This window comes from Ambystoma mexicanum, chromosome 6q (assembly GCF_040938575.1).
Source record: "Ambystoma mexicanum isolate Mex_15411 chromosome 6q, UKY_AmexF1_1, whole genome shotgun sequence".
Lineage (NCBI taxonomy): Eukaryota > Metazoa > Chordata > Amphibia > Caudata > Ambystomatidae > Ambystoma > Ambystoma mexicanum.
This window is the reverse complement of record NC_090937.1, coordinates 1,325,786,170-1,325,858,258: the sequence shown is the minus strand read 5'-3', so window position 1 is coordinate 1,325,858,258 and position 72,089 is coordinate 1,325,786,170.

Sequence of the window (72,089 nt, the reverse complement as noted above, 5' to 3'; positions counted from 1 at the left end):
GCTACACAACGCCAAATGATTCGATCAGAAGCAGCGAGTGAAGTTTCCACGCTGCTTAAATACGTAATGCCGTAGTTCACGTGACGAAGCAGAATACACGTGAGTTAGCGACGTGAAAAGTGCAAACGTCGTTTTCCCGGCAACGTGTCGAACAACCGCCATTTGGAATAGAACGGTCTAGCTGTTCTACGAGCGTAGGAGGTAGGACCACGTCCAGCATGCATGACAACGACGTGACGGAAATTATTTTGTTGAAAATTGAAGGTCGTATTTGGAGGCCATTTTAGGTGTTCCCTTCAATACCTCAATGTGTGTGATTCGTCACCAGCTGGGTTTAGTGTCATTTTATGCAATTTATCCTTGGAAACTCTTTTCTCTCTACCAGATGTACATTATGGGTGAGAAGCACCCTGGTGTTATGGTGATTTTGGCCCAAACTGTATTAACCTCTAAAAGCAAGTTGATTAAAGCATGGTCGACTAGGGCTAGGACCTTACTAGAGCTAGTAGATTTACCTGAAACAGTCTTAGTCAATAATCCTCTTCAAGTTAAAAAAAAAAAAGCTCAGGCTCAATGATGGGATAATGACTAGGGAAAAATGTTGTCTATTGCAAGCTTTTAAGGGTCAACCGTTTACTGTGAAACGATTCCCCACGACTGAGCTTTATTTGCTGAAATTTCCTGATCCTAAATTTAGATCCTTCTATTTAAGATTAAGAGTTAATTTATGGTATACTAAGGAAATACTTCATAGGTGAAAACTTACCGAAGATAACATTTGTAGATTCTTTATGAACAAATACCAAGTTGAATCCATCAAGCATATGATTGCCGAATGCCCACATCTGCTGAAACTAAGAATCAAATACTTTTGCCATTTTTTCAAATGTTATCAAATTTAAGGTGCTGATATTTTATGCCAGAGTCTCTATGAAAGTCCTTTCTCAAGGGTGAACATTGCAATGGTGAACTGTTTGCAGTCTTTGAATCTTCTCATGGATTATGCCTCTTAGGATGTATTAGGTTTTATCTTTTGTTTCTTGTGCTTGATGTTTTATGTTATGTATGATGTTATATATATGATGTCTCTATCCAAGTAAGTTGATAGGGCTGTGTGATTTGTAATTTGTTAATTTGTATTTTTTTTTGGGTATGTGTTTACTCTTTGTTTTTTTCTTGTATTCTAGCTATTGTAAAATGGAATGTATTTTATCTGAAATTTGAATATTTGAAAGGCTCATTAAATTCAGTTAAAACAAATAAAACATTAAAAAAATAAAAAATAAGCTACAATTCACATAGGAAAACCCCAAAACCCAGCCCGAATCCCCTCACAGTCCACTTTTGAACTTGCTACTTCATAACAATGCGATTTTCTGTGTAATCTTAAAGGATGCACAGCACTTATGGTCAATCGTCCCTCTGGCCAGAGGAAAGGAGATTTTGGAACATTCCCCTATATGTTAGATGAAACGTGCGAGGCTTGGAAGAAACAGGGCACAAATAATAGAATTTAGAAGAGTTGCAAGTCACCGAGACCATTCATTACATTGCAATGCAATACAAAAACCAGCAGCACGTCTCCTTCTAGACATAACATAGCAACCCAGCCTAAACTCCCCAAATCACACATTTGTATAGAATCTTTAGTGTGGATGAATATACTTCTTAGAACTATGAGCTCACTTGTCCTTGCAGGGGCTACCAGTCTCTCCAGTTAGTCCATCTACACTTTTCTGTGCACATACTCCCTTTGTTCACATGAATCAGAGCTTCCTGAAAATCCAGAGTCCATTTATTTTGGCCTGCTTACCCCATCTGCGCCAAGGCGTTCAAGCACTTTTCATCATCCCAGCAGCCCTACCATCTGAGGCCTCATAATATTCTCTTTTAGTGTTTCAGTTTGTCTACGTTTAGTGACCATGACAAATATGGAAGAAGAAACACATGGGCAATAATATTTTGCCGTTCCTCTGTATGTACGGCATGGCTGACTCCCACTAAAAGCAGCAGAAATAGCCAGAGACATCCCTGTTCCACCCACAGTGCCAGCTGATAAAATATAACAATGAAACATATGCACACACATACACAAATTCACATAAATCATGTGTAAACTGTCCAAACGAAAGTGACGCCAGAGGGACAAATCAGAAATGCCTCTAAAATGGCAGCTATAAAAAAGATGACTCAATTGGCTATGTCAGTTTTTGTTACAAACAGTTGGGAGTATGTTATTCCTTATAATACATAGTAAGTTTGTCACTGCATTTATACCTGTCCTCTTCCACCTTTATGACGTCTTGCACTTATAGATAGGCAGAATACCTTTAGAAACTGCACTGTAGAAATATAGAAAGAAGCGTGCAGTTTGTTAAATGTTGAAAAGATTGTTTTAGCTGTTTGCGTGGTAACATACAGCTACAGTGTTACTCTCCTAAACTAAACCATAGTACTGAACTAAATAAACATTCCATTATAAGGGCCTGATTTTCAACAATGTTGGTAACCAGGACTACTGGCTGGCAGAGGAACTCCCAGGACCTTCCTTGTTTTTTTTTGCATATTTTAAGTAACTTTGGGTCTCACCCTAAGTTTGTTTGTTTTTTTTATTCATTTGTAATGCGCACCAAACCCGAGGGTAACAGGGCGCAGCAGTACAGGATATGCGAGTTACTAGGGAAATCCAGACGTGGACCCCTTGCTCACTATTCTTAGAGAGGCACAGCTCCACCCTACTGATGAGGTCCAACCAGACCAAAACATGTGTCTGGGGTTGCTGTTGGTACTTTTGGTCAGCCTAGCATTTCGGTGCTGGATTGCCCCAGGGCAGGGCAAAGACGGATATGCTGTTGATATTTCTCCTCTGTGAAAGATAGTGAGCTAAAGAATCTTGGTAAGCCCCTTGTAACCAGGACTAATGTCTGGCAGTGGGACTCCCAGGACCCCCCTAATTTTTTACAACAATGTTTTAACATGGGAATGAACTAAATAAACATTCCATAATAATGGCCTGATTTACACAAATGTTTAAACATGGGAATTAACTAAACATTCCATCATAAGGGCCTGATTTACAGAAATGTTTTAACATGGGAGTGAACTAAATAAACATTCCATTATGAGGGCCTGATTTACACAAATATGTTCAATGGGACATTCCCATGTTAAACATTTGTGTGAACCAGGCCCTAAGTATCTTTATATCAACTAATGACGATAAATTCTAAGAGAAGTTTGCAGTACTTCAGATAAAATAAATGTAACAAGATAGTCACACATTTTATAAAGCCTTTCTTGTACCTGTTTTACGCGTAATTGTGACATCACAGCTCAACTGAAATGAATATTATAGATGAGTAGTGACGTCATGTCCATACTAAATTTAAGTAGAAATGTCGCAACTAAATTGTAATAAGACAATTATGACTAGGTATTTAAATAAATATTGCATACTCCCATGCATTACATGAATATAACATTGTGGTTTATGAAAATAAATGTAATAGGAATCTGTCTCTTCCCTGGCAGTTGCGGGTGGTCTAACCAGTAGCTTTGAATTTTTTATCATACAAATCCGAATAATTTCAGCGAGAGTTGGCGCTCCATTGACGGAAACTGAGATTTTGCTAATAGGCTTGAATTGAAGTCTGCTGCAATTCCATTCAAAGGGGCTGTGCTTCTTTCTCACGGCTTTTCGTATCTTTGGCCGAGGCTTTGCAAAGAATATAATCACAGAAACGCAGAGGTGAAATAGAGCTGCTTTGCCTTTCACCAAGTGGGGACAGCAGCAGCGGGAGGGCTACCTTCAGGGGTTCAACAGGAAGAGGGTAAGATACTGTGTTCAAAACGTAAACGAGAAGCCAACCTATTCCAAAGTGAAGCGGCGGAAGAGCATTAGCTGGAGCCACTTTTTTTTTTAAAGTAAAATAAATGATCTTGAATATACAGTGATGCTGCATAATATTCCCAGAATATATTATCTGAGGTGATGCCTCTTAAAACTGACCAGTTAGGCGTCACTTCTGAGAAATGTAGTTACTGCTGAGTATTAAAGAATTATGAAACGCACTTTAGCTGGTGTGATATACGTGATTAATCGAACTTTCCCTTTACCGTGATTCAGAAGATTGCTTCTAATGGAAAGCATATGAGCCCCATTTTGCGAACCGACGACAATGCCCCTCAGACTTATTTTTTAATAGAATGCGAACATGTTACGCGGCTTTGTGTGTCATGGCACTTGTGCAGGTTTTGTAAACTAAATCTAACTGTGAGTCTTTCAACATGTCTGTGTCCCAACAGGACAAGCATCATTGTTAAAGCTTCGCTGAAGTCATTGTTACGATCAGGCTAATTTAGAAGGCTTCATTTTATGCAAATCATATTTCATCTGATGTGCACACTAATATGAGAATGTCCCGAAAGTTTGATGGAACATCTTTGAAGATCATTTACCTGTGTATCTCTGTTGGATATGTTCATGCAGTCTGTCACTCAGAAGCCTTTCTCCTAGCCGATGGGTCTTCAGATGTTTTGGACTACAATTCCCATCAGCCCTAGCCAGCCTGGGTGTATTTCATCTGCAATGCACACTAATATGAGCATGTCCCTAAAGTGTGATGGAACATCTTTGAAGAACATTTACCTGTGTATCACTGTTGGATATGACAAGAATGTGGTCAAGAAAGCCCACTGAGAGATCCAGCGCTATTGCCTAAATTCAAGATTGTGACACACGGCAGCGTTCAACTGTTAAGTGTGGGTGCCTTGACCAAGTCCCCACAGAGAAACGGAATAAGTGAAGTTAAACAGTGAAACTGCGCCAAGTTACACAGAGTACATCAAATCCAATTGTAGTGTATTTTAATTGGGTTCAAAACAGCCTGACACGTGTTTTGAGTGAAGCTCTTCTTCTGAGGCAAGAGATCCTTGTCCAAATGAGTGCTCAATTCCTTGAAATATGGGGGATTTTGATGTAAGAATAGTGATTGTAGAATTTTGAAGATTCCATCAGGACCCACATGTTTATCTCTAATGAGATTGAGCTGAATGCTGAGTATGGGAAAACTAAGAACTTAAGAATTTGAGACTGATCATCTAACAAACTTGCATATACCAAGAGTCAGCCAAATCTAAACTAAGCCTTCAGTCCAGAATAGGTTTACAGAAGGCAAACTTGAAGAAATACACTTTGACAACAATACATCAGTGAGATTTTTCCACAGCTCTGCTACTACAGGTAAGAGACATTCTTTCTTATCCAAGAGGGGCCCTCCATGGATTTTCACCATCTAGTGTATTGTTTCCTTTTGAGGGACCTTTGAACAGTATTGTGTGTGCTGCTAATATTGTATAATTCAATTTAGTACAATTGTATGGATGGAGAAAAACCTGAAGCTACATCAGCACCATACAAGGCACAACTGAACTTGAAAATGTGGAAATGGAATAACTGAATCTTCTGTTTTTCCTTCAATGTCTTTTGACAAGAGGGTGTACTGTGCTGCTCAGTGACTTGGGTTACAGTAAGTAGTTTTTGGGAAGGTTGGCACATTTACCGGTATGAGGGGCAATGCTCAGTTTAACAACACCCTACCCCCTCCATGGCACAAAACGTTATGGCTTCACCCATGAAGAAAAAGACTGCCAGCAGAACAGACTGGATCAAATGTTTAATTCCCAAGAGATATCCTTGCCAAGAGATTTTGAGAAGAACCCTCTAGAAAGGGAAGAAACTGGGAGACAACCACACTGACCTTGATGACCAGAAAGTGAAGGTTTTTTTCCCTGTTTATGTCACATAACCTTCTCCTGTTATGTGACCGGGACCAAACTGCAGAGCATGCTGTGGGACATGGGGCTGGGACTGAAGCTCAAGCCCAATGAGTATTTTGATATACAAACAAGGAATTTTCTTACCGGTCAAAACACTGTATGTGGACTATAAGAAGAGCAAATTTCCAAGCAATAGTCAGTCATCTGGAGCTGGAGCAGGAAATATTGAGTCGCTGAACAGTGAAGTGAAGGATCTAGCCCCTGCCATATGGGATAGCTAATGTCTGAAAACCTGGAAAATTCCTGGTATCTGGCAGAAGTCAAAGCTCCTGAAGTGCAGAGATTCTGAGAGTCATTGAATAAACTGAAAATTGTTTTAAAACTGCCATAAGTTAAGAATCCTCAATGCACCTAGAAACAGAAACATTGCGAACCCTGAAAACAGCATACAACTGAAAAGGCATTGAGAACAATTAAATGTGCCTAATAATGAGAGATGCTGGGAACCTTGAAAGTGCCTACAACATGAGGTGTTGGGAAGCCTCGAAAGTGTCTAGAACATGAAGAGATATTCAAAGCCCTGCAAAGCACCAGTAACCAGAGAGGCATTGAGAACGCCCTAAATTGCACCCAGCTCCATAGATGTGTTGACACATGTTGGCAGTGGCTAATTCTCAAAGGGCAGAACATTAGAAAGACAAACTCGAAATGAGAACGAACACTATCGCCCTCATTACAAGTCAGGCGTTAAGGGTTTAACGGCGCCGTTAACCCTTAACGCCTGATTCACACTTTAACGCCTGCTTTTTTCAGGCGTTAAAGTCCAAGGCCCTAAGCGACCTTGGTGCTAATTACGGCACCGTCATTTACGGTGCCGTAATTAGCGCCTTCCCCATCCCCATTATGCCCTATGGGGCAAAAATGGGAATGGGGAAGGGCAAATGGTGAATGGGGAATTACTGCCCCACTCACCTTGGAATGGGGCGGTAATTCCGCCATCCACCATGGCAGAATCCGGCATGGACCATGGTGCTATGGCACCATGGTCCACCGCCTGACTTGTAATGAGGGCCAATATCTTGTTTGAGACAGAGAAGACGTCACCCCCAGAAATGCCTGATGCTTGAGAGGTCTATTCTAGAGGTTGGCTCCTTCTAAGCTTCAGAAACCAGTCTTAGGCATAGATTGTTGCTTTCTTGAAAAGTGCTTTGTCATTTTGCAAATGCCACATACACTGAGGATTACATATCTAAGTCTTTGGATCTTAAACCTAAACGCCCTTAAAATACCATTTTGCGGTTACCGGCCAGTAGTTCGCTCAGTTACCTGTACTTTCAACAGCACTTTCTAAAGAAACTAAAGCTTTGGACTCTCCAGGCAAGAGACCGTATGAGAATGTGTCATTCGCTTCATCAGCTTAAGGCTGCCACTGTCATTACAACGTGCAAAATTAGCACAATTTAGGTACATTCCCTGAGCTTCCACTCCATTTCACGAATTCAAATCAAGACAGACCTGATTGGGGCATCCTCTAGAGTGGTTTACTCCCATGGAGAGAGGACCATAAACACATTGTTAGTTACTTCTTGTTTTCACCACGTCATTCAGTACAAAATCCTTGCCATTCCTTTTGTTTTCAAGAGACCACAGTGAATAAAGTATTTTGTAAAGCTGGGGTTTTAATTGTAGAATCTCTCTTCGATTTCTAAACCTCCCTCCAATGTCTTCATATCATCCCACTCAAGCTTTTTAGAACTTGCCAAGGAAGAACATTCTACCATCAGCTCAAATTAGAGCAGGTCTTCTGTGAAACTGAATTCTGCAACCCGACTACTACATGCACATCCAAGCTGTCTGTTTACCTTTCAGCAGGGGCACTTCTTTACCTCAAGATTCATTCATTTCCTGTGAGTGGCATAGTTTAATCTCATTATCATAATTTAACTCTAGGAAATCTCAACATCATAAACACGGTTATTCTTTTGCTCTTTCAGCAGTTCCCCCTGGGAAAACCTCCAATATGTAAGTAGTCTTCTATAACCGCAGAGGCTCCATGAGATGAAATAGAGATGGAACCCGAACATCAGAATTGTGAGGGATTTTTCCCGGTTCACCAAAAGTCAAATGGTCTCTGACCCATTTGGGGTCTTACTAACCTCAATTGGTTCTTGACAGTGAACTCTTTCCACATGTTGACTCTGGCTCAGATCTTGAAAACATTGTATCTAAACTGAATGTGCCCAAAGAATCTTGAGGCTGCATCTGTTCACATTCCAATCCGGAAGTAACACAGAATTGTGTGCTGCTGTGTATGTGCACCTGGTGTGGCCTGCCGCACCATGAGGCGTGGCTCTGCCAGATTATGCACCTTCCTTGATCATGCCCTCATGTAACTGTACACCTGAGGTAGCCCCACTTACCATGAGGCATGGCTTTACGTGACCGGGCACCTACCGTGATTGTGTCATGATGTATCTGGTCAACTGATATAGCCCCCTGTACCATGAAATGTGGCTTTTTGCCAGACCATGCACCTACCCTGTTAGTGCCATTGTACCTCTTGCATAATGTTATGTTCTGTAGCCATATCCTTAAGAAACATGAAACCTGAAGCATAAAACTTAAGATGCATGTACTGTATCCGTAAACGTAACCCTAAGAAACAAGTGCCTTGATGCCTACGGGTTAAATAATTAAATGAGAGTCTGAATGTACCAGACTTATCCATACTTGATTTTGAATTACAAACACGAACAGTGAAGGTCAGTTTCAGTGTCTTACTTTTGCAGAAGGTAACAGTTTGTATGAGCATCACCCTATTCATCCCCTACACTCATGAGAAGTGATGGGTGATAGTCTTGAATTATATCAAATGAAATAAACAAAAGGTGCTTGTTGTTTCTCTAGAAGCTTGTTGTTTCTCTAGGATTTTTCCCACCTGAAAAGATGGCAAATTGGATGATCGTAAAATCCTCATTTCATCTTCAGAATACCGTTGTACACATATGTATTCTGAAGATTCGAGATTCGGCACCAATATCGAATATATTTTTCACTTACTGCATGAAACTGAATTTTAAACACTGTGCTTTTCTGTTGCTCTTATACTTCAAATGGGAACTAGATTTCAAAATGTTTCTACAAATAGCAGCTAAAACAAAAGAATTAAGTTCTGAAGGGAAAATTACCAATATCCTTGCCACTATGAGTGGAATTAAATAATATTGGTATAAAAGACCTTCTAAGGTTAGATGAATGCTGCGAAACATGGGTCCTCCAACTTGGTTTGTGACTTTAAATTGTGCCACGTTTGGCCGGGATGATCTTCTAGAGTGGATTTGAGAAAGTAATCAAACCAAAATAGGTATAGTACACAAGACACCAGCAGAATTGTGTGCCATTGACCCTGTTTGTGTATCTACATTTCTCCATCACTGATTTTTAACAATGTTACATTTTATATTTAATATAAAATATGGTACAATAAGTACTGGGGAAAATTACTTTTGGAGGCAAGAGTACCAAGCACGGGGGCCTCCACATATACATATCCTTTTGTGGGTTAAATATGCTCAACAGTTTGTTAAAGAAAGGAATAGCTACGTAAAGCACAGAGAGTGTGGAAGCTATGAAGCTGTAGATCGGAAGGTTTAGTTTGCCTCTGTATGGACGTAGCATCAAAGTACTTTGGCTAGGTCTTGGTCCTGAAATTAGCATTAAATGGGTACTAAAGCCTCTGACTGAAATTGAACAGTTAGCTGAAAGAGTACCCGATAGTACAGACATTTTGAAAACTAATTTAATTGATAACTATTAACCAAATAGGTCTTCATATTTGGAAACCCTTTGCTTGCAGACAGCTACTCACACTGTAATGTGTAAGTGAACAATGACAGAGGACGGTTTAAAGTACATGGATGTACTGGTTTTCTGGTAACACATGAAAAGGTAGGTTTCATCAACCACATGAAATTGTCTTGCCAAATTGAAGAGAAAAAGTAACTATTTTATTTTTGCTTTTTGCAGTTGTTCTAGCCATGGCGTGTAGAGAGTGATCTGATTTGCGTCCTTCCTTGAAATATCACGTAGACAATGTTTCAACAGTACTTGCAACTACTGCAAAAAGAAAAAAGCCAAGAAGTACTTCTGGCAGTTAATTGGCAAAGGAGATCCCTGAGGGCAAACACAAATCTGCCGAAGAGAGTGAAAATGTGTTAGGAGATCCAATTATTGAAGCAGATGTTGAACTCACAAAGGAAGAATTGGAGTGTGTAATGGAATAAATAAAACGTGCACATAAAAAGGTGGTGCTGTTAGTAAATAAGTTAAAAAAAAGAGCAAAAGGCAATTTATGAGATGATAAAAGATAGTGTTTTGCATGCTCTTAAACATGATAACCATAAATGTTCCTGTGTCCACTACAACCCTTTATTGATGTATGTTGGTGGACAGACTAGTACAAGAACATCCTTTCTACTTCATGGATTAACAGCAATGATACTACACTTGACCGATTACTCTGTGTCATGATTTGGGGCTGCTTCCACATGCCTAGCAGCTTTCAATACAGGTGGATCGGATGTTGATGTCTTGAATGTGGATGAAGTACAACCATTCTTCAAGATTGTTCAATCAAAGGATAATCCAAAAACTATAGGGAGCCTTGGTAATGTCAATCTTTGAAATTATTTTGAATACAAGGAGCTCATTATTAATATAAGGCAGTCTGCAGATTTAGAGTATGCAGAAGTGCTAAAAAAACATTTGTATAGGCTTGCTTAGAGATAATATAAAAACAGTCATAAAAAGTAGACTGACTTCTAACCTGTTTCATTCAGGTTGCACTGGACCTGATATCATGTTGGATCTGCAAGAAAATAGCATTCCTTGTGGTGCATTGATGTCTACACTTGCAGAGTCTCAAAAGTTCAACTCTTTAATCATGCGCTCTGAGAAAGAACCAAATATAGAAATACAATTGTGTGATGTAGTAATTGGGCACCTTATGCCTCCTGGAATTGGGTAAAAAAAAGTGTAATTAAATCAATTAGAAAAATCAATTTAAAAAACAGCAGGTCTAGAGTCTCTTTCAAAGTTATGATAACCTCTTAAGTGCTGAGGACGGGTATGCTCATTCTATTTGCATAGACATGCTTAATAGCCCAATAGTTAAGGGGTTAAAGATTAACCTGAATGTTAGTAGTCTGGTGAATCGAGCAATGGGGAGAGTGGCTTCATTTGTCACTTTTCCACACAGTGCTAGTATTGAATATATTGTGGCTAAGTGTGATTGTGTAAAGGAACCTCACTTGTTTTGTCATACTTCTGCAAGGTTTATGATTTTGTGAATCTGCATATGCAATAATTGTGCATAAATCACAAGGATTGACTTAAGTAGCTGCACTTATAGTGATAGGTGACACAGTGTTTAAATAAGGAATGTCATATGGAGCACAGTCACGAGTATAAAACAAAGAATTGTTTTTGACAACCTTTGATGAGTCAAAAGTGACAGTTGTAGGTCAAAGGATCGACAACCAAAGGGTCGAATGGTCAAAGGATTGACACCAAAGGACCGAAAACCAAAGGATCAAATCGTTTTTTTTTTTTTACATTTTTTTTTTTGGCGGGGTCCCCTCCCAACCCCCGTTTTTGTGGTAAAAACCACTTTTTTTCACTAAACGAAAACCCCCCAAAAAAATATAATTTAACAAAAAAAATTTGATCCTTTGGTTTTCGATCCTTTGGTGTCGATCCCTTGACCATTCGACCCTTTGGATTCAAACCTTTGACCAGACACCAAAACTGACAGCTGACATTTAACGTATTCAAAAGTATGATATGTTATGTGTACTATATGCTCTTCCTCTTAGCTTATTACCAACTCCTGAAAGATTTATTTCAACCAAAAACAAGCAACAGGTAAAATGTACATTTAAATGAAATTGTTCCTGTGTGTTCTGTAAACTAAGGCAATCTAACAGTGTTGAAAAGTAAAGTAGATTTGAAATACTCCTCCTGTGGATTTAGTAATGAAACAGGAGTTAAATTCTACTTGAATGCAGCTTTGTGTATGTTGTTTCAAAGGAAATCACTCATGAAAATAGTAGCTTCAACAGTAGACAAAAACCTACGTGTGGAACTTTTAAGTCTTAAACTGTTGGCAGATGAAAGACCACAAGACATACAATCTGCAATGTAAATAAGACATGTAGTAGCTGTAGAAACAGAAAGATATATATTTTTTGAAAATTCTCAAGAAGGAGCTCAAGTACAGACATTGTAATGTCTGTACTATCAACATTTTTGGTGATTATTTTTGAGGTTTTAGTGAAGGAGACAGGAAGTGTAGATAGTTTGATAGGAATGCCTTATGGGTGGAACCATGAATGGCCACAATGTCATTAACAAGAAATTAGTTGTGTTTCTTTGCAAAGGTTTTTATATCGTCCAATACCGGATCAGAATATTTTAAATTGTGCTGATCTGTTAATAAAAGCTTATCCCAATATGAGATGTAGTCAGTGGGGTTGTGTTTTGAAATCATCACTTCAAAATGTAGAGTATAAGAAGTACTCTTTAGTTATGTTACAGAGATACACAATGGATGGTAGGAAGATTAGTACTCCCATTTTAAACTTTGTAAATGCTCAGGTGTCCATTTGCAAGAATACATTTATTCATAGTGGACATTTCATGACATAAGTGCATAAATAAGTAGATTGGCTTATGTGCAGTGCAATGACTCTACAGTATCACACAAATATAGATTGCCTATAATTAGAACCAAAGTTTTCAATTAGTTTGTGGGAACCATCTAGTGGTTATGTGTTTGTCTCCACTATTAACATGTGGAATGTAGTATAGGGTTATTAAAGGTGGCAGCTGGTTCACCCAAGTCCCAACAAACTTCCCACAAAGTTTGGATTAATTTAACATAATATATCAGGGTTTGGGAGGGTGACCTGCGCTCTACCAGTTAATGGTTACAAGTCTAATGGGGTGATGTGGTAATATCAAATGATATTTCAAATAAGGTGTCCTTTAGACAAGCAGTTAGAATTTGTATTTATTGTCCTTAGATCAGCTGACATGTGTTTCGACCCAATTGGTCGTCCTCAAGGCTGTTAATTAAGAATGTACAATAGCATGTAGTTACATATCACAAACATGTTATTTGATACAACATAAAACACATCATGTTAAAGCATATACCCATGTAAAGCACATAACAAATAAAGTAATGGACCAATGTTGCAATAGGAAAAAGATAAAGGAAGCAAACATACCATATGTTGATATGTGACCAGTCAGATCAGAGGGGATGGGTTCGGAATGTGGAGAGATCCATTGCAAAACTAGTGTAATTTAGGAAAGAATCCACAGTAAAATAACAAAGGATTACAGAGAAAAAGGGCACAAAATAAGTTATGTGAGTGTAGTACCTCTCATGACCCCTGCACCTGGCCCAAACAGGCAAGCCATCTGGGCTACACCACGGCCTTCCATCATGGCCCCAAGGGCCTTACCATTCTGTCCAAGGCTCTCCTGGAGTCAGTCCTGACGCCTTTGGGTCCAGGCTCATATGTAAAGCCAGAGAACTTGAAAACTGAGACTTGCAATAGCCTTTGGGCAACATGGATGCCCCCGCATAGCTCAGTCCCAGAACTGAGCTATGCGGTCTAGTGTTTTAGGTGTCGTAAGACCAAGGGGCACCTGGGATACCTGCAGGCTATATAAGCCACGCCCAAGCTGAGGAACACGCTTTGCGTTACTCTGCTAGCTGCAGCGTGAGGCTCACCATGTTCTGTTCGGATCCTCATCAGCATTCCTGAAACCTGTTACCTGCAAGAACATCATTAGAATACACTTACCTGCGAGCGAATCCTGCTTCTGTCCTCCATTCATGGGTCCTGAATATACACCAGCTCAGCGAGCGCTCCTTCGATCTGGAAAGCCGCACATGAGAAGAAAAGAGAAACCGAAAAGAATCCTGCTTCTGTCCTCCGCTCTTGGGTCCTGAATATACACCAGCTCGGCGAGCGCTCATTCGATCTGGAAAGGCGCACCTGAGAAGAAAAGAGAATGAAAAAGCAGAATTAGTAAGCGTTTATTCACCAATATGGAAAAGAATCAAAATAAGCGCACGCTTACCTGGGTTTGACTCGTCCATGGCCCATGTCCATTCCGGGCCATTTTGACGACCTGCAAGAGAGAAGAAAACACAGATTAGCACACAAGAGATCAAGAAGCCGGCACGTGCTACGCTTTACTCACCACTCTTCATCTTCTCGGCAGCATCCATTCCGGGACATCGCAGCGGCCTGTAAGGAAGAGAGAACAAACAGGTCAACACAGGATAAGGCACATAGCGCGGTGCATCGTGCTTTCACTTACCATCTCGTACACAGCCCCAAGCAGCACGGCACCACCGGAACTCCATTCGCACCTTAGGAAGAAGGAGAGACATTAATAGGGGCAATTGCAAAGTAATGAACAAACTGCCAAACCAGCAGTCTTACCTGGACAAACAGGAGTCGCAGCAGGTCTGGACTCTGAGGGCCCACATCATTGAAGAAACTAGGTTGCACCGCGCCCAATCAACAACGTGCCCCTGCACTGAACAGCAGGACGGAGAGCACACCATATAATAAAACAAGGAGAGGAGAGCATCAACGGTTCGTTGGGACCACAAGGGAGGTGGGCTTCGGGCCGGAAGAGACAATAAAACTAAACCCAAATTCCTGTGTTTTCAGACCCGGTCCTTGGCTGAACAAGAGTCCAAGGGAGGGGGTTCAAGGTCGGAAGTGGCCCAACCAGACTGAGTGGCGTCCCCGTGGATATCAGGTGAGTATTACAGTACCACATATTTGCATGCAAAAATGCAATAGCCAATTTGATTTGCTGGAGATTCACTCAGAGAGTTTTATTACCATATACTATTATGTAATTATAAGTTCAGTACCATTATACCAGCACAATATGATCTATAAGAGAAACAATTACTGAAAATCATCCGAATAATACAATGGTTTGATCTGTACTCCCTCATGCTCAGTGATTAGATCTCAATGTGGAAAAAAGCCGTAGCCATCTTACCGCTTGAAAATAAATTGAAAATTCCAATCCTGAAGTTATGATATCCCTGATTAGTGTTAATGAAAGGTGTTGGTAGGCTGTTGTCTATGAAGAATTGTCGCAAATGCCACAATTACTAGAATTCAAAATAATGCTCCCAGAAAGAGAGAGAAAAATGTTTATCTCAAAAAGGAGGATGTGCATTATAGTTCAACGATCAGAAAATTAGACTTTGAAAAATATATAAATATATTTTTTGTTTGATAAGGGATCAATTGTGCTGGTGAAATGGTTACAACTTAAGGAATAACTAGATAAAGTTTTAAATACATGAATTCCTATGGTTATGAGTTAGAGATTAAAGTCAGACTCATAGGAACACATGCATTTCATAGTCACAGTTGTGGTCAATTGTAGTACATCTGAGATGGCAGATAAATTTACTCTCTAATTGCCTTAACTTTAATTTCATGTTCCCGCCTCTTTTGCCCATAGTGGTTTTGATAAGACCAATGAAGCGTATATCTTCTTTGTTATCTAACTGATGCTGCTCCTGCCAATGTATGGCAAGTGGTGTTTTCGAGTCAGGGTTTCTTAGACTTGCTAGATGTTCTCTAATCCAAATTCTCAGCTGTCGTATGGTGCTACCCACACATAGCCTTCCACATACACATATAATAGCATATACTACATAGCACGATTTACAATTTATGAAATCATTAATGCGAATGGTTCTGCCAGTCATGTCACTGAAAGTGTCACAATTAGTGTGTGCATATTTACAATGGTTGCAAGATCCACATTTGAAAAAAACGTTTTTTGTGCATAGCCAATTTTTAGAACTCTTATCATCATTGATGTTCAAAAAGGAAGACCTGGTTTTTGTTTGATGGTTGGTGCTCTAGTTAAAGACAGTTTGGGCTTTTCCGACAAAAAGGGCTCCAGATCCTTATCTAATCTTAAAATGTTCCAATGCTTAGCAACCAATTTATAAAGTTTAGGGGAATCCTGTGAGTACGGTGTAATGATGGCAATATGGCGTTACGTAATTATTGTTTTGGTCTGATTGGCAATTGAATCTGATTGTTTGAAAAATGCATATTTATTCCGGCCTCTAGATATAGAATTTGGGTGATACCCTCTTTCTAAAAACCTCCTAGTAAGTACATTTGCTTCTTCCAGATAGTCTTTGTCACAGCTGCAATTTCGCCTAGCCCTATAAAATTCCCCAGCGGGGATGTTGTTAATCGTATATTTCTGATGGCTACTTGTACTGAATTAACTTCCGTTGGTTTAAGGAATGTTTTGGTCTGTAATGAACCTTTATCCACAAAAATGTGGAGATCAAGAAAGTCAACATTAAATGCACTGACGAGACCCATGAAACGGATTCCAGAATTATTGGTATTAATATTAAGCACAAATTGGTCAAATGAATCAGATGTACCATTCCAAACAATCAAAATATTGTCAATATACCTCCTCCAAGCAATAAGATTGGTTCCAAAAACTGCTTGATTATCGATGTGTGTCTCTTCAAAGAAAGCCATGAAGAGGTTAGCCAGAGATGTGGTGAATTTTGCTCTCATGGCTACTCCCTTTGCTTGTACGTAGTATTGGTCATTGAAAATGAAAACATTGTTATCTAGTGTAAATTTCAGAAAACTTTTTATCATATTAATGTGTTTGATATAGGAAACTTATTGATCTCATGATCTTTGCTGGTATACAGAGCTGAGACATCTAGGGTGGCTAATAGATAGTCTGGTTCCCATGTAAAATTCTTCACAAATTTCAAAATATGCATACTGTCACGAATGTAGGATTTAATCCGAAGAACATGAGGTTTCAAAGCTTCATTGATATATTGGGACAGCCCCTCTGTTGCCCACCCTATACCACTCATTTTTGGTCTAACCTCAGGTAAATTATCAAACAGTTTGTGTATATTTGGTAAGAAGTATAGGGTGGGCATGGTCGGTCAGAGATGGTCAAAAAAGCTGTTTCTTCCTCTGTTAGCACTCCCTTATTATACCAAATCTGAATTAGGAACAACAGTTCTTATACCACCCTCTTAGTAGGATTAGATTGGAGCTGAATAAGACATTGCGGGTATTGAGGTGTAATTTAGCCATGGACACATAATCAACAGTATTCATAACAACAATATTTCCCCCTTTGTCTGCTTCTTTCACTGTGATTGATTTGTCTTTTGCTAAGTCTTCCAGGGCTCTCACTTCCTCTTTATTTAGGTTGGGCCTGGTTGTCTCTTTGCCATGAAAATTCCTATCTAGATAGTTATGTATATCCCTAGTAATTGCCTTGTGAAAGGTTTCTATGACGTTGTCTGTCCCTAATTGGGGGTGAATTTCGATTTCAGTTTGAAATTTGCCATAGTCAAATGTCTATCCTTGACCACTAAGTTTCAATACTGGTGTTCTGATTCAAAGATGTTATGGTTTCAATATTTGCTATGTCTGAGGCAGTATGTGTACTGAGAGGTTCTAAGATGGTCTTCGGTGTAAATGTTTGCACTTGTGTAGTAAAAAATGTCTTCAGTTTTGGCTTCCGAAACAATTTGTAAAGATCAATTTGGAAATTTACAAAATCTGTACCCATGCTTAGTGCGAAAGAAAGACCTTTATTAAAACAGAGACCTCTTAAATTTTAAGATGTCCATTAGATAAGTTTGTAACTACGTTGCAGTGGACTATTTCATCATCTGTTTCTTGAGGTGGATCCGGTCAGGATTCCTGGACGTGTTTGATCTTCGTCGGAGCTTCCACTTCCACCCTCTCCTCCCCCTATTGTGGCATTCTGTGTATGTATAGGAGCTGTGTTTGGGATAGAGAATCTGACTTGTTTGGTATTTGCAAATCTCTGATTTCCCTTTTGTGCCTGTGAATTTGCTCTAAAAAAAACTCATAGCTGCAGTTGATATCGGCTGTGTTGTTTTCTCATTAATTTCACTATTACTGGTACCCTGAGTTGCACTATCCTCCTCAGAGTCTGGGTCTGAACTCGCTGGTGTGGTGTTTGAGGAGCAACTTTTTTGTTTAGGAATGTTGTCATATTTAGGTTGAAAACTGTAAACCCTATCTAGCCTGTAATCCTTATCATCCCTGAAATACTTCCTGAACTTCCTCATTCTGATGTCATCCTGGTAGTCTCGTAAAATGTCATAAATTTTTTCATAGTTTTTACCTTTGGTTGTTTCTTTGGTTGTTTCTGCATTGGGCATATTCTTGATTTCCTCCTTAACAGTATTGATTAAAGCTTAACAATTGCAACATTACTTTTAAACTCTGATTGAGGTTCTTCTCCCAGTCCTCTGCCAAATCTGCGTCCTCTTCCTTATCAAAGTTTGGAAATATAAGCACACGTAGGCCCCTGGGTATGAAGCCATTCTCTAGATAATTTGCAAGGGAGGCATGCGCCCAGTATTTATTGATTTCCCGTTTGGACAATCTTTGTAATTTGATACATTTCTGTCTCAGGGTTTCCACGGTATTGTAACTACTCTTAAAGGGGTTGGATGTACCGCCTCTAGGAGCAAACAATGCGGCCCTATCCTCATCTCTATTACACATAAAATCAGTCATTATTCAGCAGGCACAACTGTGATCATGATTAATAATAGGAAATAGTTTGAGGGAACGATCCAGTGGTTATGCGCTTGTCTCCACTATTGACATGTGGAATGTAGTACAGTTTTATTAAAGGTGGCAGCTGGTAGACCCAAGTCCCAACAAACTTTTCAAAAAGTTTGGATTAATTTAACATAAGTTATCGGGGTTTGGGAGGGTGACCTGCGCTCTACCAGTAAATGGTGACAACTCTAATGGGGTGATGAGGTAATATCTAATGATATTTCAAATAAGGTGTCCTCAAGACAAGCTTTTCGAATTTGTATTTATTGTCCTTGTCTTGTCAGCCGACATGTGTTGCGACCCAATTGGTCGTCCTCAAGGCTGTTAATCAAGAATGTACAATAGCATGTAGTTACATATCACAAACATGTTATTTGATACAACATAAAGCAAATAATATTAAAGCATATACCCATGTAAAGCACATAACAAATAAAGTAATGGACCAATGTTGGAATAGGAAAAAGATAAAGGAAGAAAACATACCATATGTTGATATGTGACCGGTCAGATCAGAGGGGATGGGTTCGGAATGTGGAGAGATCCATTGCAAAACCAGTGTAATTTAGGAAAAAAACCACAGTAAAATAACAAAGGAATACAGAGAAAAAGGGAACAAAATGAGCCATGTGAGTGTAGTGCCACATATTTGCATGCAAAATGCAATAGCCAATTTGATTTGCTGGAGATGCACTCAGAAAGTTTTATTACCATATACTATTAGGTAATTATAAGTTCAGTACCATTATACCAGCACAGAGTGATCTATAAGAGACACGATTACTGAAAATCATCCGAATAATATAATGGTGAGATCTCTACTCCCTCATGCTCAGCGATTAGATCTCAATGTGGAAAAAAGCCATAGCCAGTTTACCATTTGAAAATAAATTGAAAATTCCAATCCTAAAGTTATGATATCCCGTATTGAGCAATGTTAATGAATGGTGTCGGTAGGATGTTGTCTAGAAAGAATTGTCACAAATACCACAATTACTAGAATTCAAAATAATGCTCCCAGAAAGAGAGAGAAAAATGTTTATCTCAAAAAGGAGATTTTTGACTGGCAAAGTTGAATAGGATTAAGTCTCACCTATAACAGCATACTTGAGCGTGAAGTCTGATGTTTGGATATCAGGTCGATCTGAAGATTAGTCAATTGTCTTCAAGGATACCAATAGATTCTAAATGCCAGAAACTAATTTTGATGAGCGCGTAATCCCTAAACAAAAAATCCAAAAGACAACCTATGTAATGCAATTCATGTGACCCGATTTGGTAAGTGTATATCACTATGCAGAAAAAATGAAACAAGTTCTAAATTACCTGAAGTGTAGTTACTGGGGTCAATCCCTGCAACAGTTCATGGCTGTGACCATTGGTACCACGTTTTGTTTGTTTGTTTGTTTATTTTATTTGTATAGTGCTCCAAACCCAGGGGTAGATGGGCGCTTAAGAAGATGGTTACATAGTTGAGAAGTATCTTTGTGTTACATACTTCGTACATACATACTTATAGTACATGCATATATAATATATGGCATACAATTTACAGTTTAAATGTTAGAATAATTTCCAAGTAGCAATATACAGTTTCACTATACAGTCATATACACTACATGAGCCAGTTAGTGATCAGGTGTTAAGGGAGCTGCTCTTTGTTCAGGGGCCAGCTGATAACCTGCCTCCTGAAGATCTGGAAGGATTCGATAGATTTGATGTTGAGAGGTAGGGTGTTCCAAAGTTGGGTGGCAGGTACTGTAAAGCTGGCCCCGCCAGCTCTTTTTAGGTGGAATCTGGGCAATGTCGGGCATAGAGTGTTGGTAGATCTGGTGGTTCTGGTGGCAGGTTTCAAGGTGAATTTGTTAGTTAGATATGGTGGTGCTAGGTGATTGAGGGACTTGTAGGTGAGGCAGATGGTTTTTAAATCACTTTTCTGGCATATGGAGAGCCATTTGCAGGTTTTCCTAGCAATGGAGATGTGCTCTCGTCTGGGAATGTTGAGGGCTACGCTCAGAGCGTTATTTTGAAGTACCTGTAGTTTGTTAAGTATGGATTGGTTAGTACCTAGGTACAGGCTGTTGCAGTAATCCAGTTTGGATTGTATGAGGGCTCTGGCGAGGGTGAGGCAGCTATTGGGTGATAGGAAACGTCTGCTGGCCCTAATGAGCTTGCCGGTGTAGGCAGAGGCTGAGGCGATCATATTGGTGTGTTTAGAGAGGTTGGTGTTGGCATCTAGATAGAAGCCGAGGGTTTTCACGCTTTTGGCAATAGGGATGGTGTGACCATCGATCGTCATGTTATTGTAGCTGGGATTGAGTTTATTTAGGGTGTTGGGGGAGCCGACGATGAGGAGCTCTATCTTCTCATCATTCAGGCAGAGGCCATGAGAGGCCATCCATGCCTGAATGATGGAGAATATTTTGTTGATCCGGGCGACGTCTTCTTGGTAATTGCCTGTGATGGAGAGGAGTATCTGGGTGTCATCTGCGTAATCTGTGTAGGTGACACCCAGACGGTCCAAATGGTCAAATAGAGGCTTTGTAAATGTATTGTACAAAGTGGGGGAAACACAGGATCCCTGTGGGACCCCGCATGAGATGGGGATGGGGTCTGCTGCAGCTGTAGTTGAGAAAACCTGCATGGTTCTATTTGCCAGGAAGGATTGTATCCATGTGAGGAGGAGAAGTGGGCTGCGGTGGCTAGGTGATTACAGAGGATTTCGTGGCTGACCAGGTCAAAGGCCGCTGAGAGGTCTAAGAGGAGTAGAATTGCGGCATTGCCTTTGTCTTAGATTTCATCAATCTGGCTTTTGAGATCAACAAGGGCGGTTTCTGTTCTGTGTTGGGGTCTGAAGCCAGATTGAGGTATGCCTAGGAGTTGGTTGGATTCCAGGTATTCCTGAATTTGGATGTAGGCGACTCTGTCCAGGATCTTTAGTAGGAATGGGACTGTGTTGATGGGCCTGTAGTTGGTGGGTATGGCTAGGTCTAGGGATTGTTTTTTCAAGAGTGGGAGAACCCATGATTGTTTAAGGTTGCTGGGGATAGAGTTATTACTGAAGGATAGGTTAATATGTTTGGTGATGAAGGGGGAGAGCTCTCTGGCTGCGTCTTTTATGATTTGGGTGGGACAACTGTCTCCTTTGCAGTTCGAGGGTTTTAGGGAGGTGATGATTTTTTGGACTTCCGTAGTGGTAACTTTCTTAAATGTGAAGCCCGAACTGGTGTTGTTAGGCGTCGGTAGGCTAGGGTTGGTGACCTTGTTGTTGGAGAGTTGTCGGTGTTTGTCCCATTTTGGTTTGGAGTCCTGTAATTTTGTTGTTAAGGGTGTTTTGGATGCTGGTGCACCAGGATTTGTCTTTCAAACAGATGTCTGGGGGTGAAATAGGGTTTTCTAGTTCTTTCAGAATTTTAAATAATTCTTTGGTGGAGGATCCTCCCTGAGCAATCCTGGTGTTGTATACATCTTTCTTGGTGCGAATTATCTCACTTTTGTAGAGTGAGGATAGGTTAGTGAGGTTGGATTTGTTTTCCGCAGAGGGGTTGGTCTTCCATGTGAGATGTGCCTTGGCTTTCTTTTTTCTGAGTAATTTGAGCTCAGGGGTGTACCATGAGTTCAGATGAGCTTTAGGTTTGTCTTTACGTAGTTTCAGGGGGGCAACAGTATCCATTGCCTTAGCCATGGAGTCATTGAAGGTGTCAATTAGCAGGTTTAAGTCAGCGTTGGCTGGGAGGGTGTTGAGGGTGGGTAGGAGCAGGGGTAGCAGGGCCTCAGCAGTAATGTTGCGTTTGTTCCTGGTGGGACAGGCTGGTGCCAGGGGGTATTTATTGGGCAGTACCTGATTGGTGTTGACCTCAAGAGGAATCAAGAGATGATCAGGTCATGCCAGAGGTTGGGGGTCCTTGCAGTTTGTGTTGCAATTGTAAGTTGCTACCCAGTCAAGGGTTCTACCCTTTTGGTGGGTGGGGAGTGCAATGAGTTGTGTGAAGTCATGTTCTGTTAGGACATTGGCTAGAGATGCACCTGGTAACCAAGGTTGAAGTTGCAGAGGATCATAATTTGTGCTGACGGTTTGGTGTTTTCTTTGATGAGAGACGTGATGTCTTCTTCAAAGACCCCAGGGGTGCCTGGGGGGTCTGTATATGAGGTGGAGGGTGATTGTGGTTGTGGGGGAGGTTTGCAGTTTGGATGTGAGTATCTCGCAGGAAGTGAGTGATACTGTAGAGGCTGATCTGAGGTCTAGGGAGGATTTGGAGATGATTGCTATGCCTCCACCTCAAGCGTTAGGTCTATCAGCTCTGAGGATAGAGTATTTGTCTGGGATGGCTAGCGATAAATGTGGTCCGGACGCCTCATGAAGCCAGGTTTCTGTTGTTTCTGTTAAGGCCAGGAAGTTGAGATCATTGGTAAGAATGAGGTCTGCAATTTCTGTGGGATGGGCAGCCAGGGATCTGACATTGAGTAGGGCACCTTTTAGTGGGGGAGGTATGGCCTTGTTCAGGGCATTGTGCTTCGTATTGGTTTTGGTGTTAGGTTTGGAGTTGGGCCTGGTAGTTGTAGAGGGGAGCCTTGTGCCTAGTCTGTCGTTGCGGACTGTGAGGTTACGGATAGAGGAAGGGGGGGTTAGGCCAGGAGGCTTGGAGCGGGCGGGATGTTTGGTGTTCAGTTTCGTTTGGTTAGATTTAGCGATGGGGCTGGGGTGGCTGTGTGTTGTGTTGGGTGGGGGGGCCAGGTTGACGTGCGAAGTATGGGGTAGGTGGTGAGGGGGTGGGAAGGGGGATACGGCGGGTAGGAACAGTGTGGGGCAGGGAATGGGGTGGTGTCTTGGACACCCTAGTTTAGCCAAACCGTCCTGGTAGGTTATGTAGCTGTTACCGCTGCAGGGTACGTTGTCCAGCGTTATGCGGAAAGGGAGCATGATTAGGGCGAGCCAGAAGATTATGGTCTGGTAGCAGTGTGTAATGCTGGAGGCACTAGATGGGGGGGGCAGGACAAGCTAAGGCTGGTGGTAGCTGGTTTGAACAGTGACACATTTGGCTAAAAACATTCAGGTTCAATTGCTTCAAAGTAATACATTTGGATAAGAACATCCGGTTCAACTGCACAGTTGTTCAGAAATGCACCTCAAGGCAAGATAGTGGCTTTGGTTGAAAAAAGCATCTAGAAACGAGGTAGCATACCTACACCTAGATATTTGAAACACATTTGGCTAGTGAAACATCCAGATTCAATGGCACAGTTGTTTAAAGTGCATCTTGAAGTACACAAGTTGGCTGGAATGCAATGGGGTGCTTACTAAATTCGAGCACAGCTTGGCAGGGGGCTGTGGGTAGCATCTAGGTTCGCAGTTACACATTTAGTAAAATGCAGTGAGGCAGTAACTTCATATAGTGGGCTACATTAGAAGGAATGCATATTAATAAAAATGTTGACGTGTAACGGGAGCTAACTGGGCTCAATGAGGTAAGTTGAACCGAGTACTTAATATAGTTAACGGGCCGCAACCAGTTGTTATTTCAGAGGTATGCAAGCAGCTATGCAAATCGGAGCAGGTACGAAGGGTTCATGGGCCGTCTAGTTGAGTCTTAGCTGCAATGGGTTATGCCGGTGCTCAGTCAGACTGCAATGCTGTGGGCACACGTGTAGTCGCAGTGCGTGCGGCTGAGCAGCTAACCGTGATGGTAGCGCTGTATGATTTTAAAGAGTTACCTTGCGTTGAGTTGGTCGTTGTCAGGCAGGGGGTCTGGCAGACGTCAGACACAGGCTCTAACAGGCATCGAACAGGTGCTGGCCTTGTAAAAATGGGCCTTGGGGAAAGTGGTCCGGTGTTAGTACCATCTCACTGAACGCCATAAATGAACTAATCTAAGATGGAGCCAAGAAACGTGATGACGTCACGCACAACGTTGCACGTGACGTCAGATGTAAGCAATGCTACATCACGGTGCAACGGACGTATAGCAGCACAACCGTGCACATAGCATCAGAAGTAAACAAAGTGAGATGCCTTGATCAGTTGGCCAGAAAAATACATTGCCACTGAGAAGAACGTGGCAGAAAGAGTTGAATTAGCAATGTATACTTAGCTCCCCTAAATACAGTAAATGGAAGTGAACTAGATATTTAGTGAGAGTAACAATACAAGGTTAGTCCCTAGGTATAAAAAATTAGAATTAGGATAAATACCAAAATTCCAGCTATGATGTGCATTATTGTTCAACGATCAGAAAATTAGACTTTGAAAAATATATAAATATATTTTTTCTTTGATAAGGGATCATTTGTTCTGGACAAATGGTTACAACTTAAGGAATAACTAGGTAATGTTTTAAGTATATGAATTCCTATGGTTATGAGTCAGGGATTAAAGTCAGACTCATAGGAACACATGCATTTCATGGTCACAGTTGAGGCCAATTGTAGTACATCTGAGATGGCAGATAAGTTTACTCTCTAATTGCCTTAACTTTAATTTTATGTTCCCGCCTCATTTGCCCATAGTGGTTTTGATAAGACCAATGGAGCGTATATCTTCTTTGTTATCTAACTGATGCTGTTCCAGCCAATGTATGGCAAGTGGTGTTTACTGTCCATATATTTTATTTTTTTTCTTCGGAAGGTGACTATGCAAGGAATTATAAAAATGTGCATTCTGTAATCTTCTGCTTCTGTTTTATCATGAAAAACATTATGCATATGTTTACATGTAATAGTGTTCCCTTCAAGTACTAGGTTGTATAAGTGGGTTGCATGTATATTATTTTTAGTGTTGAGATAACTATGTTCAATAACAGCTGTAAAGAGAGCTACACATGTCACAGAAATGTAAAGTATTAAAAAAGAAGAAAGGCATAAAAAGTCTGTATTGTGAAGTGATTGTAGAATATTTCATTAACTTCTTCTAGGTGGTCAACATAAGGACGCACACAGATTTTACAAGAAGTATTCAAATGACAATTAACACAGATTCACCATGTTTTCAATTAATTATCTATGTATTTAGTGATGGTGTAATATTGTATTTGTCTTTCTATTGTTTTATATAATAGTATGACTTTACATTAAAAAGTTCCAACTCAAAATAATTATACACTGTGTGTATGGCTTTATATATTCAGTAAAACTGATGACATGGTTAGGTTATTTGTCTCAGTTTCCTTACTAAGGTTACATACACTACTCTGTGTATCCCATATAGAGTCATTTTAAATAACATTTGTACAAACATGAAACATAAGCTCTTTGTAAATAGTTAGTTATTGTTATGATATTGGTATGATATTTTTAGTGTGCATTTTTGTGTAAATAAAATGTTATTTTGTTTAACTGTCACATTATTTTACGAATATCTGTTTATAATGTAATTATAAGCTAATTCAAATGATCTGTGTGAATATTTTTTGTAGAAAGTAAAATTATATATTGGAAAAGGATTTGTTAGCAATATGTACTGTAAATAGTAGTAAAGTTTTAAAGACACCCTTGATGCAAGTATTAGCATGATTATAAATGTTATAGTTTAACACTATTATAGTAACTAGAAACACTACTTTTATAAAACTAGGAATGTGTCACACATTTAGTTTACTGCAACTAGAAGTAGAGTTTTTTTTCTTTCAAATGAGAATGTATTTTTCCTCTACAGCCACATGATTAATAGTCACAACCTTAATTGGTTGAGTGCTAAGAATACATTCAGTATTCATACAGTACTATTTTGGGAGAAAAACGTTATCAGTCTTCTTTTTTTCCATTATAAAATATGTTACATTCTCATTGAAATATTTCATGCTGACCAAACAGATGAAGATTTCAGGTAATTTGCTTTGTTCTTTACTTCAAAAAAAATATTATTTGTAGAAAATAAGTGTTTTGTGATTTGTGTACATATTATTATTATTATTATTATTAGTAGTATTATTATTATGGTATTTATTGAGTGAGGACCTAGCTTCGAGAAGCAACGGAGCACTTTACAGTGGAATACAACAGTACGGATTCATAACAGAGCACTTTTCAGAGGTAACAACAGAAAATATATTCAGCAGAGGGTAGGATTTGGAGGACCACAGAGGAGGGGTTCAGCTGTGTAGAGTGGCAGGGATCAGAGGGGCCTTATGCCATCTAGCAAAGTCAGGTGGCACTGGGTGCAATGTGATGAACAAGGTGTTGAGGAGGAGAGACTCCTTGAAGAGGTGATCTTTAGTTCTTGTCTGAATTGTAGGAGTGTGGGGGTGAGACTGATGCTGACGGGGAGGAGGTTGCATAGCCTTGGGGCGTAGGCAGAGAAGGATTGTATTCTTGTCCTTTCCTTTTTGCAGTGGCAGATTTCAAGTCTGTATGTGTCCTTGCTTATGGTGGTGCGCTGTCTGCCAGAGATGTTGAGTTTCACTGCGAGGTAGCTGGCCGACTTGAGCGTGACTGCCTTACAGATGATGCAGCAAGACTTGAAGATGATTTGCGTGTGCAGTTGGAGCCAGTGAAGGTCAATGAGGGCTTGGGTGATGTGGGCGTATCTATGTAGACCCTTAATGAGGCATGCAGCTGTGTGTAGATCACTTCTCGGGGTCACAAGGGAGGACGTGTGAGAGGCCTCTGAGGAGGGCATTGCTCCCATCTAGGTGGGATAGGACAAGTGCTTGAACAGTGGATCTAAAGCTGTATGGTGGGAGGAAGAGCTTGACTTTCTACAGGAGGGAGAGCTTATACCAAGCTGCCTGAGTTTTCTTAGCTGTGTGTGTCTTGAAGGAGCTTGAAGGAGATGTGTTTGTCATTGTGGAACCCAACTTGGTGGAGGAGGTGAGCTCAGGTGTGAAGCCCTCAGGGTTCATGGTTGATAGCCAGGAATGTATGTCTTGGTGTTTGGTGTTGTTGGTGAGGAGAACGAATTCTGTCTTGGCGGGGTTGAGCTTCAAGTATTCACCGGACATCCAAGACTGGATCAGCGAGACACAGGTTTTGAGTCGATCTTGAGGTATATCTGTTTGTCATCAGGGTATTGGTAGAGGTGGATGTTGTGTGTGGGCAGGAGGGCTCAGAGCAGCTCCAAGTATAGATTGAAGTTCGCTGGGGAGAGAATGGAACCCTGCGGGACTCAACGGGTGATGAGTAGCATTGGCGATCCAGAGGAGTCCATCTGAACAAACTGCTGTGGGTTGGTGAGTTTTGGACTTGAACCAGCGTAGGTCAAGGTCACTGATCCCCATGCACCGATGCAAGGTGCCCGTAAACTCCTGGTGGTCTACTGTGATGAAGGTTGCCAAGAGTTCGAGTAGAACCAGGAGGCAGGGGTGCCCGTCATCAAGGATTTTGAGGGCGTAGTCGACCACCTGTATGGTTGCCGCCTCATGCTGCCTCTGGATCTGAACCCAGATTGATAGGTTTGGTTGAGATTGTTGGTGTCAATGCGTTGCTGCAATTGTGCGCTACCGCTTTCTCAATGCTCTTATCTAGGAAGAGAAGATGGGTGATGGGGCGATAGTTACCTAGGTTGTTGGGTTCCAGAGTGGGTTTCGTTAGTAGAGGGAGGTTGTGTCCTGTCTTTAGGGTAGATGGGAAGGAGTCTTGAGTTAGTCAGCTGTTGATGATCTCCAGGTAGGGAAGGAGAGCTTCTGCTGGGAGGGTCTTGAGGATGGATGCTGAGAGGATTCCGTCTTTATACAATGTGGCTTTGAGGGTGGCCACGGTTTCTACCAGGTCCTCTGTAGAGAGTTTTAGGAATGGTGTGCAGGTTGTAAAGATTTTGTGAAGAGGGACGTGAGGTGTGTCTGTGGATGTAGAGCTGGTGCCTATGTGCGGGTGAATCTTGCTGATTTTATTGATGAAGAAGGTGTTGATGGCTGTGGATTATTCAATGGTATTTGGTATGGCAGGGTTGAGTAGTGGGTTGATGCAGTGCTTGACTGCTATGAAGAGGGCTCTGATTTTGTTGACAGCTTTGGCTATGATGTTCTGATAGTAGGAGGCCTTGGTTGTGTTCATTAGTTGTCGGTTGGCTGCTTGGAATTCCGTGAGGAGCAGCAGGTTTTTGCTTGTTTCCTGATGACTCTTTCCTGAGGTTGAGGTTGAGTTCTTGCATATACCACGGTGCCCATGCTTTCGGTTTGCAGGTGCGTTGTTTTAGAAGCCTGTGTCAGTAGTATTATTTATTATGTCAAAGCTAATTTATACATTATCAAATTTTTAAAAAAACTTTGAAATTCACAGTTTGGGTACAGTGAAGGTGAGCAATGCATTGTAACAACACCTTTCAAATTCAGGGGAAAAACTTTAGGTTCGGCACATTAAGGTGAAACTGTTACGCAACAAACCACCCTGAAATTCGGCAGACAATTCAGACAAAGCCACCTTAACTTCTCACCCCTGTTGTGAAGTGTATGACCACAATGATGACATCAGAGATTACTTCACCAATGGCATCATTGGTGACATCAGTAATTACATCATGTATGACAGGAGTTATGCTGCATTAAATGTTCACCTTAACATCCCTCCAACTAATGTGTTTACCTGAATAAGAGTAACAATAAGGAAAGGGCGGTTTCTGATCACAATATGTAATTTAAAGGTTGCAAAGGCCAGGATATTAGCAATTGTAATTTATGCAAGACTATCAATTGTAATAAGACCTCACTGCCCCAGGTGGTTTTGGGCCTAACAGCCTTTCTGGATTAATATTATCCTTCCTTGACCTTGATTTGTAAGTACTGATAAGGTCAGGAGTGTGTGAGCAAGTAACTTGTTTTATCCTGGTGACCTCTAGTAGGGTAACAGAGGGGACTGGGGACCTCTCTGAGTTATTGGATAATGGCGTGTAGGTGCTATGGTGAGTATCCATCTATTCCCAGGGACGTCATTTGGGGTCTAAAAAGAAAAGAATGAAAATACGTTTTTATTTCATTTTATTTGTAATGCAAGCTCCTGGGCTTTGGCCACCACCATGTGGCTCTTTATTTCTGGTTTTCTTGTTCAGGCCCTTAAAAACAAAAAAAAATAAGAACAGGAGTGCCACAAGTCTAACACTTTCAGCACTGACCCTAAATAAGAAAGAATAGGAATACCAAATAACGTGTCTTTCTGGAATTCTATACAATAATTGCTACACTAATTAAGGTTTATTTCAGGCACACTTCAGGGGGTGAGTCACTGATTTACAGGCCGATTCATTGAATTAATGTGCGCGGAAAATCACAGCACAAGCGTGAAAATCGCAGCGCAAGCGTGAAAATCGCAGTGCAAGCGTGCCAAAGCCATGCACATCGATTCATGGAAGTCTGTGCGCGTGTAAATCCTGGGATGTGCGCTAAAATAGTGGGTGGCGCACGCGGGCGCACACATCATCAAACGGCATGCGCTACGCGCACAGCGAAAGCGCACATAGCGCAGCGCACACAACAAAAGTGGGCGGAACACGGGGCGTAACAAGCGAAATGGGGAACAACGCATGAAAATGTGGGCGTTACGGGGGAAGTACAGGAGGTAAATGCTCGCAACGCCGACACGCGCACCTACAACACTTATTCATGGAATCGAACTGGGGAAACGTGTGCACCTAAAAAGACGCGCTAATCCAGAAACACGTACACCAGCAGGAAGCAGGTATACGCGGCCTCGCACAGCATAAAAGTGCACGCAATCAACAAACAAGCTCAGACGCTACGATGAATATATCGTTCCTCGCAGCAGTGGTCGTGGCACTCCGCACGAGGAGGAGGAGGATAGCCAGGCCCCAAATTTTTATACCCAGGACCAGCCTTTAGTGGATGCCTGATGACCAGGTGTATGGGAGGTACAGGTTTCCACCACACATAATACTCGACCTGGTGAGTGAGTGGGAGGATGACCTCACATCACCCACCCTGTGCTCCCAAGCACTGAGCCCCTTGGAAAAGGTGCTCAATGTAATGCACTTCTTGGCCACTGGTTCATTTCAGCGGACAAGTGCCATAGTGGGGGGGTGTCACAGGCCACGCAGTCACGCTGCCTACACCAGGTGTTGAACATCATGACTGCACGCTCCTCAGTCCACAGGCACATATACATGCCCAGAACACCTGCAGAAAGGCAGGCTGCCATCCAGGACTTTTACAGGGTGGCACACTTCCCCAAAGTGCTAAGTGCCATTGATTGCACCCATGTGGCACTACGTCCACCCAGGGCAACTGAGCACATCTATAGAAACCGCAAGCACTGGCATTCCATCAACGTGCAGGTAGTATGTGATGCCAAGGGAATCATCACCTCAGTATATGCCAACTGTCCAAAAAAAATAAATAAATAAGAACAGGAGTGCCACAAGTCTAACACTTTCAGCACTGACCCTTAATAAGAAAGAATAGGAATACCAAATAACGTGTCTTTCTGGAATTCTATACAATAATTGCTACACTAATTAAGGTTTATTTCAGGCACACTTCAGGGGGTGAGTCACTGATTTACAGGCCGATTCATGGAATTAATGTGCGCGGAAAATCACAGCACAAGCGTGAAAATCGCAGCGCAAGCGTGAAAATCGCAGTGCAAGCGTGCCAAAGCCATGCACATCGATTCATGGAAGTCTGTGCGCGTGTAAATCCTGGGATGTGCGCTAAAATAGTGGGTCGCGCACGCGGGCGCACACGTCATCAAACGGCAGGCGCTACGCGCACAGCGAAAGCGCACATAGCGCAGCGCACACAACAAAAGTGGGCGGAACACGGGGCGTAACACGCGAAATGGGGAACAACGCGTGAAAATGTGGGCGTTACGGGGGAAGTACAGGAGGTAAATGCTCGCACCGCCCACACGCGCACCTACAACACTTATTCATGGAATCGAACTGGGGAAACGTGTGCACCTAAAAAGACGCGCTAATCCAGAAACACGTACACCAGCAGGAAGCAGGTGTACGCGGCCTCGCACAGCATAAAAGTGCGCGCAATCAACAAACAAGCTCAGACGCTACGATGAATATACCGTTCCTCGCAGCAGTGGTCGTGGGACACCGCAGGAGGAGGAGGAGGATAGCCAGGCCCCGAATTTTTACACCCAGGACCAGCCTTTATTGGATGCCTGATGACCAGGTGTATGGGAGGTACAGGTTTCCACCACACATAATACTCGACCTGGTGAGTGAGTGGGAGGATGACCTCACATCACCCACCCTGTGCTCCCAAGCACTGAGCCCCTTGGAAAAGGTGCTCAATGTACTGCACTTCTTGGCCACTGGTTCATTTCAGCGGACAAGTGCCATAGTGGGGGGGGTGTCACAGGCCACGCAGTCATGCTGCCTACACCAGGTGTTGAACATCATGACTGCACGCTCCTCAGTCCACAGGCACATATACATGCCCAGAACACCTGCAGAAAGGCAGGCTGCCATCCAGGACTTTTACAGGGTGGCACACTTCCCCAAAGTGCTAGGTGCCATTGATTGCACCCATGTGGCACTACGTCCACCCAGGGCAACTGAGCACATCTATAGAAACCGCAAGCACTGGCATTCCATCAACGTGCAGGTAGTATGTGATGCCAAGGGAATCATCACCTCAGTATATGCCAACTATCCAGGTACACCCATGATAGTTTCATTTTCAGAATGTCACCCCTAAACCGGGACCTAGAAGCTGGGCGGCATGGCGATACATGGCTGCTTGGTGAGTATAAATGCCTCTGCACATGCATGCATGTCAGATACTGAGTAATGTCACAACCCCACTAATGATAGCCATCATCACCTCCCCAGGGGACAGTGCCTACCCTCTGAGCATCCACATGATGACACCAATTCGGAACCCCACCACACCACCTGAGGTAAGATACAACACATCCCATATTGCAACCCGGGGCATAGCGAAGTGCACATTCGGAGTGCTCAAGTCACGTTTTCGCTCCCTTGATCGCTCTGGTGGGCAGCTGCTATACGCACCCCCAGTAGTGTGCAGGATCATAGTGGCAGCATGTGTCCTGCACAACGTTGCAACCCGCCGGGGCCTGCCGGTGGACATGGTGGTGCCCCCACATCCCCAACCACATGCACGGCCGCTGCGCATGGGAGGTGAAAGGGCACGTGGTTAGGCAGCCCGTACACAGCTGGTGGCTAATTACTTCACCTAAAATCCTAACCCTGTGGAGTGCACACAGCCCTGGCACATACCAGCAAATAATCAATGATGATGACATAAGGGACAGTCAACTGTCACAACCATACCAGCCTGAGATTGGTCACCTGGAAGTGTTACATTTTGTGCACCCCTACCTACTTAAATACAACCAATGCTGTGTGACAAAAGGACACACATTCATGCTGCATGAATGACTACCCCTTTGAAAAATCCTACACGAAAATAGTGCCATGTCACCCAACCCCTCCCCATCTCAGCTACCCAACGCACCATGGCATGTCATGCAATGTGAAAGCAACAAAATGAATGCACAACACATGACACAAGTGCCACAAAGTGCACTGTTCCAAATGTAAACAGGCCACAGACAATATGATCCCAGTAATCAATAAGAAACAGCACACATGAACAAATACTTACCAGCAACACAGAACAGCAGCACAGGATGAAACAGTGTCAAAATACGACAGTACAAAATGAAAGTAGTGCAAGTCTCACAACCTGACTAAGCCAGCACATCGACCCCTTCCAACTGCAGAGTTTTGCTGTCAGGCAAATGTGTCAGTGTACTGCATACAACATGAACTGCATCTGCAAAGGAGACGGCCTTGTGAAGACATGAAGAAGGTACATGTGAATAAGGAGAAAGACATGGTTGCACAAGCACATATCAATACACCATGCAGTGTTCAATCCAACAACAATCCCCACTAGGGATGTACACACAGTTTTGACTACAGGCTGCCCACACAGCTCATGGGAGCCCAATGTCACTGTGTAAGTTACTGTCACTTGGTCATACCCTTTACAAGCCCATGGAAAGGGGAAGCAGGAGGGGTGTGTGTGTCAGGAACACGAGCATCTAACCCAAAGACAGGACAAGCCTGCATGTGCCCAGCTGGAATACACAGTGGATGCCCATGGGAGCCACACAAGGCAACACACTGTAAAAAAAAAACTAAAAAAAAAATGGCCATGTGTGGACCGGGGGGGGTCACGCAGGAGGTTCGAGGACAGGGTGCACACCAACACCCACATGCGTGGATGTTGCGAAAAAAAATACCTCCATGGGCTCATGGCCTGCACGGCTACGCTATTGTGGGAGTACTGCTGTCGCTCTCTTCACCCTCTGTCTGCTATATCAGGAGGTGGCCGTGCTATGGGAGGCAGCCCACGCAAAGCCCTGGTATGGTCCTCCATGGCAGCAAGCATGCAGGCGTGGAAGTTTTTGTTCTGGAGGATGATGGTGCGGAGATCCCCATGCAGCACCTCACGGGTAGCCCGCATTTCTACCCGCATGGCCTCGCGTGATGCCCGGATCTCCTCACGGGTTGCCTGGAACTCTGCTGAGAGTGAACGTGTGAGCTGCTCCAGCTGCTGTTCTGACCTAAAATTTCAGGAAGCCTCAAGTTCCCCCAGAGTCACCCGGAGGAAATGGAGTTCTAACCTCAGGGCTTCCCTGCGGCCCTGTGACTCTACAGATATGGCTTTGTGCAGAGTCTCCAGTGCCATCCGTCGGTCCCTGTTGGACGCCAACATGTCTTCCCTGTGTGATTGGCAAATGGAGTCTGTTGCCTGCTGTTGGAGCTCCATCTGCCTTTCAAGGGGGAAAATGGAAGTGGCCACCCTATCCATTGCCTGAGCCATCATTTCAACCAATGCTCCCTGTTGTGCTGCTATACTGTAAATGGAGTTTTCCCATACAGTATTGCCTGGTGGCGTATGGCCACCACGTTGGCGGGCACCACATCTGTTTGGGGCAAGGCGATCTGCACCTTGCTGTGCTGGCACTGCCTAAGGCTGCAGGACTGCATTCCCTCTCTGATCTGCTGGCCCAGGAACAGGATCAGATGTTGTGGAGTGTGACCCTGCATCCCTAACCACCAAAGGTGGAGTTACCAACACTGACATCCCCATAGAGGGGTCTCCCCCGGTACAGGTGAGTTGGACAGAACAGCATCCCTCCCAGTAACACTCACCTACGACGCCACATATGTCTCACTGTCCGATTCAGCACCTGAATCATAGAGGTCTGCGGAGGTGCACCCAGAGACACCCATGGACAGTATGGTCTACAGGAGGATTGGGTTTTCACCCACCACCACCCCACGTCCCCCACTGGTGCCCGGTTGTGGATGAGATTCCTCCGTGGTCTGCAGCATCTCCTCTACCTCAAAAGCATCAAGTGCGTCATCACCTGCATAAACATGAAAGGCAACAAATGGAAACAGGCATGAGGACCATAGCACACACATAGGCCTGACAAGCCAGAGATCCAGTACATGAATTACACATGTCCCACATGACTATAACCCTGGCATGCATGCACTGTCAATGAGTTGGAAGGGGAGGCAAAAAGCAGACACTAAGGACTCCAAGATGGAAAAGCAACACATTTACTGCATGCTGGATAGCACTTGCATCACACATTAGCCTGTGAGTGGCATGTCCAATACACATACATGACACATGCCAGCACACAGATGGCACATAGCATAACCATGCTACATTTGACAAGTACAGCCATATGTTAGTGAATGAGTACTGTCACCCATCCATGTGAGATGGACATGATGAGATGAAAAATGCAAAATAGTGTGACAAAATACTCATGTGCCACACACTGCAACACATCCAGTGTACAATTATACAGTGATGGCAGGCAGTTGGATACATTAATGGTTGGTCACTTCAACATGACAGGAAACAACAATCATGTTCCACATTCAAGCAGACTGCAAAAATTAATGTGAGCAGGCACTTACTCAATCAGCCTGAATGGTCAAATCATTCCCATAACATGGTAATAAATGTGGGACATTGTGGGGTGTAATCTATGACAGAAGCATGTCACATATGTGGCATTAGGGCAGAAAACTGTGTTGCAAAAATGGGAAGATTGAAACAATCAGGCTGAATGAACACTGTAAATTCAGAACAATGTTGTTGCAAGATGACAGTTCAAGGGCAACTGCAGTAATGTGGTGCTAATTGGCTACTGTGGTCAGAAGGGATACTGTCATACCCAAATCCAAGGCCGGTGAATGGTTTGGAGGAAGCACATGGGTGACCCATACCACTCAAGAGTACTCACCCTCACCTGGCACTCAATCATAACACATCACCCAAGCAACATACACATGGATTACACACACATGCTTGGGCACTCACCGGACAATGCTTCATAATCTGGTAGGTCTCGCACGCCTTGGATCTGTTCCTCTGTGACGAAGGTTCCAGCAACAGACTCATGTTCAGTGACTTGGTCATCCTCTGGTGGAGACCCACCGCCAGTCACCAGAGTAGAGGCATGATTGGAAGCCAGCTTGTTCTTTGCTCTGCGTTTCAGGTCATTCCACCGCTTGTAGCAATCATCAGCTGTGCTCCTCACAAATCCAAGCGCACTAATGTGGTCCGCAATGGTCTGACAGTGGGCCCTACGTTGAGCAGGCGTAGTCTTGCAGTCTGCAGTCACCACCGTTTCATGGCTATGTGCCAACACATAGGCCACAAGTGCATCAAGTTCAGCGTCATTGAAGCTAGGCTTCCTTGACGTGCCGGAGTGTGTAGCCGTGTCTGGGGTCTCAGCCTGTAGTGCAAGAGCACTCTTCTTCTTCTTCTTGTAAGGTGGTGCGGATATTGAGTGGCTTACGCCGCTCTGGTCAGTAGGGGCAGAAGCGCAGGTGGACTGGGTACTTGAAGCCTGTAAAGGCACAATGACCAAAGGTCTTGGTGCAGGCATTGGCTGCAGGGTGATGGTGGTAGGGCCAACGTCGGTGTGATGGACCTGGACCGACAATGTCCCGTCTGGGAGACTGGGAGCTGGGGTGGATTGAGCTGCAGCTGCCCCTGCAGCCTCCCCACCCTGGCTACTTGGGGCAGCAGATGACATTGCTGCCCCAGATCTACGTAGCCTGGTGACAGCAACTTTCACCGCCACACGTGGCTTAGACTTGGTGACCTGGAATTCAGCCTGGGAGTCATCCTGTGCCGGTTCAGTTGACAAAATGGGCCGGTCCAACAAGGGCTGAGCTGGGATGGTGTCAGCTACGTTTCCCACAATCATTGAGAGGGGGCATAGGTGGCCCCGATTGGTCCTCCACACACTGGGCTATAGGGGCACCCTGCAAATCCTGGCCACGTCCCCCACCGCGCCCCCCATGCCCACCTCTTTGAGATCGGCCACCTTTGCCTCCCTTACTGCTTGGTCGCCTCCCAACCATGGCACTGATGTTGTTGTGTGTATGGGAGTTGCAGTAAACAATTGTCCTGGGCAATTGGGGTGAAAGGGGTAGGGTACTAGATGGAATTCGTACCCTAGTGCTCTAGCAAGGCTGTCTGTGACCCCTGGGGGAAGATGACGGGTCACGCAACGCACAGGTACCCCAAAAACAAAAGTGCACATGCACGCAACCCCTGGTAGATCATGTGCGTGGAAAAATGAACCCGCACTAAGCTGTGGCACCCAGAAACACAAAAATAAGCGTACGTGTGTTACACGCAGCCTACAATGAGCTCTGAAGGGGTACGCGACACACGGGCCAACCACAGTTGGAAAATACGTGCGCGACTCACCATCTGCCTTGAAAAAGAACATGAAAAAGACACGCATGTGGGTGTTGGCAAGAACCCCGCCAAAAGAAGAAAAGAACGCAATCTGAGGACACAGGGAGTACAAACTGGAAACGTTGTGAAGTAATCGCGTGTGAACCGACAAGAAGTACAAGAATCACCCGCTCGCTCTCCACAAAAAGCACGTACAAGAAAATAGCGTCATGCTCGTACCTTTTAAGCCAGCCCACACGTGCAACATCACTTACGTGCTTCCGCGCTAAGGTCCTTTCCTCCAATAGCAAAGTGACGTGCAGTTATCTCATGTGCTGTTTCACTATGCACCCGTGTTGTGGAGAACGCCCGCGTGTGTAACGTCACTTACGCGCTTACACGCTAAGGGCCTTTCCTCGAAATGCACTTTTTTCACGTGCCAAATCACTCCATATCGAGCTGGCCACGCGAAAACATACGGAAGACCATGCTCCTGCCCAAAGGGCCATTTTCCTGCCCCCAAGAAGCCCGATCACGCTCCCACCAGCCGTCTGCTGCTGCCTGCCTGCTGCCCATGTGCCCTTCTATTTGGTGCCTGCACGTCAGCCATCTGCAGGGGTCCAGTTGCTGTGTCCACCTCTGCTGGAACAGAAGACTCTCGACTGGGATACCATCGATCCACAGCCCAGCCCCAGGACCCAGTTACCCACCCACGCCTGCCTCGGGGGTCGTCATTTCGGGGCAAACACCATCTGAGACCATTGGTGACCCCCAGCCAGAGAGGCAGAGGGCCACCAGCTTCAGTGAGAAGGAAGTTGGTGTCCTGGTGGAGCATGTCCTGGGGAATTATGATGCCCTCTTCACACCATTGCACGCCGACAAGGAAGGACAGAGGAGGATCTGGACGGACATCGTGGGTGCCATCAACGTGGAGGGGGTGGCACCCCAAGACCTGAAACACATCCAGAAGCGCTGTCAGGACTACAATTCCTGCACCCTCAGGAAGGCCCGGCGCCTCTTAGGGGCAGAGGATGCAGTGCGGCACCGGGTCCAGCTTACCAACCAGCAGATGAGGGTCCTGGAGCGCATTCGCCCAGTGCTTCGCCACCAGATCCTCAGGATGCAGGCCCGTCTGGAGTCGAGCTGTAAGTGGCCATGCATTGCTGTGTGAGACAGGGCATGTTGCAGTGTGCTGGTAGTCTGATACTTGCCTGTATGTGTGACATAGGCAATGTATGGATGTGTGTGTGCAGGGACATCATGGACATGCATGTGACACCAGTAATGTGTGAACCACATGGATGGTGCATGTGTTCCAATGCAACATGGGGAGCTGTATGCGGAATGCACACATGAATGCATGCCAGTCTATGTTTTTGGACATGGAGGGGGGTGAGGGATGGGTGCTGCTCTCATGTACATGTATGGTGTGCATATCTGTGTGTATGAGAAGCGTGCGTGTGACTTTGAAACGCCATGGATGCATGACACATGCCCGTGACGATGTGTAGATTCACTCATGCAGTCTGGTCACCGTTGTATCCACTGTGTCTGTGGTGTACGAGCCATGATGCATGACCCTCCGGTGATGTGTGTGCATGGCGTCAGTATGAGCCATGATGCATGAGAGTTTGAAGGCAACATTTTGGTTAACAGAGGCCCTTGTACATGGATGCTGATGTTGATTGCATGCACCGTGCCTGTTTCTGCATGTGTGTTGTGTGCATTCACCCATGTGTTGTGGAGGGACAGGATGGAAGTGACATTTGACAGTGCCACTCATGTATTATTGCTTCCTGTCTAGGGAACTATTGTACAGTACCCTGATGCTTATGTTCTATGTCTCCCTCTACGCAGCGTCCAGTGAAGAAGAGGGCGGAGACGGCGCTGTGGAGCTAAGCGGTGGGGATGCCTCCACCGGGCGGCGACGCAAGGCCCAGCCACCCTCCCAGGAATTGCCATCATCCGGGAGAGAGGGGACTGGTGCCGGGTCAGCCACTAAGGCTGTAGTGGAAGGGCCGGGTGAGCCCCCACAGGGGCTTGCAATGGCGGAAGATGGTATGGAGACATCCAGGTTGGTGGTCTCCACAGAGGAGGAGGAGCCCACTACTGAGCCGCACATGGGGCCTGGTGAGGGTAGAACCACTGGTGCAAGTGGTGCAGTCCAGGGCCAGGGTCAGGAGGCAGCACAGGTCACCACAGAGGGGCCTGTGCATCTCGCTGTCCCTGTGACTGCACCACCATGCACTAGCAGAGATGCCCCGTCCCAGGCCCGTCCGCAGGTAGGGGGGAGGCCCACGTCATCTGCCTCTCCACTACCTGTGGATGAGGAGTCCCATTACCGTATGGGCTCCGTCCTGATTGGTGTCCTGGGGGGAGCACGCACTCCATCACAAAGAGCAGCGTCGCAACGTGGCACTGTTGGGAGGGGCCCTGGTCGGTGGGTTCCTACTTGTGTCGTGCACTCTGGCGGACCTCTCCTCCTCTGTGGACACTATGCACCAGTCATTCTCCCTGCCGTCTTCCGGCCCAGATTCCACCAGGGCCCCCAGTGGACCTGGCCCGACCAACACAGCCAGCTTGGTGGAGATCCCATCCCTGCCACAGTCGGGAGTCGGCGGTCCAGCAGGAGTGGACACCCCAACAACTGGAGACCATCAGATGGAGGATGTGCAGGCATCATCGGACAGGGCACATGGACAGCAGCAGCAGCAGCAGGCTCTAGGTGGGAGCAATGATGGCTCAGGGCCATCAACATCAGAGGGGCAGGCATCGGCCAGAGGGCAGGAGGACCCTGGAATGGGTGTGTCTTCCGTGTGGCTGCGGTTGGGCCAGCGTATAGATGCGGAGCGGCGGCAGGCGGAAGAGGCACGGCTCACAATGGTCAGGGCGTAGAACTCCATGCGGAGGGCACTGAGGCGGGGCGAGTGCCTCGAGGCTTTTCGCAGGGAGTTAGAGTCCAACATGGCATCGTCCCTGCGAACCCTCGGGGCCATGGAAGAGGACTGCATCCTGGACATTGACCAGAAGTTTGATGATGCCCTGGCCCGGGACATCGGAAAGTGAGCCGTTGGACTAACCTGCCGCCATTGGAAATAGTTTTTAGTGTTAGGTTTCATTTTCGTTTTCATTTCTTTTGGGGTGATTGGACTATGCCCCACACTTTTGTATATAGTTATTTCTTAGGTAGTTTCTTAGATAGGTTTCAGTTCTTTTGTTGGGCTCATGGACCCTTTCAAAATTGCTTGTACATAGTTAGACTTTGGATTTATGTGTACATTTTCTTTGGATTTCACCATTGGGCAATGGAATTTGATTTTTATGTTTCCTTTGGATTTGTTTTGGTGAACAGAGAATTTGGACCATTTTTCTTTAGGATTTATTTAGATTGCATCTACATTTCATTTTTCATATTTTTGGACATGCATTTCATTTCATGTTTGTATTATTTTTTTGCCTTTCATTTCATTACATTGATTTTGTTAATAATACATTTTGATATTTCAATTCCATGTGTGGGATTCGCTCATTGGGTTCATGCATGTCAAAATGTGGTTTTACACAATCTATGGCAAACAGTGTGTGTGTGTGATGGACATGTGTTGATGTGCATGGTTGACTTTTGATTTGTGTCCCGACATCGGCATGTCGGTGTGGGGTGGATTGTTGAAATCATTGCATGTCAAGACTGGGGTGGTGTGCTGTGGTATTTTGGTGCACATGAGGCCAATTATTGTGCAGCTTCCTTTCGTGTTGCAGAGGGACATGATTCAGGGCCTGCTGGCAGGTGCCTCTCAATGCTGGGTGGATGGGGGTGCTGGGGGACATGAGTCGGGGCCTGCTGGCAGGTCCCCCTCACTGCTGGGTGAATGGGGATGCTGGGGGACATGAGTCGGGGCCTGCTGGCAGGTGCCCCTCACTGCTGGGTGGATGGGGGTTCTGCGGGACATGAGTCGGGGCCTGCTGGCAGGTGCCCCTCACTGCAGGGTGGATGGGGGTGCTGGGGGACATGAGTCCGGGCCTGCTGGCATGTGCCCCTCACTGCAGGGTGGATGGGGGTTCTGAAGGACATGAGTCAGGGCCTACTGGCAGGTGCCCCTCACTGCTGGGTGGATGGGGGTGCTGGGTGACATGAGTCGGGGCCTGCTGGCAGGTGCCCCTCACTGCTGGGTGGATGGGGGTGCTGGGGGACATGAGTCGGGGCCTGCTGGCAGGTGCCCCTCAATGCGGGTGGATGGGGGTGCTGGGGGACATGAGTCAGTGCTCACTTGTGCATGGTGACATGTGCGCTGGCTGGGGGGCTTCGCCAGGGTGGATGGGCTGCCTGTGTGGCCTGGCAAGGGGTGCAGTGTTGTGGGATGTATTAACCCACTCATCCAAGCCCTGCAGCAGTACTGTGCATTTCTGGCAGCAGAAACATCAGAATGACCACTGGAAAGCATGCCGCTCGCTCAAAACCATCCAAAAATGCGCAGTAAAAATCTGAAAAATAGGCTCCATCCACTTTTGCCTATCACTCCCTAAAACCACCATCGGGCTACACACACAGTAGCCTGAAATCACTTGGAAATAGCAATACTGATTGCCAAAAGCAACACAGAGCGGTTTGGGAATTCATTTTCTTGATTGTCAAAATATGCTAAAATCATGGCTCACAAATCACCAAAAAGATCCAACCTTCTTGTTGGGTGTTCCACATTATTCTACTGCAAGAATCCACATCAATACAATGTCAGCAAGAATCATATGCTATCAAGCTAAATCTCCTTTTAAAGATACTGATGTAAATACAGCTGTCAAAAATGGGTGTAGTACCGTTGCTCACCACTACCAGAAGCCAGTGTTTTAAACCATTTCTTTGTAAAAGTTAAATATGGAACCCCAAACTATGCCAAGGAAAACTGGCTATCAGAAGCCTAAGGGGTAGAGACAATGTAAAACTATATTCTGAAATGACTTGAAGGAAGCAATTGTTTAATGTATGTATTAAACATGTGGGTTATATTGTAAGAAAAGACAAATTGTAAACATTGGTTGCAGAGTTAAAAAGTGTTCCCACACTGGGATCAAACAGAGTCCACACCTCCCACCTGGACAAAAGAAGCTTCCTTCTGTCCATGGGAACCCTTCACACCTGGCCTTCCTAGCAACAGGAGAGGAGGAGATTTCCCCTGCTGGCAGGAAAAAGAGACAATGGATTCTTTCATCTGAATAGATCATGCTGATTTAGGAGTGACTTGTCAACAACAACTGCTCCGGGAGAGACAGGCCATGTGACCATCTGACTCACCCAGCTCTGGGGGGCGGACCAGACTGGGAGGTGGATTTAACATTGCACCAAATATATGTTTAAGGAAAATGGTTCTAAAATATTGTACCAAGCTGACCAAAATGTCAAACTTTGAGACGGTTAATATGAAAAATTCACTCACAATTCAAGACTAAGCTGGACGCCGGGTGATGTTCTGAGACCAAACCCCGGGATTTATTAATATTGTAGATACAGTGTTTATGCTAGAAACATAAAAACTTATAGTAATATGCTCAGAGAGGGTGTGTATGTCTGTGTTAAATTTGGTGCAGAACCAATATTGGGAAATTCACCAAAAACGAAAATAAGTCGTCATTTCTGAACCCAAGCTCGTAGGAACATGGGGCTTGAACAGAGACCTGCCTTCATTCATCTGTGAGGTATATATGTATTCTCAACAACTTGTGTATCTGCGAAATATGTTTTTGGGAAAAATTGATTTTCTAAGTAAAAGCAAAGGGGAGTTTATTCACTAAACTGTAAAACACAGCATCACTCTGACCAGAGGCGTTGCTAGGGGGTGGTTTAGGGGGCTATAGCCCTGGGTCTTTTGGTTGTAGCCCCAGATAGAAGCTCAGGGGCTACAACCAAAATGCTGGCTAGCCCCGAGTCCCAACAGTCCCAACTATAACATAGCCCCAGATCTTTTCCAGACCTAGCAACACCCCTGACTCTGGCTCATTCTGACACGCTAATCCTTTCTCCAGTCAGGTCACAGGGAATCCTCTAACCTATCAAATCCTTAGGGGGTTGGGCATGTAGGATCAGCCTTCCCACCCACTTTGAAAACACATAAAAAGGGACTGCTTAGGACAGGCAAGGACACACTCATTTTTCCACTTCAACTGATTCCTGCGCAGCACCCTGCCGGAAGACTCAAGATCCAGATAATATCCAGGCAGAGACACCAGATAGATCCAGAGACCAGACTCGAGAACCAAGCTCTAGAACCTGAAAGAGAGGCCTAATCCACACGCTGAATCCTCTTCAGAAAGCCTTCAGGATCTTTTGCAAACCTGATTCAAACCCCTAAACTCCCCAGGGGCTCTCACGTTCAACAGCCGGGCTGAGCTGTTCTATTCTAGCTAAGAACCCTGTGCTAGAACCCAGATCCGGACCCAGAAAGCAGTGCTATAATTCAAGACCCGTCAGATCCAGTTCCAGAGGCCGCAGAGCGCCGTGCAGTGCTGAACGCAGAACCCAGAGGGCCTGAGACCGTCCGGTGGTGAGTGAAGTCCAAACCTGACCAGATCCGTGATGAGGCGCATTCCATTCCAAAACTAGGAGTGAGTATCTAGTCTAGAACTGTACAGAACCAATCTCTTAGTTTAAAGTAATCCTCTTCCATTCCTTTCAACCTATCCAGAACTGCATTATAGAATTTTGTGTCCATCCTGTTTTTGGTAAATCTCTAAGGCGCATCTGTCATTTCTGAAATCTTGACTTTATTTCTGAAAATCTACCTTCACAAAAACGTCCGTATTTTTTGAACCGCATGTCCTAGAAGCGAAATTTAACTGTCATTTTAAAGCTAAGATCCTCAGCTTTCCAACAAAATGTTAAAAATCGCTGCTTCTTGCTTTCCACCCCTGAATTTTGTTTTCAATCTGATAATCACTCATGAATCATTGCTATTGTTGACCTGAACTAATCCAAAGTAACTCTTACTTATCCTGAATATCCCTTAGTGAATTAAAAGCATTTTAGTATATTTTCGCATCCTTTGCAATTACATTCAAAAGCATTTTGACCTGTGTTTTCAAATCATACCTGTTTTCTCTAAGCTTGCCGGGGGAACTGGAATTGAACTGCATTACTGATTGTATTCTTGAAACCTGTGTACCCTCCTTCCCATCTCTTCATGCAGCATAGTGGGGGGAGTGAGTAGTCACAGGGGAAAAAGTGACCATATTATCTTTTGATTGAAATCATATCAAGGTTTATTTCTGTGTTGCATTCTTTCCCATTATTGCATTTCCTTGAATTACCTAAAGTATTCTCTGCTACAGTATCCTTCATATTCATACTCCTAAGTGATTAAAGAGAGTGTCAATTTTGTGATATTACCCATTGTTGATTACCGTCCATATTCATAAGTGTGCTGTTCAGATATTATTTTGTTCATAAAAGTGTGATATATATTGTTTAATTCTTCAAATAAATCTTTTAATTTGCAAAACAAACCTACTTCTTGGCACAGTGAAGTCAGGGGTATTCAAAGAGAGGGACGTTATATAAGGGTTCATCATCCAGATTTAAGAACTTTGATATAAAAATATAAAAATAAGGGCTTCCATTGGGCATCCCAGACTAGGCATTGACTTAGTTGGAGTGCGGCATTGAAGTCACTTATAGATTGGGGGCTCGTCCAGGATTTCTGGATTAGAGCTACCACTTGTGCAGCTTAATACAGTGTGATAACTAATAAGATACATAAATCCTGTTGGGCTACTACGCTGTGTTACGCTGTAAAAGCACCTCTCAAAAAAGAACGCTCTCAGGAAACGGTCTGTTTTGCAAAATAAAATAATAAACTTCTGTAAGTCAGGAAGGAAATCAATTTCCAGAATGGCGAAATTGGTAGATATCAAGATAGCTAGAGAACACCTCTTACATAAGCTATTTTTGAGAGGTGAGTGGACTGAGCAGGACCAGAATGTGTGGTTGCAGGCAATCACACAACAGGTCACTGCAACTGGGTTAGATACCTGGAGAGATCAGGGTCCCATACATGTGGCCCTGAGTGGACTATATATGGCCCCTAAGGCCAAAGATGAGCACAGCAAGATTGTCAGGATAGCGGCATATTTATATTTATATATGGGAACCATACAGGACAGATGTGCTGAAGGCCAAGATCTGGCAAGTAGGCAACTGTTGGCATTAGAGAAGGCCCAATCTGATCTGGATTCTTCTGAGCAGACGCTGCAGAGGAGCCAGGAGTCAGAAAATGATAGTAGGCAGTATATAATTAAATTAAAAGAGGATATGGGTATCCTGCAACAGGAAAGGGCAGACCAGGATACCAGAATTCTGGCCTTGCAGAAGGAGTATCAAGAAGGTTTGGACTCCCTACTGCAGAGCCATAAAAAGCTGGAGCAACAGATAGATTTCAACAGGACATGCACAAAGCAGGTAGCCACCCTGCAAAGCCAATTGGATAAAGAAAAAGAGGAGAGCAATACATTGATTTTGAAAGACCTGGATACCCAGGCAGAGTTTGATGAAGAGCGCCAGAAAGCTGGTGCCCTTCAAAGGCTGAGGGACGACCTGGTGGCACAGAGACAGGCTCTTTCTCAGGGAAGTGAGACCTTAGGCCAGGAAGTCTGCCACTTAAAAGGGAAGCTGGAAGAAAATCACCTGGCCCTCCAGGGACTGGGTGACCTCCAAAAAGAGCATCAAAGCTTGTTAGAGCACACAGGAGGGTGGAAGAGGCTCTGGCAAGAAAGGAGCAGGCCAGTAGGGATGGGACTCAGGAGGTAACCCTCCTGCAGCAAAGACTGGCCCAGCACTCCAGGACCAACTAGGAAGCACAAAGGGAAAATGAGGCTCTCTGTCAGCAAAATGATAGGCTCCAGCAACAGGTAGCCATGCAGGAGAGACTGATAGAGTCTAGTAAGGCCTTGATTGAGGAATTGAAAGCACAGGCTCTTGCATGGCAACCGGGAGTAGGGGCTGATAGAGATGAGGTCTGCTGGGAAAGGGAAACACCTGAGCATAACCTCAGGAGCCCTAGTACCAGAGGCCTTCATCTCTCCCAGTCCCTGGACTCTGCCACCCCCATGTCCCCTGGTGCACATGAGCCCAGGGCCACGGGAATGGCAGATTACTATACAGCTAGAAGTATGGGGCTCATAGGCCAGTACCTCCCAGGAATGGATGGGCGGGCATTTGGGTATGGGCACCCAAGTACAGTGCAATTTAGTGGAGAACCCCGGGAGAGTAGGCCCTCTAAGGCCATTCTGAAAACCTCTGCCCAGTTAGGTCAGGGGGGGAGCCATCAAATCCGGGCAGCAAGGAGGAATCTGAAGACTCCTCTGAGCGTCCCAGGACACAAGAGACTAGGTCCCCACATTCTGCCAGCCATTCCCAGGCTTGCAGAATCCAGGAAAACCTGGAAGATCAGACGGGCACCTCTGGGAGCAGTGCTTCTGAGTCAGAGGATGAATGGACCAGGTTTACCCGAACCAAGAAGGCCAATACGGCAAAAAGGGCCTTGCTTAAGGACCCCTTAAAACAGATCAAAGCAATAAGGAGCGTTGTCACTCCTTACCATAAGAACTCCAAGTATTCTGTTTGGGAACACTTGGAGCTCTTTGAGCAAATGATGGAGACTTTCCATTTGAAAGACAGCAGTAGCTGCATGCAGTACGTAAAATGGACATTCCCCCCAGAATACGCCAGTTTCTTTGCAGGGCTGGAGGATCAAAATCATTCAAGATGGTCAGCATATAGGGCGGCCATCTTAAAGCACGTTTCTGTTCATAGAAATCCCCAAGATGCTCACAAGGCAGCCTACAATTTCCAATGTGGGGAGGATCAGGCCCCACAAGAATTTGTGCAGGAGTTGAAGCGTGCCTTTGCGCAAACTACCAAAAGGGTGCACATGGATAGCAAAGAATTTGTTAATACGCTTTTCCATGCCTTGACCAAATACATCATGACCCAGCTAGTGAGAGATTTTCATGAGAAAAGATCACTAGACTGGGTCATTGAACAGGCCACCCGAATCTATGAGGTGCAGAAGCCCATAGAAAACAAAAATAATGCTCAGAAAAACCCCAAACCGACCAGCACCCCTGCTGCTGCCAAGGTAGCAGAGGTAAAGGTTGCCCCCAGTTTAGATTTGGAGATGGGAGGGGCCTAAAAACCTGCCTGCACAGAATAATTCCAAGCCCAGAAGGCCCTTGGGCCAGTCACAGACAGGGAGCCAAGGAGGTAGTCCCACAAATGGGGTCCCTCACTCCCCTGACTATGTAAGTCCCCGCTACAAGGGAAACCGACCCATCCTGGGTTATGTGTGGACCCCTCCAGCCCAAGGGGGGGATCCAACCAAGCACCTAATCCAGGGAACTTCCCTCCTAACTTCGCCCAGGAGGGCAAAAATTCACCAAACCCTGGGCAGAACTTTTTCCCCAGGTATCCACCCAACTTCCAACCCCAAAATCATCCATTCTTCTTTCCCCACTTCCCTGAGCCCAGACCACCTAATCCGGGAGAGGGGAGGCCAAGGGTGGAGGGGTACCCAAATCTTCCCAACCCGGGGTACCACCAGAGAAGGGATAGCTACCCTACCCGGGATCAGCCCAGGGGAGAAAACAGAACCCCGTATCAGCCTGAGCGGGTTTCACAGCTCGAGCGCCAGGTCCAAAACATGGCACATGATCTGGGTCGCATGCTGAGGGCTCATCAGAACCCTCAGATGAGCATGCCGGCACAGAATGCCCCAAACTCTGGACCTGGTGCTCCAGAACAATGACGGGGGCAGCACCTCGACAACCCACCGGTTCCCAGGGAGGAGGCACAAGCGGAAGGGGGGTGTAAATCCTTGGGGGAAGCTTCCTTCCCCACTTGTAAACAGCCCCTGGAAACCCAGGAACCGGAAACAAAATCTCCTACCCCTGAAAGTCTGCCACCCAAGGAGCAGAGGGGGGGTAGGAGAAACAAAGGACCCAAACAGACCCACTTTGAAGAGGAGGTACAGATCTTCCAATTTGAAGGAGAGGGATCCTCAGAGGATCCTGGGAAAATAATCTTCTCCTTCAGAGATGGGGGAACTCCTCCCAAAGAAAAATGGGTCCCAAAGGATTCACATCCAGGCTGGGTAGATGTGGGGACTGAGCTAGCGCCGCCCATCATCCCATCCCAGAACCAACAGCAAGAAAATCCCCTGGTTCAAACCCATCCTGGTGACTGCCTCCAAAAAGTGGGGGGGGGGGCTGCCCAGAAACGGAACCAGGGGAACAAAAAACTTCTACTATCTCTAGTTGCCAACTTTTTTCTCAGATTCCCAAGACTTTCCACAGAATCCTGCCCAAATCTCTTCTCTCTCCATGTCCAAAACCAGAAAATTAGCCCACCAGTTGTCCAAAAATGTGCATTATCTGTGCTCCCTTGCGGAGAAGGAGGGAAGATACTATGCCCCGGTACAAGTACAGGGGCAGGGTGTAATTTTGGCACTGGTGGACACTGGGTCCCAAGCTACCCTTCTGTCCAGAAAGGCCTTTGATGAACTAAATTCAGGAAGGGGGGAAGAAATACCAAATTCCTCTCACCTCTCATCCTGGACAACTTCAGAACTTTGACGGGAAGGAAATTCCCGTTGAGGGCACTGCGGATTTGGACATTAAAATTGGGCAAAACAAGGTGAAACACCCGGTCATAGTAGTGACCCCAGAGGGCACCCCTTGTTTACTAGGGAATGACCTCCTGAGAAGGTTGTCACCCCTAATAGATTGCGTAAACAAGGTCCTCTGGACCCAGACCAGCCGACCCATAAAAATGAAACAGAGTGTCAACCATGTTAGTTTAAACGGCACCTGCCACATGGTTGAACACAAATCTGACCACGTAGAATTTCACTTCTAGAACAACCAAATTCCAGGTGTGACAGTAATAGCAGTAGAACAACAAACTGGTGATGGGGGGTCCTCTCTATTTCTGAAAATCAACCTTCCTTCCAGTTTAAGGTGGTATTCCACACTGGAAGGACACACTCTGAAATTATTTACCAATCCACAATCAGACATTCCCACTCCTATAGTCCAGAAAGATGTGAAATCAGCTCAGAGCCTGGCTGATATTCAGCAAATTGGAGAGCAGTTGTTCATCCCTGTTCAGTTAAATGAAGAGAAGGACTCTGTTCTCGCCCGAGTGTGTGTGAACAACAGTAAGAGCTTCATCTGCGAAGCCATGTTCCGCCAACTCCCAAAACATCCAGCCATTCCCACATTCAAACTGATAGACAAATGGGAAATGGATCTGGAAGCACCCAATTCCAAACATCTCCTGCCAAGCAGGTGTATGCTCAAAATCTCCATTGGCAACAAGAGCATAGTCCATAATTGTTGGGTCGTGTGAGACGTCACTGCCGCCTTTTACTTAGGCAGTGATATTCTCAATCGCTTTGCCATTAGTTTGGACCGAATAAACTTCAAACTTGGTCCCGATTAGCGGATAATCCCATGGGCTTTGATGACCAAGAGAAAGCATTTAGGTCAGCTCAATTGCTACCTTATGCAGTTGAAATTCAGATTGGAGAGGAAGTCACCATCCCAGAAAGGACCCGACAATTCTCCCTGGAAGTGAAAGTTAAAAGAGGACAGAAATTGAAAAACCCTGATGCTTATATTCATCTAAATGCTTCTCTCCAACAGCAAGGGTTGGGGGTAAACCCAACACCATTAGTCAATATAGAATATGACACCATTCCAATAGAGGTGGATAACAATGACTTAAAGAGTATCCCTCTAGCCGCAGGCACCATTATTGGAATGGCGGTTGATAACTGACATTTTTCCATTGATCTAGGTAATGAACTGTTAGGACCAATCCCCAAGGACTGTTTTGACAGTGACGGTGATGACAACACAACACCAGACAGGATCTTTACCCGGCATTGGGGGAACTTCCTGGTGTACACTTCCTGTCCTTATGGTAAGGAAGATGTGACTTGTGACTTCAGGAGGGATGAGGTGATTTTCCAGGTCCATGAGGGCTGCCTTTCCCACCTGAAGCCACCAGTCCAAATCAGCACTCTGGCCAGGGACTTCTCCACCCAGCTGGAGGAGGCCGCTGAAATAGCAAAACCAGAAGTCTTTCCAGGCTTTAGGCAGATGGTTGAAGAGAGAGTTAACCTATCTGATGCCTGTGTGACTCTGGAGCAGAAGGAAGCAAAAGCTGAAAAGAGTTTTATTTAATTTTCAAGATCTCTTTGCGGTGGACTCATATGACTGTGGTCGCACCGACATCCACATAACAACAATTCCCACAGACCCGGGCATGACTCCAGTGTTTGTGAAGCAATATCGCTTGCCTCTCGCATCAATGGGGTCCCTTACAAAAATAATTAAGAATCTTGAGTCCCGTGGGATAATCTGTCCAGTCCACAGCACCTTCAATAATCTGGTGCTGGGGATATTTAAGCCAAACGGCCAGTGGAGACTCTGCGCCGACCTTAGGGAGCTCAACAAACGGGTCCATACTTCCCGATGGCCTCTTCCCTACAATGACCAAGGGCTGGCCCAGATCCAGGGGTCACAGGTATTCACTGCAATAGACCTGACCAATGGATACTGGACAGTGCCTGTCAGTAGGGAGGACCAGTACAAGCTGGCTTTTACCTTTGGGGGCCAGCAGTACACATGGACCCGGAGTCCCTTCGGAGACCTCAACTCCGGCAATGAATTCAACATTTTTCTGCATAAGGCCATGCCAACCTGGGTGAGAGGGGTAACCTGGCTTATGTAGATGATGTCCTCATTAAAAGCTCAACTGTGGAGGAACATATGGCGGAGATCCGTTATGTTCTGACCCAGTTGAGAGCCGCCAGAGCGAAACTTTCCTTTCAGAAAGCACAGTGGTGTAGAACCCGTGTTAATTTCTTAGGGCATGAGATTACTCCTCAGGGTCTCTGTCCCCAGGAAAAGAAAGTGGAAGCACTTCAGAAAATGAAAGACCCCACAACTCTGCGGGAACTAAGGAGCCTCCTTGGACTGAATAATTACAGCAGAAAGTTCATTGATGGCTACACAGAGATCACCAGACCCCTGATTCATCTCTTGAAGTGGGGGGTCAAGTGGGAATGGGGTCCAGAACAATCCGAGGCAGTAAGACAGCTCAAAAGAAGCCTCTCACACGCGCCTTGCCTAGCTTACCCTGTCAGAAACAAGGAGTTTTTCATAGAGACAGGGTTCTCTAATACATGCTTGACTGCAGTATTATACCAAAAGCATGACAAGGTCAATAAAGTAATCTCCTATGCAAGTAAAACGTTATCCTCTGTGGAGGAAAGATTCAACGACTGTGAGAAGGCACTCCTGGCAATGGTGTGGGCATTGAAGAATTACCGCCCATTTATCCAGGGGGAACACATCATAGTGGAGACTCCACACCAGCCTCTGCAATATCTCCAAAGTGACCGAATCCGGACCGGAAATGTGAGTAATTCCTGAATTACTTCCTGGATTCTGTCAATGTAAGGCTTCCCTGTGGAGGTCAGATATGGCCAAAACAAGAAGAGTCCCCTCGCGCAAGGTCTGGCTGACTTGCATGATTGTGCCAGAGCAAACTGTCTCGAGGACGAAAGTCTAAAAATCAAGTACAACATGTAGGCATACCTTAATTCCCCACACAAAGTCTTTGAAGAAGACAAGTGTGAGGGAATGCCCACTGTCTATGTGGATGGATGCTCTTACCATGTTGACAACAACGGGGAAAAATAACTTGTGGCCGGCGTAGGGAATGCATGGGTGAATGAGTCCCCAGAACCCTCCGCTGGGTACAAGATTGGTCCCCGAAGTAGTCAAGTGGCAGAGTTGATGGCTGTGCATCAAGCCAGCCTCACTGCTGTCCAACATCAACTCCACGAACTGCTCATAATCAGAGATTCGGATTATGTACGGAACAGGTTCGGGAGCACCTGGTTAATTGGAAAACCAGAGGCATGCTTTGTGCTAATAACAAGCCCTTGAAACATGGTAAGTTAATGCAAAATATTGACGATCTGGTCACCTCGAATGGGATGACCATTTACTGGAAAAAGATCAGGGTCATTCTAAAGTAGAGGGACCAGACAAAACTGGAAATGACTTAGCTGATCAGTTGGCCAAAAAACAGGGCCATCCAAAGGGATCTAATAGAGATCGAGTCCCTGTTGGGGGAAATCCAGGTCACTGCTATCACTAGGTCCCAGACAAATGCTCACAATGATCTCTCAACTGCACAATGGAGTAAGGAGACCACAGATGCTGATTTGATTACAGCTCAAAAAGGGGATCCAATAATTGGTAAGTTTTACCAACACATTGCGGACCCTGAGAACTTTCCCCTGACGGATACCGATTACATAGGGAAAGAGGACCTCAGAGTGTTGATGAAATGTCCAAAAATGTTCCGAATCCAAGACGGTTTGTTGGTAAGGCAATCCCTAGCTGGCCATGATCAGTGGGTGGTCCCTACCTCATTCCGAAGCCTGATGTTAAGTCACACCCATGATGCGGCCACAGCTGGTCATAGGGGGTTTCATACAACACTTGAGATCTTAAGAGAGGTTGCATACTGGCCACACATGGGGCAGGACCTCGACCAATACTTGAAGGGGCGTCTTGTGTGTGCACAATTTCAGCCAACATCCCTCACACACCGTGCGCCTCTCCAAAAGAGGAGGATGACACTGCCATGGTCAGATTTGCAAGTCGACTTTATAGGGCCGTGATTCGCTCCTCCAAGGGGAATAAGTACATGTTGACTGTGAAATGCTTGTTTACTAAATGGGTGGAATTTCCCCCGGCCCCAAACTGCAAGGCAGAAACAGCAGCTGCCCTGATGATCAACCACATCTTTTCGCGTTTTGGACTACCCCAAAGGATTGAGTCAGACAGAGGTAGCCATTTCATCAGCGATGTAATGACAAAGATGTGGGAGATAAGGGGGTTAAAAGGAAGCTACATATTGCTTACCGGCTAGCCTCTAGTGGAGCAGTGGAACATTACAACAAAATCATTGTGAGCATCTTAAAAAGTTTGTGGCAGATTCTGGGCCAAGTTGGGATATCCGATTACCTCTTGTCCTAATGGCCATCAGATCTACCCCTTCATCAGCAACTAAAATGTCACCATTTGAGTTGATGACTGGACACAGGATGGTGCTTCCCCACCATCTGCTTTACAGGACCCAAGAGCAGACATTGATCAATGCCTCCACAACTCATGAGTATGTTGAAAATTTAAGAAAACACCTTCAATATGCTTTTGCCTATGCTCAGCAAAATCTAGAAAGATCAGCCGATAGCATGAAGACCCACTATGACTTGAAGACTACTAGGAAAGAATACAATGTAGGAGACCGGATTTATCTATACAATTTCCAAAGGAACCAGGCCAAACAGCGAAAATCTCTGCCTACCTGGAAGGGACCTTTTGAAATTGTAGACAAGATCTCACCAGTCGCCTACAAGATCTGCATCCCCAAAGGCATTTTGGCAGAGGGGGAAGATAAGTGGGTCCATATTAATCAGCTAAAGTGTTGCCATCCCAGGCACACTCTGCAGGAACTGGAGGAGTCCTCTTGAACCCCAGAGGGGGCGCTCCAGATCAATAAAATTCCAACTCTAAAACCATTCCACACATAGTCTATAAAATATAATAATATGAATGCAAATATCTCCTGATTTATAAAATGTATATGTTCACCCCACTACAATAATAGTGGTGGGGAAATATCTACAAATATGTTTCTGCCTTTTGCTTTGTCATCCTAGGTGAGAAGGAGAGAGAAAGAGAGACCATGGAGACTGACCAAGGAGGACGACCCGAGGGGCCCGGGGTATCACTCGATACTCCCATCAGGACTGGCGAGGAGAACCGATCGATTGACCCCTGATGGAGGAAAAGATGCTGAACTGTGCCATTCGTGGAATCCGGAGAGATGATGCGGGTATCCCAGTCTTGTGAAGTTCCATCGATGAAAGATCGACGGCCATCGCAAGAGGGGGGCTTGTGGGATGTATTAACCCACTCATCCGAGGCCTGCAACAGTACTGTGCATTGCTGGCAGCAGAAACATCAGAATGACCACTGGAAAGCATGCCGCTCGCTCAAAACCATCCAAAAATGTGCAGTAAAAATCTGAAAGATAGGCTGCCATCCACTTTTGCCTATCTTAGTGAGCACAGGAGATCACTGCCTAAAACCACCATTGGGCACACACATAGTAGCCTGAAATCACTTGGAAATAGCAATACTGATTGCCAAAAGCAACCCAGAGCTGTTTGGGAATTCATTTTCTTGATTGTCAAAATGTGCTAAAATCATGGCTCACAAATCACCAAAAAGATCCAACCTTCGTGTTCGGTGTTCCACATTATTCTACTGCAAGAATCCACATCAATACAATGTCAGCTGTCAAAAATGGATGTAGTACCGTTGCTCACCACTACCAGAAGACAGCGTTTTAAACCATTTCTTTGTAAAAGTTAAACATGGAACCCCAAACTATGCCAAGGAAGCCTAAGGGATAGAGACAATGTGAAACTATATTCTGAAATGACTTGAAGGAAGCAATTGTTTAATGTATGTATTAAAAATGTGGGTTATATTGTGAGAAAAGACAAATTGTAAACATTGGTTGCAGAGTTAAAAAGTGTTCCCACACTGGGATCAAACAGAGTCCACACCTCCCCCCTGGACAAAAGAAGCTTCCTTCTGTCCATGGGAACCCTTCACACCTGACCTTCCTAACAACAGGAGAGGAGGAGATTTCCCCTGCTGGCAGGAAAAAGAGACAATGGATTCTTTCAGCTGAATAGAATATGATGATTTGGGTGTGACTTGCCAACAACAACTGCTCTGGGAGAGACAGGCCATGTGACCATCTGACTCACCCAGCTCTGGGGGCGGACCAGACTGGGAGGTGGATTTAACATTGCACCAAATATATGTTAAGGAAAATGGTTCTAAAATATTGTACCAAGCTGACCAAAATGTCAAACTTTGAGACGGTTAATATGAAAAATTCACTCACAATTCAAGACTAAGCTGGATGCCGGGTGATGTCCTGAGACCAAACCCCGGGATTTATTAATATTGTAGATACGGTGTTTATGCTAGAAACATAAAAACTTACAGTAATATGCTCAGAGAGGGTGTGTATGTCTGTGTAGAATTTGGTTCAGAACCAATATTGGGAAATTCACCAAAAACGAAAATAAGTCGTAATTTCTGAACCCAAGCTCGTTGGAACATGAGGCTTGAACAGAGACCTGCCTTAATTCACTTGTGAGGTGTATATGTATTCTCAACAACTTGTGTATCTGGGAAATATGTTTTTGGGAAAAACTGATTTTCTAAGTAAAAGCAAAGGGGAGTTTCTTCACTAGATTGTAAAACACAGCATCACTCTGACTCATTCTGACACGCTAATCCTTTCTCCAGTCAGGTTACAGGGAATCCTCTAACCTATCAAATCCTTATTGGGGTTGGGCATGTAGAATCAGCCTTCCCATCCACTTTGAAAACACATAAAAAGAGACTGCTTAGGATAGGCAAGGACACACTCATTTTTCCACTTCAACTGATTCCTGCACAGCATCCTGTCGGAAGACTCCAGATCCAGATAATATCCAGACAGAGACTCTAGATAGATCCAGAGACCAGACTCTAGAACCAAGCTCTAGAATCTGAAAGAGAAGCCTAATCCACAAGCTGAATCCTCTTCAGCAAGCCTTCAGGATCTTTTTCAAACCTGATTCTAACCCCTAAACTCCCCAGGGGCTCTCACATTCAACAGCGAGCTGAGCTGTTCTATTCTAGCTAAGAACCCTGTGCTAGAACCCAGATCCGGACGCAGAAAGCAGTGCTATAATCCAAGACCCATCAGATCCAGTTCCAGAGGCCACAGACTGCCATGCAGTGCTGAACGCAGAACCCAGAGGGCCTGAGACCTTCTGGTGATAAGTGAAGTCCAAACCTGACCAGATCCGTGACGAGGCGCATTCCATTCCAAAACTAGGAGTGACTATCTAGTCTAGAACTGTACAGAACCAATTTCTTAGTTTAAAGTAATCCTCTTCCATTCATTTCAACATATCCAGAACTGCATTATAGAATTTTGTGTCCATCCTGTTGTTGGTAAATCTCTAAGGCGCATCTGTCATTTCTGAAATCTTGACTTTATTTCTGAAAATCTACCTTCACAAAAACATCCGTATCTTTTGAACCACATGTCCTAGAAGCGAAATGTAATTGTCATTTTAAAGCTAAGAGCTTTCCAACAAACCTAAAATGCATTCCAATTCCTTATAGTTTTTCCGTAATCGCGATTTACGCACGCGGAAAAAGAGTTGCGAATTGCAATTTAGCTCAATTTCACCACATGTTAAAAATCGCTGCTTCTTGCTTTCCACTGCTGAATTTCGTTTTCAATCTGATAATCACTCATGAATCATTGCTAGCGTTGACCTGAACTAATCCAAAGTAACTCTCACTTATCCTGAATATCCCTTAGTGAATTAAAAGCATTTTAGTATATTTTCCCATCCTTTGCAATTACATTCAAAAGCATTTTGACCTGTGTTTTAAAATCATACCTGTTTTCTCTAAGCTTGCTGGGGCGAACTGGAATTGAACTGCATTACTGATTGTATTCTTGAAACCTGTGTACCCTCCTTCCCATCTCTTCATACTGCATAGTGGGGGGAGTGAGTAGTCACAGGGGAAAAAGTGGCCATATTATCTTTTGATTGAAATCATATCAAGGTTTATTTCTGTGTTGCATTCTTTCCCATTATTGCATTTCCTTGAATTACCTAAAGTATTCTCTGCTACAGTATCCTTCATATTCATACTCCTAAGTGATTAAAGAGAGTGTCAATTTTGTAATATTACCCATTGTTGATTACCATCCATATTCATAAGTGTGCTACTCGGATATTCTTTTGTTCATAAAAGTGTGATATATATTGTTTAATTCTTCAAATAAATCTTTTAATTTGCAAAACGTACTTCTTGGCTCAGTGAGGTCAGGGGGATTCAAAGAGAGGGGCATTATATAAGGGTTCATCATCCAGATTTAAGAACTTTGACATAAAAATATATAAATAAGGGCTTCCATTGGGCATCCCAGACTAGGCATTGACTTAGTTGGAGTGCTGCACTGAAGTCACTTACAGTGTGTACCCCTGTGTTGGGGTCTGCCTGCAGGCCCTGGAGAGGGGGGAGAGGGCACACCTGGGAGGACACACACTGCCAATTTGTTGGGGCACCCCCGAAATACACGTACCCCGCTCGCACAGGGCTAATCGCGTATAAAACTTCCTGCGCATCCCAGAAATACATGTAACCCGCTCGCACAGGGACAATCGCGTGTAAAACTTCCTGCGCACCCCAGAAATACACATACCCCCTCGCACAGGCCCAATCGTGTGTAAAACTTCCCACGCACCCCGGAAATACACGTTGACGCGCACAGGGTCAATCACATGTTGCGAGCGCGCACAGGGTCAATCACATGTAAAACTTCCGGCGCACCCCAGAAATACATGTACCCCGCTCGCATAGGCCCTATCGCGTGTAAAACTTCCCGCGCACCCCAGAAATATACGTACCCCGCTCGCAAAGGGCCAATCAAATGTAAAACTTCCCGCGCACCCCCGAAATCCACGTACCCCGCTCGCACAGGGACAATCGTGTGTAAAACTTCTCCTGCGCACCCCAGAAATACACGTACCCTGTTCGCACAGGGCCAATCGCGTGTAAAACTTCCCGCGCACCCCGAAATACACGTACCCCGCTCGCACAGGGCCCATCGAGTGTAAAACTTCCCGTGCCCCCCCGAAATTCACCAACCCCGCTCGCACAGGGCCAATCGCGTGTAAAATTTCCCACGCACCCCCAAAATACACGTACCCTGCTCGCACAGGGCCAATTGCGCGTAAAACTTCGCATGCAGCGGGGTATGTGTATTCGGAGGGGTGCACAGGGATTTTTACAGACGTTTTCGTGGTTGGGGGGCTGTATGCTGGTCCACTGGGCTGTGCGCCATGTACGGGATTTGTGCACTGTTAATGGCGCACGGGGAGGGGTTGGGGGCGTAACTGGCGCTGCTGCAGGGTCGCTGTGCTACTCTACACCACGGCTGGTTATGGATGTTGAAATCCATGAATACGCTGTGCGTGGAAATGGATTTTGGCAGACGCGGCTGGCGGAGACTGCTGCACGCGCACACAATGCGCCAGCTGAGTGCGCCACTTGTGCGCTGATTTCTATGAATTACCCCCTTAGTCTGTTCATAAACACCTGAACTATTTTTTCTATGTAAAGAGCTTAAGCGTAAGTGCCATATAATAACACATCATTATCATTTGGTCATGGACGTCTGCTTGCATTCACAGTAATTTCGTAATATGGGCCTATACACACTCATCCTAACGATACATATGGCGATCCATTCTTGTATGAAATGCACATCACATTATTGTGATATTGTAACCATATTTGTTGTAGTGTACAATGCTATGTGATGCCACTTCCTGTTTTGTCAACTGGTGAAAGGTTGTGTTCCATCGCTTCCCGCGATATCAATTCGGGGTGGGGTCGAATGACATCACTTCCTGTGATATCATCAGAGGTCAAGGGTTGTGTGATGTCACTTCCACTACCCCTGGCGTTTTGGTGAAATGACGTCCCTGTCTATTACCCCTCACTTAGCCTCCGCTCCTGGGCAGGGGAAGTCATATGCCACATAAAACGCCTATTGGCCTTCTATTGGCCTGGTTAGGAAACCTGCAGCCTCTCGCAGAACAATGCGCCTGCTCCTCAAAAAAGATTCAGCAAGTTGAAGGGCCCAGTCTCATTAAAAGTTGCCATCAGAAGGCAGGCACACCGAAACTGCTAACCACAACTTCCACTGAAATGACTTTAAATATTCAGTCACAACACTTGGCCATCATAAGTGGGAACACAGCTGAGTGGTGAAAGTAATTATAGTGTAACCAATCACCTGGCCACAAACTGAGAAAAAAGACTACACACGTGCAGGCTCTAAATCCCGGATCAGCGCCAGGGGAGGACCCACTCATGTTTGAAAGGGATGTCACAGGAGTGACAGGAGTTAGCCCTTGGAGAAGGTTGCAAGAGGATTTTGTAGTGGGTTGGAGATAGGGTTGTGCACATTTTTTCCCACTTCACCGCTACGCAAAGCTGGCCTTTTTTCACTTAATTTCTTTTTTCCTTACTTCACAATTTCCATTTTTATTTATTGCCTATGGTTATATTTATATGTGAGTGGGCCTTGAGACACTATCTTTTCCTTTTTGTAATGTTTGTGTTGCTCCTGTTTGATAGCAGCTTGTATTAATTGTACGTAATAAAATGTGTTTACACCCCCTTGAGACATTTCTTTCATCATGTTGTTTGGCTCACTGGAGCGACTAGACCAGTGTTGTTAGGTGGAGAGGAGGCAGAATAAATGGTTCGTATAAGGCCTAATTCAGTTGGGCTACTGGACTTAAGCATTGGTTTGGTTTTGTCTTCTATAGTTCATACAGGCTATTTCCCATTTGCAAGGTGCGATAACATTCCATTTCTGCAACATGTCACTGAGTATATTATGTGAAATACCTAACAATCGAACAATACATTATAATCAATTGATCTAGCATAGCATTGCTACTGAAAAGCAGTGTATGTGTGAGTGCCAGTGTATGGCAGGATTCATGTTGAAGAAAGACAAATACTAGACCTTAAGTCTTTGGACGCCTGTTGTAATTGTGCTGTGTGTTGCTACAGTCAGGTAGAAGCTTTGTATTCCCATGCACAGAACAATCAATTCTTTTATTCTTTTATTCTTTTATTTTTTTATTTTTTTATTTTGCTTTTATCAATTTTATGATTTTGCAAAATGGTTTTCTATCTACTATCTTCCTCTTCATTCTCTGTTTTCTTCTGCTTTCTTGCACTTAGGTTTGTCTGTTTCGAGACCATGCTTTAGGCGGCCAGGTTTGCTGTGAGGAGTTCCGATTCTTTTTTGGCGCATTCGTCCAAGGCAGCTTTTAGGATTTTTGCCGTTGCTAGGGCCCATGAAGTCCTTGAGCCACTCATTAAAAGGGACCACCACACTTCTTCGTCGTACTGAGAGAAAGGTTCAAGTAGAGGGCCGAGGAATGCTCTTCTCCATTTGATGGTCTTCGGGCAGTTTAGAAGGAGATGTTTCACTGACTCCTTTTCTGATGGGATTTTGCACAGACGACAATGGTTTGTAGCAGAGAGGCCCCTAATGGCCCGGACTTCATTAATTGGCAATAAGTTCAACCTTGCCCTTAGGAGAGAAGAGCAGAGAGCTCTATCCGGAAATCTTTTGATGATTTCAGTCTTTGTGTTCAATTTTTTCAGTTGAGATGAAAGGTGTTTAAGGAGTTTATTTTTTTACGCAATTGTTTGAGTTTCAATCCAGTCTTCTTGGTCCATTTTCCTTTTTTACTTTGGTTGGATTTTGGATCAATGTCTCTTCTGTGCATGCAATGTTAGCCAGACTTGTTCTTTGTTTGGCAGCTCCCTTGTATTCAGCATCTTGCAGCTATCGTTGTTCATTTCCGTGTTTATCAGATTATATAGCGGTGGAGATTCAGGCATGAGCACTTTCCTTAAGAGGGACATTTCTCCTGCGTCTTTTACTGCTTTCAAGGAGCGCAGGCCCAGTTCTCGTCTGATGGCTGCAATCGATGTTGAATTCGGAAATTGGAGGACTTTCCGCCAGAAGTACCCCTCCAGTTTTTCCCAAATTGTCGGTGGGATCGTGGGCAAGGCTTCTCCTCCATAAACCAGGCATGGGACCACTTTGCCTTTATAGGATTTTAGGACCGGTAACAGAAAGAACCGACCGTATTTTCTGTCGATGATCTGAGCCTGGGTTGTGAGCTTTCGTGTTTTTTCCCACAGATGTTTTTGCATTGCAGCTTCTGTTTTGGAGCTGTCTATCATCACGCCGAGGTATTTAAAGTTTTTGATGACCTCCAGGGTTGCTTTTTCAATGTGCCAACTAGATTTTTTTACTTCTTTCCAGGTGGTTTTTCCATTATCAAGATTTTCGTTTTCTCCTTGTTTATCTCCAGATTGTTTGCGGATATGTAAGAGGCCAAATTGTCCAGTTTTCTTTGGAGGCCAATTTCTGTCTGGTCAAGGAGGATAATGTCATCAGCATAAAAAAGTCGAGCTAAGGGTGTTTGGCCAATTTTTGACGGAAAAGATCTTCTTTGATTTGCACTTTCTTTGTAGTTGCCTAGGAAAGAGATGAACAGAGCAGAGGCCAATGGACATCCCTGCTTGACTCCTCAGAATGTTGGTATTACTTCAGAGAGTAAGCCTTGGTGGGTCAGTTTAACTCTCATAGAGGTTCCTGTGTGGAGGGCTTTGATGGGTTCCAGTATTGCAGACGGGCAATTCCAGGAGGACAATTTGGACCATAGCATCTCTCTATCGACTTGGTCGAATGTCTGGGTGAGGTCTATGAAAGTTAGGAAAACCTTTCCTGATCCTTCCATGAGTTTGTTCTTTAAGATACTAAGGATCATGATGTTCACTGTAGTTCCACAGTTCTTCACAAAGCCCGCTTGGAAAGGGTCGTTGCATTCAGCAGATTTTGCCCAAGTTTGAAAGCTCCTTTGTAGAAATGAACCATAGATCTTCGCGATGGTGTCTAGCAAAGCAATTGGGCGGTAGTTTGCAGGAACCGACCTGTCTCCTTTCTTGTATATGGGGGCGATCACGGAAGTGGACCATGAACCTGGAATTGTTCTCGACAGGGTACCATTTTTGAAGACTTGACTGATGAAGGTGGCCCATTCCAACGGGTGGTTTTTCAAATCGATGTCGGTGATTCCGTCTGGTCCCGGTGCTCTTGACGATTTTAGCCTTTTTATGGTTGATAAGATGTCATCAATATCAGAGAAGTCTTCCCAGGCGGTATGTTCCGATGGCTCGTCTATGGCAAGTGAATTCACGTTTGGGAGCTTGAAAATAGAAGAGAAGTGCGTTTTCCAGGCGTCCTCTGCGGCACAGTTTGATGTTGGAGCGGCCGTGGGGTTATTGTTCTTTTTTATCAATTGCCAAAAGGCTCCCGAGTTTTTGTCTGCCAGTTTCTTTAGCATTTCTTCGGCGTCTTGTTGATATAGGGCTGATCTGTGAAATCTTAACCAAGACTTGTATCTTTTTTGTTCTACCGTGTAGATTTTCACTGCATCACTTGATTTTAAAGTTGCCGATTGTCTCTTCAATTTCCGCAGATTTCGCCTTTTAATTACCAACTCCCTGTTGTACTCATGCATCGGCTGGATAGGGGGCCTTGCTTTTTTTGTGTTTTTGAATAGTAGGGAATTAGCAGAGGTTGGTAGTCTGCTAGGTGAATTAGGGGCCCAGTTTCCCTATATTGTTGCTTTGCATAGTTTCTAGTAAGTTCTCTGATCCTTTCAGTCGTGAGTCTGAGCCGATTTCCTTGGGCTGTAAGTTCCTGGGCTTCAGACAGGTACACTCTTGTGCTAAACTCCGATGTCCAGCTGATTTTCAAGATGTTATGGTCGCTGGCGGAGGTCCGCAATACTTCGAATGCGGAAATCCAAGTTAGCATGCCCTCAGATGTGAAGATGTAGTCCTTGCATTGAGCAGCATCCATGGAATTAGTAGATGGTAAATTTGCGGGTACTGGTGGAGTAATCGGGCGCAAAGGCATCTGATTTCCTGCACTTGCACACGGGAGGCTAAAGGGGCATTTTACTTTGTTTTTTTTCGTTGATTTCTGTTTAAGGTGGTAAACTTTGGTTTAGACCTGTTGGGTGCTCTATGGTGACTTCAAGAATCTCTGCGTCCGTGAGTTCTTTTAGGACGTCGTATTTTTTTTTCCCTTGGCTCACAAAGTATTCCTTCAGGGAGTTGTATATGACTGATTTGAACAGTGCCTTCAGAGCAGATTTTTTTTCTTTTTATTCTGGACGTTGTGTTGGGTAATTTTTGTTTTTTTGTTATTTTTTGACGTTGCTGAGTGTGACACTTTTGGTCCAGATCTTGATTTATTTTTCTTCTTTGGTGGAGGGGTCGCAGACAGCGAAATAGAAGACTCCATTATTTCCAGTTCTTCTATGGAATCGTCCATTTGAACGCTGGATTCCGAGAGAGGAGTGCGCATCTTTCTCCCCTCTGACGTTGTCAGCGTGATTTCTTCTGGGAGCCACTTCGCTACGCCTTCACTTGGAGGCAGTGCCGCGTCTTCGGAGGTGTGGAATAAAGCCTCGGTCCGCCTTTGCTCTGATGAAGATCCGAGGGCTCGGCTGTGTTGCCTGAGCCTGGGACTTTGAACGGGACCTCCATGGCCTCAAGCAGCGGTCCACGCGCACCCGCAGTCAGCAGCGTTGGAGTGGTGAGTTTACTTGCAGGTCGGATCGGGAGCTGCAAATCTTTTCTTTGAACAAACCCAACGGGACAACTCAGACCGGCTGGCGAATCCCTCGCAGGCCGCCCTTCGATTTGCTCTGACTGTGGTAACACGTCCGATGTTGTTGTCGATGCTCCGCTCTGTGTAGCCTCACTTACAGTCAGGGTATGCAAATTGGTGTACATGTTCAAGTCAACAGAGCAGATGAAGTCTGGAGAGGGGGGGTTGTGGACCCCACGCGGACGATCGATGAGGGCGCAGTAGCTATAGCTGGGGTACTTGCACCCTTTGGGTCTTTGGCGAGCGTCAAAATCAGTGGGGGCATCCACGAGATCCTGGGGTCAATCGGGCCGAGAGGACCCTGCTTGGCTCTGGTCTGTTGTAGGATAGGCAGGCGCTCCGCAACCAGCGCCTGTCTTCTTCCGGATCCGAAGGGGTTTTAGTTTCCATGGCTTGGAGTTCTGCCCGTCCTGCCCACGGACTGCCACAGACTGCAGCTACTCAACTCTGCTGCCAACTTTGCGGCCGCTCTGCGGTTAGTATGGGGTTTTATGGACCTCCCACACACTGGAAACAGCAACTGAAGAGAGACTCGGGTCTCTGTAGAGGAGGACAGGGTAGACTGCCACAGACTGCAGCTACTCAACACTGCTGCCAACTCTGCACAATCAATTCCTAAAAATGATCTATATTAGCCACCTTGGTTTCCGTTTTTACTGATTTTTACTCATAAATACAGGCAGAAATCACTCTTTTTCCTAACAGTATGTATTTGTAAAAAAATGTTAAAGAGGAAAAAATAAGTTCTCTTGCTTTTCTCCATCTTGTCAAATATGCCTTGCATGCCTGTGGTTGTGAGAAGTAGCACAACAGAAAGGCTTAAATAATTACGTTATTTATCTGTTCAGATATATACATGGCTGCAGAGATGTTTCTCTGGTCGGCAGCAATAGCAGGCCATTTGTTTTGTAGGTGAAAATGATATGTAGCTCGATGTGCAAGAACCCAGCAGTGTGAGCAGTGGTTGAAGTGAGCGGAAGCGGTCGGGAGCGGTGCTCCTCTACTTTTTTAAATGACCTTTTACAGCTCCTATACTTTATTTTTAAAAAGAAACCGTTCCGGAATGGTTTCGTTTTAAAATAAAAGTGTAGGAAGAAGTTGAAACTTGCCCTTTCAGTGCACTGCACTGAACGTTCATTTAAACACAAGGTGCAAGTGTTTGGTGGTGTGTATTGTGTGTGGGAGGGGACGTGATGAAGGGGTTTGTGGGGAGTGGGTGCAGGCCAGCAGGGAACATAGTTCCACTACTTCTTTTCGTACACTTCGACCACTGAGTGTGAGCATAGGTTACAGCCATCTAAGCACTATACATCTTTATAATATATGTGAGCAAATACTAGTTGCAACTTTTATTTTTATAGAAATAAATGTGGATACACACAGATGATATGACAAAGAATAAACATGGACAAATACAGATGGCAATGTTAACAAAATGTCTACCTTAAAACCGGGAGCCTTATCTACCTACATGTACCAACTGTAGTATTGGGGAAAGCTTAACTTAAAAATATGGGTTGACTCAATATAGATAGATCCTACCTGTCTGTCCAGTACACACTGCTGCAGCTCACCCAAGCAGGATTAGTGGATGATGGTGCCAGCATCATCATAATCATCATCATCTGAGCAATCAGCAGGAACATGTTCAAAGTCTCCCAGATGTGCTTAATACAAATCCTGGTCCTCTGGGGAAGTGTTTGTTCCTCGTCAGCATTGTCAAGATTTGTACATTTTCGACTGTCAGTCTTTCCCTGCGTGGCACTTATGATGGGGCCTACAGTACTTAAACATGCAAAGAGTTGAAACTGACCACAACGTACACTAAAAATGTGATTGCCAGTATGCATGGCATTGGCCATTGCTACATTCAGCTGTGCGGATAAAGCAGAGGCTTACCCAGTAGAGTTAATAGCTCATTATCTGTGAGCTACTGCTCAGGCATTTGCTCTGCTGTCTGATATGAACAATTGTTCTGTTGGTTGTGTGTTGAACCCACATTTGGCTAAGCCTTTCCAAATACGGTTTCACGTCTTGGACTGATCTCGGGAAGATATTGGGGAGGAAGGAGAAGACAGGTTTCAGGTTTGGCTAATGTCTTCACTGAGAACGGAGGAGACATGGGAGAGTATGGTGATTCCCTCTGTTATGGAAATGTGGTGGCATTGGTGGTGGTGGATTTGATAGGGCCATTTGGATTGCTCTTTTTGGCACATGCCATTTCTCCAATTTGTTTCCTATGAAGTTTCAAGTAAGACCTCTCCTTCTCATATGACACACTTCGGTCCCGGATTCATGTCTTGTATCTTTGCCATGTAACCCTCTGAAAAAAGAAAATCAAAATCTATAGAATTGTTTTTAATTTGTGGCATATATTAACTCCTTGGTGCCAAATGTATCTAAATTGATGTTGGCATTTGTTTTGAAGTGCAGGTGTATGCCGTTGGCCATACCTCATGCGTCCAAATTCGACAAATCTGCTGAAATGGACTCATATTTTGTGACTTATGCCCTTTACATGATTAGCTTCCCATTGCTACCCTACAATTGTGACTGACAACATCATTAGTAGTCAATCCTTTGGGTTTAAGCCATCCCAGAAACTTGGCTTTGGATACTTCCAGAATGTTTGATAATGTGTGTGCCTTCTCCATGTCAAACCATGCAAGAGTTACTTACTGGCAAAGCTTTTGCGGGATGGCAGTTGAGGTAGTGGAGATTGAGCTGTTGGTGTACAGTTACTTAAAAGAAGGACAATATGTTGAATTACACATATAAGAGCAGATTCTCAAAAATGTGGGCATCTTAATGAGATACACCATGGCGCAAAGATGTGCCTGCTCCATGGCGCACCATATTGCGCTGCACAAATTCTCAATATCGGACCAACAAATGCACTCTGTGCAACCAAACACAAAATGTTGCACATAAGAAGTGCAAATAAAGGCGGCTGGGATGTGATTGTACAAAGCACACTAGCAGATGTACTCAACAGCAGAGCAAGAAACGTGCGCATCACGTCATTTGCACACAAAGTGAAAGCATCTACCCCCAGAAAATGGTGCAAAACAGGAAGAAGCAGGAAGAAGCCCAAGAAAACCAACAGGACAACTGAAACCACCCACCTCACCCAGCAACCTCAAGAGCTCCAAAATGACATACAAAAACTGTGAAGGTGGCCAAGAAGGCAAGAAAGAACCAAACGTCACCCAGGAAGAGTTGGTTGTGATGATAGCCTATATTATTTATTTATTTATTGGGTATTTATAAGGCGCCTATACAGACCAAGAGGCTTCCCTATACAACCCTCAAGGGCAAAGGGCAAGCATTACCATAGGAAATGCTCTCTGGACGGAACTCACAAGCGATATCAATGCCTTAGGGGTGACAGTCATAGCCAAAAAAGAGGTCAAGAAAAGATGGGCAGACCAGTGAATGAAGGAGAAGCTGTTGGACGAGAATGAGCATACAACACCCTCACACAAGAAGAACAGGCTGTGGTAGGCATGATAAACCTAGTGGCCGTAGGTGGCCTTGGTGGACCTGACACAGTTGCACAGGATCAAGGTAAGTAAAGCAATATCATGTGAGCCTGTACTCACTGTTCCTTTATGAAGCCATAAAATCCAGTCAAGCAAACGTGCAACTCATTACCATAGTGCATGCACATAGTCAGGACACTCCATACTGTAATGTCACATGTCTTGCCATGCAAAAATACTCAAGGTCAGCACCAGTGTAATAGTGCATGTCAAGGGATTGGCATACTGCGATAGCCAACTTGGGGAAATCAAATAGGTGAGAGGAAGGCAAAGGGATGATGCATTGGGAAATACATGCAAATACCACGAGAAGTGAGGGATGCAGTGGAGAAGGGCAAGGTACTCGGCAACCCAATGTTGAAATGTGAAACACGCAGTAACATAACACCCGCATTATGGGTAATGCATATCTGCCCTCTACCAGGAGCACAGTCATAGAGGAAAATAGACAAATTTGGTGCACACAAACTGCACAAGCACCTGTACATACACAGGGACAAAGAAAATGAGCCAGTTGAGAATGGTAGTGCCCGGCTGCACAGAAACATGTAACTAGATGTCCTGTCTAAAATGCATGACAGACACTCATGTTACCCTTAAACATTTTCCCTCTAGGACACGAACAGGCTGATGTGTTCATCAGACCATGTAATGCCACCACTTGAGGAGGAAGACATGGGGCGCCCACTACACTCATGGTGCCAACCGCTGCTCGATATTCACCACAGGTACAAACAGAGGGCAATGACCCTAACACACCCTGGACAACCAGGCACATGACCCCCAGAAGCAACAACATCATGGCATGTAATCAGAACAGCAAAAACGGCCAGGCCCCACAATACTCAGTACCTCAGCATGGAAGAAGAGATGCTGCGGCATCAGCTTACAGTGAGCACCAAGCTAACATCCATACACAGCATACTGGTAGAAGGCCTAGTTGGATTAACAGGGGAGCTTTCAGAGTGCTGCAAGCAAGGTCCACCAGAGATGAGGCAAGGGCAAAATGTAAGGTGTTAGGAACAACACTGAATGCCATGCAGCCGCATGCAGAGACCATATCTGCCACAAACAGGGTATCAGCAGCTCTTGAGGTGTAGGTTGGCACTATGGCCATGTGCTCAGATCACAGTACAGCCTCTAGCCTATCTTCCATTGGCCCCATGCAAACCCTGCATGCCTTACAGCCCATGACACCTGCAGAGTAGCCAGCAGGTTTACATAGGCAATAAAGGGGGACCACAACACTTTGACATAGCCAGTATCATGTACATTAAAAATGATGACCCATAAGTGTATTTGTTTTCTGTATGTGTTTGTTTTTCATTCATGATGTTCGCCTTTCAGTAGGTATCATGTTACATGTATGATTATAATGTCTGCTGTGAAGAAGAATATGTTTTGTTTTCTCTGTTATGTGAGCTCAGTTGTCATTTCACTTCTGTGTGCCTTGCGAATGGTAGTTTGACAATGAGTATGTGAGCCATGGTTTTTTGTCTTCCTTCTGGCATTTTGCATCTGTGTGTTGGAGTGGGGCTTAATTTGCATGTCCCTCATGGCTTCCTGATGCAAGTGCATTCTGTGGGTAAGTGCCAGCTGCCTGCCCATCTGTTCATCATAAATGCATGGTGTATCGCCCTTAACTGCGAGTGGGCGATTCCCAAGGTGATGCCACAGGTCCTCCGGTAAGAGCCTTTGGCTTATCAATTCAAGGCTGACACTACCTTGACTAGCGAGGTATGGCATGGCCTTGCATTGTGGGTATGGTAAGGGCCCACTCCCACTGACTCACCATCACCCGTATGGCATAGGATGTGAAGCAGTATCTCTAGGTGGCTTCATCAGCAGCCAGTTGAAAGTGAGGGCACCTCTTCCTATAGTGCATCTGCCTTCTCACTGTCTTCATCCTCATCAGTCTGTGCAGCAGCAGGATACCTACTGCATTGTCCATTTTGCGGACGTTGACCTGTGTCTCTGTGCTGGGCCTTTATGCTGTGCTGTTGGTTGTCATTCGTGTGACCTATGTGCTTCTTTGGTTAGATAGGCCACTTGCACTCTTTTCTGGGTCACCTGCTCCACTTTTAAATGGAGCAAATAATGAAGAGCATTTTTCGGATCAAATTCTGTGAATTAGGATTTTGGTGCATCTTCACTCAGTTTCTCTTGTCACTTTTTATTTGGAGTATTTGCTTGCTTTCCTTCGACTTTGTGCATCTTTTGTTCCCATTTTGCGCTCCTTTTATAAACTGGTTAATCTCTGAGATGTGCATGTCTCTGAGGATGAGTCATATCTATTTGCGGCGCATTTGTGGTGCATCTCAGATTTGCACACTTTTTCAATTTTGAAAATCTGGCCCATATTCTTTTGCCTGTCCACTGGTTAAAATTTCCATTGTCACATTAGTGATGCACATTCCAGACTCCATCAGTGCTTTTCTGATTATTGTTAAAGGTGTTCTGTGACGATCAGGCACTGCAAATGTTGAAAATAGCGTGTGGCTGGGCTGAGGATATTTTGGATGAATGGTTTACAAAAGTTCCTGGAATTCTTCAGTGCCCACCAAAGAATATGAAAGGAGTTATTAAACTGCCAGCTTCCCATTGTAGAAACATACCAAGGGACAGTTTCTGAGGTTCTTTGTGTTGAAAGGAGACTTGATGCAGGAGTGTTTAAGAGTTATAGATTATGAAAGTATGCTGCTCGACTTGCCAGCAGAGCTGTCTGGCTCAGTGATGACTATGAATACTCAGGGGAGGCATTACTATGCCACCTAGATGAGGGTACAGACGGCATGGGGCTTGATGACATGCTCACATCTTGAGATGTTCTGACAGCTCCTTCACAATCGTCATCTTCTTTCTCGTCCATAAACAATGTCACTTCAGAAGAAGTTCCAGCAGCCAACCCACGTTTGGCCTTTTCCTTATGAGCACACCGTTCCTCTTGATGATTGTTTTCCAAGTGACTCCACAGTTCCCAGATGACATAATGTGCCCGGCTTCCCACAACACACGGCTTATTTGCACAGCACACAGATCTCTATCGGAACATTGTCCCTATCAATATTGAAATTCCCAGTTTTTTGATGTGGGATTTTTCCTATTGTAAAATTCAGGGAGAGAGCTTTTTTATTTTCATGGTGGTACTGGCGGATTATGCCAAGAACAGCGTAGAGGAATCCCTGGTCCCCAGGGCTGTTCGGCTACTGTATCTTGCTGCTACAGTTTTTCCATTCCTACTTGGACTACTGGCCCTGCTATGGCATTTCATTTTCTGGATCAACAGAATGGCACTAATGAGTGGGGCAGTGAGATTTCTTTTGCTTATTGCTATGCAACTGCTGCTCTTCGGTTGCACTTCTAATCACAGGGCGTTACAGCAGCATCATTCTCATCATTATCAGAGAGTGTAAGCAATTCTTGCAGCTGCCCTTTATCAAGGCCAGCAGGGGACCATAGGGAGTCCCTGGAATGATCCTCATCATCATCTGAAAGTAGTGATGGAAAAGATTTGCTGCCATTGGCCTTTGTCTCACTTTCACCAAAATGCCCACTTCTTGCCTGGTCTGAAATCACAGCTGGGCATGCTTTCGTCTTTTCCATTATGTGTCCCTCCTCCTGTAACTGTAGCCCACCATTGAAGGTTGTCTCCGGCACTACAGTGCAAGTCACTTGTTTTTGGCCTCCGCATCAGCAGCGCACCCTTGTCCACTACCATTACAGTACTAGTAGATGCACCGGTACACCCGGTGGCTGCTCTAAGAACTGTGATGGTTTAATACCAGACTGAGCCACAATGCTGGTTATTTTGGAAGTGGTGGGTACTTTCTTGCTTATTCCAGCTTGCTTATTTTGAGGCATTGTGTGGATAATGTGTGAAATCTCTTGTTTGATTGATGGGTCTACTTGCATGGAAGAGAAATGCAGTATGTGCATACCCTAGATGCATGCATGCAATGCATGCACTTGTTGAAAATTGCAGCAATCAGTGTTTGCTACGAAAAACGCAAGTATTATGGAACACATAGTGTGCATATTATAATCAAATGTATTTATAAATTGATTGCCTAATATACCTGTGAATATAACTAATTTAAAATTGATTAGAAATAATAATGTTGGGGCGTGGCTAGGCACGCCATCAGGCAGATGTCGGCCTGTGACTTTTCAGCGGAATGAAGGAGAGAAACACTCCTTCTCCCTCTTCTGGTGCAATGCATTATTGAGTCACCTAACGTCTGGGGCTATGACTGTGCGGTCTGCGAAGCCAGGCAGTGCTGGCATATCAAGGATCGGTCTTGATGCTGTTTGGTCCACCCCGCGACATCATGGCAGCCCCGGCCAGGCCTGTATGGTAAAGGAGGAGTGTGCAGTGGAAGAACTATTCGGCTCCAGCGGGTGATCAGTGCTGGAGCGGCATGCTGAGTTGCCTGATACCGCAGTCCCCTGCGTACACCATCCGGCGGGGGAAGCGGAGCATAGCCCGCGGTGCCTGTGGCTGACTCTGGAGGTGCTCAGGGCTAGAGGAGGTCTGCAGCGGCAGCAGCCTCTGGAAAACTGCTGTGCCTGGACTGTGCGCTCCCGGGCTCGTTTGTTGGTTGCTTGGTATGGACCTGGCCAATGCAGCAGTGAGATCCTGGGGGATCATTTCCAGAGCCAAGCGTGAGTGGCGGGCGGCCCATGACCTCTCCACATTATAATTACTCCAGCAGGGAAGCAACCATGATGGAAGGAAGGGGCTTATTCCTGAAGTGGCTGACTGCGTGCTTCACCCAATGAGGGCTGTCCACTGTCCCTCCTCTCTTGTCACCCCAGGCGTATGCATTGAAGAGCATGGCGGGGGGCTGTGTGCCTTCTATTAATATCAAGCCCTGATCTGCTT